The sequence below is a fragment of the Solanum stenotomum genome, chromosome 12 (genome assembly GCF_019186545.1).
Source record: "Solanum stenotomum isolate F172 chromosome 12, ASM1918654v1, whole genome shotgun sequence".
Lineage (NCBI taxonomy): Eukaryota > Viridiplantae > Streptophyta > Magnoliopsida > Solanales > Solanaceae > Solanum > Solanum stenotomum.
The window spans coordinates 47220546-47281150 of record NC_064293.1 but is presented as its reverse complement, the minus strand read 5'-3'; the positions used below and the strand labels follow the sequence as shown (position 1 = coordinate 47281150).

Here is a 60605-nt window from a genome sequence, read left to right as displayed (position 1 = left end):
ACCAGCCCCCAGCCCCCAGCCCCCAACCCAAAAAAAAAATTAAGTTTGTTTTTAAAAAATATTTTCAATTTCAACAATTATTTTCTACTCTAGTAAAAATAAAAAAAAGTTTTCAAAAACATTTTTCATTCATAAATCAAACAGTAAAAATCTTTTTCGGAAAATATTTTCTACTCACCAACCAAACATGAGAAAATAAGTCAAAAATCAACTTGTTTTCCAAAAAAACTTTTTCCTTCATACCAAACACACCCATAAAGGATCTTTCTCATGCGCACAACAAATGAAGCAAACATAGAAGAAAGGTTTGTTTCTGTACAGGCCGGGACGTGATTGAGAGCAATTCCAGTATTAGAGAGGGCTCGTTGTATGAAGGAGGGAATGCCATTGTTGTCTCCATAGGCGGAAATGGTGACTGGTCCATGATAGTTCATATTCATTAATGCCGTGTTTATATTCTGAGCGATTCCATGGGCGTCTCATCACCTGGGTACCTGACAATTTTCTATATCCCACCACACCGACGTTTTTGTTGCCGTGTATTGAGGTCCCGCCACTGCTCCACCGGGAAAACCCGGCTTCAATCCGTCTCCGGCCATCGCACTTGGCACTTGCACAGCCTGATTTGAACTGCTCCCACTTTCACTTTTTGTTACTGCGCGTTTTCCATCTTTTTTTAATAAAAAAACAAGACGAATAAAGGACTACAGAGCAAGGTTATAGATTAAAACGATAATATTAGTAGCTCCAATGGATTATCTCAACTTTTATATTATTGGTGAACCCTTAAATCTTTTCTCCATTTTTTCTTTGAGAAATCTATTAAATCAATTTCCATTTTTTTCCATTTCTCTTTTGGAAATATATTAAATCAATTTTCTTCCCATTTCTCTCGTGGAAATCTCTTAACTCGATTTCCTTTTTTTCCCATTTCTGATTGAGAAATTTATTTTCATTTTGGGGATTAGTTTGAATTGACTTGCAATTAGATATGTTTCCACAAATAACTTTTGAAAGTTTAGCTTAAAATTTATTTATTTTGTCAAACAATTAAATCATTTACTCTCCGTTCATTTTTACTTGTCACTTATTCCTAAAATATAAATTTTTCATTTTTATTTAGCATTTTTGACATATTAAAAAAAGACAACAATTTTTTTATGCATGCCTCATGTCCGGTCAAATAGTTTTCATTTGCGTTATATTTTTGTCAATACATTGGATACGCATATGAATCATCACTTTGATTTTATTGTGTCAATCTTTTACTTAGAAATGATTTTTGTTTATTAACTTTCTTGTGCTATATTTGTCCATGTCACTTGGTCTATGCAACTGAAGTTAATACATTCAACATATATACCTTAATAGTCAGCCTTCTTAGAAAATAATGGAAACGGGGATTTTTAGGAGAACTGAAAAATTCTTTTCAAATTACTTAAGTAAAGAAATTTTAATGCTTAATATAAAATAAAAACATACATTCCTTCCTTACTATATTTAGAACAGTAGCGGAGCATTTGGAAGAAAGAGATATCTTCTATGTCCACTTATAAAATGCTAGTCGAAATCAGATTGAGTTTAAATCCAACACTTCAGAGTAAAATACTGAAAGAGATCTCTCAACTAGGTACTTATTCTGGTATCCTTATTATTATTAGTTTCTGGAAGAGTGACAATAATTGGTTGTCAGTCGGAATGAGTTTTAATCCAACACTTCCAGAGTGAAAATCATATTCAGGATTTGAATTACTACACCAAATGTAAGGTCTTTAAGGCATGCGTTTCTAAGAATCAAAGCGACTTCATACCTGGAAGGTAGACAGAACATGAGAAAAAACTCTTGAGAATCATTAAAAATCATGCAACATAAATTGTTTACCTGCATTCAGATGCTGCTATTGCTGAACTTCCAACAGTTGAACAAAGGAATTTCTCAATAACATTCCAAGTTGCATCCTGATACTTGTTAGGCTTGCCATCAATTGGATTCTCACAATTCAAAATCCTCTCAGTTCTACCAACATATAGCTCAAAATCAACTTGTTTTCACTTAACTAGTATCAAATAGCATCCAGGATTAGATAAGCTTAGAGCCTGGAAGCATTAACATTGGTATTGGTACATGGCATGGGCATTGGAATAAACAGGTTGGTTCGCTATAAAGGTTCAGAAACTGGAGTTGGTATAGATTCTTGACATAATGTGTTAGAACCAAAAGCAAGTTCTCATGGAGATCCTCCAGCAGCAAGGATTGTCCACTGCCACACATTCGTGGCACCAGCAGCAAGAGCAGGAGAAACTTTAAAAGGTTGTGCTAGAATAATATTGTATCTACTAATCCGTAACTGATCAATGGCATTGGAGAAATCCGTCTCCTGAAATGAGCAAATAATTGGCAGGTGCAGGATTGTCTGTTGCCCAAAATAGCATATCCACCAAAACTGTCTTATCCCAAGCATCATTAAACCCTGTTAATCAAACAGATCGGATGACTTCTTCTCCATCTTAAGCTCCTGTCAGAGGCAAAGTGCAGAACTGCTTGCAATAAAAACCCATTTGTACTAGAAGTTTTATATTCTTTTTGCATGCAAGATAAGATTCCATGATCAACAGAGATATGCATAATTAAGCAACCATAAAAGCTCAAATTATGTTGAAACGAATAACTACTGATTAGCTGTTTAGCTTGTTCTCGAGCTCCTGTCTTATCCCGTGTTCCCTTTATTAGGTAACTCTTTTCTAGTCACGCTAGAAAGCTTGTCATATTTGGACACTGGGGATTCCAACGGAATAAAACAAACATGGATCATCATAAGCAGATGTTCCTTTTGGGGAAAATTGAAAAAAAGAAAAAAGAAGGAAGTGATGAATAAAGAATTAAAAACACAAACTCAAAAATAAAAATGCAAATTCTGAAATCGAAACTTGAAAGTCATTAGATCAGACCTTAGCTATTCCTATCTATAGGAAGTTGAACAGCTCGAACATCCTTAATCTTCAAGTAGTAATACATCACAACACCACATAATGCTACACAAAAACAGAAATATTTTAGTAAGATGTTTGATGGCCTAAAGCTCTCATAGGACATAAATAGGAGGAAATATTAAGATTACCAACGGCATAACCTACAATATCGACTCTGTGACAATAAGAGTTGAAAGGGCAATAAGTATCCAATTTTTCAATACACCGGCAACTTAAATGGTTACAGCACCGGTTCTACCACTCACTAAGAAAATTGAATATTCGGAGCAAAAGCACAAGCATTTTAAAAGAAATTCCAGAAGTTGAATTGAATTTGTGAGACTTCGATCTCAGGCTTCTCCAGAAGACACGGGACAAAGAGAAAGATAAAGTTGCACGTTGAAACATGTGATCATAAGTAACCCCAAGAAACAGTACGAAGGCACTTGCAAGAAACAGTATGGAGGCACTTGCATGAGACTCCAATAACTATGTGGGATTGTAATTGGTAATTATAACCAAACACTGTACTTCGTGTGATGAATTTTATACATAGTAATTAAAAAATTACCTAACATGGTACTAGTTATGTTGATTTTAATACATGAATAATTCACTTCTTACCCAACTATCAAACACCCCTCAGTGTTCATGTATTAACATTCTAATCCGTTATGAAACAATTTGTTTCTTTTTAAATTTTTTATCTCGGACTGAAGATCTGACTTTAAAAAACACAAAAGCAAATTGAACTCAATATTTTTACGTCTAAATCAATAGTTTTCACCTTTCAGCTATTTTTTCCTGGTATGACACATTTCAGGTTGGGAAAATTCACATAGATATTTATCTGGAAGCTACTTTAACAATCATAGTTGGTACACCTACTAACAATAATGTGAGCAAATTAAAAGAGAAGTCCACGGAGAGTTGATTGTGTTTCTGGCCAAAAGACAAATTTATATATTACTTTTTTGACGTAGCAGGGATGGATACAATTTTCCTCTATACATTCTTGAAGATTGTGAATCAAATATATACAAAACATACATAAGAAGTCCACAAAAGTAAAAGAGATCTCGCTCCTATATGTCCTCGTAAAGTTGGCACTGAGCATACAGTCTTATATGAAAATGAGCTTATTTTAAAATCCGTAACTCCAAGATATCTGATCCATTTCTGAAAACATATGTCATGAATATGACATGGTAAACTACTGAAAGAGATCTCTCAACTAGGTACCTGTTCTGGTATCCTTATCATGATTATTAGTTGTTGGAAGAGTGATAGTAATTGGTTGCCACTCAGAGTGAGTTTTGATCCAACCCTTCAGAGTGATAATCATATTCAGGATTTGAAGTACTTCAGCCAATGTGAGGCTTTTGAGGCATGCATTTCTAAGAATCAAAGCGGCTTCATACCTGCAAGGCAGACAGAAGATGAGAAAAAACTCTGAGAATCATTAAAAACCATGCAACATAAATTGTTTACCTGCATTCAGATGCTGCTATCGCTGAATGTCCAACAGTTGAACAAAGAAATTCCTCAATCGCATTCCAAGTTGCATCCTTATAATGGTTAGGATTGCCACCACGTGGATTCACACATTTCCAAATCCTTGCAGTCCTACCAACATATAGCTCAAAATTAACTAGTCCTAACTTTAATATCATCTGTTGCTCTAGTGCAGTATTTAAGGCTACTGTAACATCAGTATGACGATATTCAGGGTTACTATAACGTATACAATAACCAAGGTTTTCTTTGGTAGGCAAAATCTTCTCGAACCTCAAAGTGTTCAACGAATTAAATATGACCCTTATAAAACTTTGAATGTGTTCAGGCAGCTGGAGATCCAAATCTAAATTACCACAGACAGATTTAGAAACACCCGATGAGGGTGGAAGGAAGGAAAACTCAGGACGTATATCACCCTTGTTCATAGAACCACATAAATCACCCCTACCTGCAAGAAAATTACCACCATTAGTTGCCTCAAGAAACTAACTGGCATAGTAAACTTCTGTTTCGGTCACAATACTTCCCTATTTTGTCAATAAAACATTAGGAGTGTAATATAAGTTTATGGGGCTTAAATTACCCATGCCAGCGTTAGGATTATGTACAAATGGTGTAGAGAAATCAGCAGAACCTTCAGGTCGTTGAAGAGGAGGTCGCAAATTGTCCTGGCAAGAGTTCAATTTCACAAAGTTGTCTGGAATGAGAAAAGGTTGGAGTTGAGTACGCTGAGCAGGCTTATTTTCTATGAATTTACTGTTGTGGTTCTCTGAACTATCACACTTTGTGAAAAAGAGATGTGGTACAAACTGCACTGGTGCGCGTGGGCAATAGCTGCTACTAGTTTCTTCAACTATAGCTGGTCTACTTGACATGCCGGTCATAGTCAGTTGATTGGAGTTCTTAGGTACATAAATAGCTTTAGTTTTTGTATCAAAATAGCATCCAGGATTAGATAAACTTTGGGCCCTGGAAGCATTAGCATTGGTATTGGTATTGGAATAATCAGGTTGGTTCGCTGATATAGGTTTAGAAATTGGAGTTGGTATATAATTTTGAGGTAATGTATTGGTACGAAAAGGAAGTCCTCGTGGAGATCCTCCAGCAGCAAGGCTTGTCCATTGCCACACATTTGTGGCAGCCACAGCAAGAGCAGGAGAAGCATAAACAGGTTGTGCTAGAAGAATATTATATTTCCTCATCCGCAACTGATGAATGGCATTGGAGAAATCCCCATCTCCTGAAATGAGCAAATAATTGGCAGGTGCAGGATTGTCCACTGCCCAAAATATCATATCCACCAAAATTTTCTTATCACTAGCATCCTTAGTCACTGTAATTTATCAAACAAAATTAATGAATGAATTTGCACTAAAGAATGAGGTAACTAACAACTACCAATTTAAACTAATCTCAATTTAAAAGACTGATTGTTACTATACCGGCTGGGACGTGATTGAGGCTGATTCCAGTAGTAGAGAGGGCTCCTTGAATGGACGAGGGAATGATATTGGTGTCACCATAGGCGGAAATGGTGACTGGTCCATGATAGTTCATCTTCATCAATGCCGCGTTTATATTCTGAGCGATTCCATGGGCGTCACATCCCCTGGGCACCTGACAATTTTCTATATCCCACCACACCGACGTTTTTGCTGCCGCATACGGCGATTCTGCCGCTGTTTCGCGGGAAAAACCCGGCATCAATCCGTCTCCGGCTATCGCTCTTGACACTTGCAGAGGCTGAATTTGAACTGCTCCCGCTATCACTTTTTTGAGCTGCGCGCTTTCCATGTTTTTGAAGAAACGAGAGTAGGTTATCAATCAAACGATAATCTTAATCTTAATTAGTAGCTAAAGTTGATGGTAATCTCATGTTATTGGTGAACATTTAAATATACTTTCACCATTTCTCTTTTGGGAAATCTATTGAATAATTTCAATCAATTTCCTTTTTTTCCCATTTCTCTTTCGGAAATATAATAAATCAAATTTCCTTGTTTTTCCCATTTCTGTTTAAGAAATCTGGTAAATCTATTTCCTTTTGGGATTAGTTTGAATTGACTTGCAATTAGATATGGTTCCACAAATAACTATTGAATGTTTAGCTTAAAATTCATTTATATTGTCAAAACAGTCGCATGCAACTTAACTAATTCAAACATTGTTAATCTCTGAATCTGATAAGGCAAATATAGAAATAATGGTATAATAATACCTCACTAAATTAATGATTTCTCTAACTTAATATTTTCCTCCCGTTCCAACTTAGATAAGATAATATATTTTTAGAAAACTTTTGTATAAATATATGGTTCCATTAATATTATAAATTAATAATTCTATAAAAGTACAAATATATCTAAGACAACTTATTGAAATGTAATTTTATTGCTTATATAGTTTATTCTCTCACCATCATTCATTGAATGTCTTTAGTAAATATACTATGAATAATATTTTACTATTAAGAAACAATGAACATTATACATGATGAATTTATTTTACAATGAATCATTGAATTTATTTTACAATGAATCATTTAACAAAAAAATATATTACAATGAACATACACATATATCATACTTTATGTATAATGAATTTATTTTTATATGAATTCAATAAATCACAATTTAGGAAGATACAATGATTTTGATATATTCATTGTACTTTGCGTATAATTAATTTATTTTTATGTGAATTCAATAAATATGATACATAAATTAGTAAGATACAATAATTCTAATATAATCAAAATTAACCTTCATTGAATCTCAAAGTACTCTTTAAATTAATAATATTAATTTATTAATTAAATAATATTTCTACAGAATAATAATATTTCATGGTCTCACTTATATCAATTTCGTGAGGTTTTACCGTATTATGTAAACAATTGAACGGATGATCAAATTGAGAATAGAAATCTTTTTATCAAGTTGCTCAAAACATTTGATGAATAGTGAAAACTAACCAAAAAATGTGTAGAATAGAATCATATGTAATCGGGAAAAAAAATGTTGATAACTGTCTTCGTAATCCTCGTCTGTTTCGTAATAATATAATCTTTTACTTAGAAATGAATTTTTTAGTAGCTTTAGTGCTGTGATATTGGTCCATGTCATTTGGTCTATACAATTTAAATTTAATTTTATACATTTAATATACCTTACTCAAATACATCCTAAAAAATGATCGAAACGTAGATTTTTATAACAGTGTAAGTATATTCATATAAATTAATTTGAAGCTATACTCATCGCAGAGCATTTGCATTTGGAATGATCATATAAGGAAGAAGGATATACTAAAAGGTGAAGGAAATGATTTTCGATTCACACATATAATTTGAATAGAAAAAAATGACTTTATATACGGTTATCTCATGTGTTTTATTCATAGATCTTCAATAATGTTTTTCGCAAATTTCAGTAAAAATTGTGAGGTAATTAAATAACATTTGTAATTAGCAACAAAACTATTTTAAAAGTAGATTTGACCAACTTTTAAGCCAATCCAAACACCTTCTAAATCTCTAAGCGGAATGAATCACTTTTGAAACTGCATATCTTTTAGCTCCTTTTTTTTTTTTTTTTGGTATTTTGTTAATATTAGTGATCTCAAAACGAGCAAATGACATAAATGGTCCCTAAACTATTCTAGTAGGTCTAAAATGGTCCTTTAACTATACAGTTAACGGATATGGTCCTTTAACAATCCACCATTTTGTCAAGTTTGGTTTCCATCCACTTTTTAAAAAAACTGTTAGTTAACACCGTTAATCTGTTAAGTCAATCTGTATTGACTTTCTTTTTCGTCATTTCTTTTGTCCATTATCTCACTATTTCCTCACTTTTTTTCTCAATTATTTTCTTTATTGTCTTATTGCAATTAAGTCGTTGGTCGTTATTTCATGAGAGTAGCAAAATGCAAAGTAGCGACACAATTGAGAAAATATTGTGAGCAAAAATACGATTCTATTTTCATGTTAATAATTGGTCATTACATCAATGAAACTGCATAAAATTGCAGAAAAAATCAAAAATTAGCAACTAAATTGAACTATAGTGCTCTGTTTTCAACAATTGTTGTGCAGAAAATAACTTAAACTACAACAAAAAATAGCAGCTATCAAACTTTGATCGAATTGCAGCACCAGAACACCCAAAAAAAAAACAGCTCCCAAAACGTCACCAAACTGCTGCACATACAGCTCCAAAAACGTCACCAAACTGCTGCACAAACAGCAGCACCAACCACCAAAAATCAGCACCAAACTGCACAAAACACAGCTCCAAAAACGTCACCAAACTGCACAAAAACAGCTCCAAATTGAGAGAGAGTGTGTACTGAATGACGTTTGTTGACGGTATTCATAAAAAGTGGATGGAAACCAAATTTGACAAAAAGGTGAATAGTTAAAGGACCATATCCGTCAACTGTATAGTTAAGGGACTATTTTAAACCTACTAGGATAGTTTAGGGACCATTTATGTCATTTGCTCATCTCAAAACTAGCTAAAAGCTATGTCTTAGAGGATAACTGTGTAATTGATGATATGAGTCATTAGCTAAAATTAGTAAGTTAAGTAGTTAGTGAAGAATTATTCCAAAAGTAAGTTAAAGAGTCCGTTAACTAACTGTGTGTACACATATTCAACACATCATTCAATACACGAAATATAGAAATGAGATATTCTCTCTTACACTTCTAATCCTCTCTCTGTATTACTATGAGTGTCTCACTTTGGTGATTAATGAGATGGGAGGCTTGCGTAATTCTCCTCCCTTTGACCTAGCTTTTGGAGTCTGAGTTAAGCCCAAGATCTAATTTCACATTTGAACTATCAGACTTCGCAAACAAAAGATGTGGTTCAACCGTTGGTGAGTGTGGGCAACAGCTGCTACTTATTTCTTCAATTTTACTGTTGTGCTTCTCTGATCTATCAGACTTCGTGAAAAAAAGATGTGGTGCAAACAGCACTGGTGCAACATCTGGTGCGCGTGGGTAATTGCTGCTACTAGCTTCTTCAACTATAGCTGGCGTACCTGACATGCTGGTCGTAGTCAGTTGATTCGAGTTCTTAGGTACGTAAATAGTTTTAGGAGTATCAAAATAACGTCCAGGATTATATAAACTTTGGGCTTTGGAAGTATTAGCATTGGCATTGGAATAAGCAGGTTGGTTTGCTGATGTAGGTTTAGAAATTGGAATCGGTATATAATATTGACGTAATGTGTTGGTATTACGAAAAGCAAGTTCTCGTTGAGATTTTCCAGCAGCAAGGGTTGTCCATTGCCACACATTCGTTGCAGCAGCAGCAAGAGCGGGAGAAGCATTATTAAAAGGTTGTGCTAGAAGAATGTTATATCTCCTCATCCGTAACTGATGAATGGCATAAGAGAAATCCGCGCTTCCTGAAATGAGCATATAATTGGCAGGTGCAGGATTGTCCACTGCCCAAAATAGCATATCCACTAAAATCTTCTTATCACTAGCATCCTTAACCCCTGTATTAATTCATCAAACAAAATTAAATGAGTTAATTTGCACTTGACTTGCAAACACTAAAAAATGATGTAACCAACAACTACAAATCCCAAACAAGATTAAGCTAGCTGTTAAATTTCTTAGAAGAGAGTAGGTGTACACAGATCTTATCAATGTAAAACCTTTGAAGGGTAAAGAAACTATTTTCGATAGACCTCTGGTCAAGAAAATCGTTTTCAACAAAAGTTTTAAAAGAAAAGTAAGATTAACACGAGCCTTATTAAACTTGATTCCACTAATTCGTAGCAAAAATAGAAGAAGATTTGTTACTATACCGGCGGGGACGTGATTGAGAGCGATTCCAGTATTAGAGAGGGCACGTTGAATGAAGGAGGGAATGCCATTGCTGTCTCCATAGGCGGAAATGGTGACTGGTCCATGATAGTTCATATTCATTAATGCCTTGTTTATATTCTGAGCGATTCCATGGGCATCACATCCCCTGGGCACCTGACAATTTTCTATATCCCACCACACAGACGTTTTTGCTGCCGCGTACGGCGTTTCCGCCACTGCTCCACCGGGAAAACCAGGCTTCAATCCGTCTCCTGCCATCGCATTTGGTACTTGCACAGCCTGATTTTGAACTGCTCCCACTATCACTTTTTTGTTCTGCGCGTTTTCCATCTTTCTGAAATAACGAGACGAAAAAAAAAGGATTACAGAGCAAGGTTATGAGTCAAAAAGATGATCTTACTAGCTCAATTGATTTGATTATATCTACTTTTATATTGTTTGCAAACGTTTAAATCTTCCTCCCTATTTTTTCTTTGAGAAATCTATTAAATTAATTTCCTTTTTTTCCTATTTCTCTTTGGGAAATATATTAAATCGATTTTCTTTTTTCCCCATTTCTCTTCTGGAAATCTCTTAAATCGATTTCCTTTTATATCCATTTCTGTTTGAGAAATCTATTAAATTAATTTCCTTTTGGGGATTAATTTGAATTGACTTGCAATTAGATTCAATTTCCTTTTGGAGTTAGTTTGAATTGACTTGCAATTAGATATGTTACCATAAATAACTGTTGAATGTTTAGCTTAAAATTCATTTATTTTGTTAACAAGATAAATTATTTAATAATCAAGTCACATGCAACGAAACTAATTCAAATATTATTAACCCTTGATAAGGCAAATATAGAAATAATGATGTTATGAAAACAATTGAACAGATAATCAATTTGACCTAAGTGAAAATAGAAAATCTTGTTGAGTTCTCAAAACACTTGATAAACAGTGAAAACTAACAAAAAATTATGTGTAGAGTCGTATGTAATCAGGTGAATTTAGAAATAAAAAAGAGTTATTCAGATGGTAAGCATTCTCCACCTCCAAACATGAAGTTATGGATTTGAGTAACCACGAGGTACAAAAATTATGGAAGCTCTTAGAAAAAAATTTATATAAAAGAAAATCAACTGAACTTTGATATTTACGATAGTGTGCAAGAGAAGAAATTTATATGTTTAGATGTTGATAATTATTTTCATAATTCTCACCCATTTCAATTGTTACATGGGTAAGATTGTGCACATCTAATGGGATTCAATGAAACTCTGAATATCTCCAAAATCTAGTCGTTGTTTGAGTTTCATCTTTTACCTAAGCGGATGGATCATTTCGGAACCCTACTATCCGCCATCCGATGCAAATAAGATAGATTCAAAATTAAACTAATTCTCTGATGGTCGAACAAGTCTTTGGATAGAATGTCCTTGACTAACTCCATCCGGTGCAAATAAGATAGAATCGAAATTAAGCTAATTCTCTGATGGTCAAACAAGTCTTTGGATAGAATGTCCTTGACTAACTCCATCCGATGCAAATAAGATAGATTCAGAATTAAGTTATTCTCTTATGGTCAAACAAGTCTTTGGATAGAATGTCCTTAACTAACTCCGTAGATTGTAATTTTTTCTATGCTTGCCACGTGTTGATTATATAGTTCTCATTTTCGTCATATTTTTGTCAATAGATTGGATATATATATATGAATCATCTATTTGACTTTAGTATGTGGCGTTTTGGATCATCAAATGTATGAAATAAAAATAATAGTCCGACAATATGAATCTTTTACTTAAAAACGGATTTCTTTTTTTTTTGGTAGTTTTCTTGTTGCTATATTTGTTGGTCAAGTTAAAAATCACGTTAGAGCTATGTAATATTAACGGTCGTAGCCACTAAAAAAATTTTAAAAAATGATACGCTAGCTGATTGTTGCTTTTCATTTCAATATCTACCATCGACTTTCTTCGTGGTATCCAACAGAGGATAACTGGTACAACAATAAATAGAATAGATGAATGGCAAAGGTAAAATTACACCTTATATGTTAACCCAGATTAGCAATTACTTAAAGTCTCTCAGCAAACAAAGAAAAGAATTGGATCCATGAATCAGTTTAGATATCAGAAAACCGTAAAAGAAAAAAACTGAAGTTACTGTCAATTTCTACACCAGTCCCAGAAAGTTGCCTCAGCTAAAAATCTATGATCAAGATTTTCTTTGCCAAGGCATAATAAAAGTTAACTCTACTATGGATGCCGTGCATAAGCATGCAAACTACCTTAGTGGGGTTGAGAGTATCATGTGATGTTAAAAAAATCAATATTTCATTGAATATGACGAGCCTAAAACAATATTACAATAAATAACTAGTAGCAATGTTAATGGCGGTAGTACTCTGCAAAGAAATGCAATTCTTACCAAAATGGTGGAGGGTGTATGAACAAGACCCCGCTCTCATCAATCTGCTTGATACTGTGATTCTAACAAATGAACCCAAAATGACATTTATAGAATTGACGGTTCTCATGGTGAATAGCTGCTAAGTGGGCTTCGCCCAAGATGAGAGACCCTACTTGAAGGAATAAAGGGTGCTTCCTCATCCACAATTGAATCCGGAGACCCATTCCTTGAACCTTTTCCTCCACTGTTCTTAACAATATCGTCTGGTACATACAGATCGGATGACTTCTTCTCCATTTTAAGTTCCTGTCAGAGGCAAATTGCATCAAGGAAATTTTTTTGCCACTGCTTGCTATAAAATCCATCTTTACTAGAAATTTTGTTTGCATGCAAGCTAAAGATTCCATGATGAACATAGACATATATAATTAAGCAACCATGTAAGCTCAAATTATGTTAAAAATAACAACTGTAGATTATATGTTTAGCTTATTCTCTAGCTCCTGTCTTATTTCTTCTCTTTATTAGGTAGCTCTTTTCTAGACACGCTAGAAATTAGAATGATTTTCAAACTGGAAACTGGGAATTCCGAAGAACAAAAGAAGTATGGATCAGCATATGCTGATGTTCCTTTTGGGGAAAATTGATAACAAGAAGGAAGTGATGAATAAAGAATAAGAACACCAAACTCGAAAAAAATAATGCAAATTCAGAAATCGAAACTTGAAAGTAATTAGATCAGACCTTAGCTATTCGATCAGAAACACCATCAACAGGAAGTTGAACAGCTCGAACATCCTTGATCTTCAAGTAGTTATACATCACAACACCACATAATGCTATACAAAAACAGAAATATTTTAGTAAGATGTTTGATGGCACAAAGCTCCCATAACAAGAAGAAACATAGAGCTTACCAATGGCATAGCCTGTAATATTAAGTGTGGTTATTGTCGACTCTGGAAAAATTAGTGTTGAAAGGGCAATAAGTATCCAATCTTTCAAGACACCGGCAACTCGGATGGTTACAGCACCGGTTCTACCAATCACTAAGAAAATTGAGAAATTCAGAGCAAGAGCACAAAGTGCATTTGAAAAGAAAATCCAGAAGTTGAATTGAATTTGTGAGACTTCCATCTCAGGCTTCTCCAGAAGATACCATGGGACAAAGAGAAAGACAAAGCTGCACGTTGAAACATGTGATCATAAGCAACCCCAAGAAATAGCACGGAGGCACTTGCATGAGACTCTAAACCAAAGAAAAACAGACATTTATACAGAGATAACTCTAATACTTGCTTATTATCAGATTCAGGTGACATATAGCAGCAATTGCCTCTTTACAGAAAATCTCTCGCCAAGTGAGATAAACAAAACTAAAGAGAGGAGCACATACATAGCAGAGTATGTGTCTATCTATGTGTGCAGAGAACAAATTTTCCATAAATGAACTAGCAATCAAATACTAATCCCCCTAGCATCATTTGTACCTATTTTGACTTCATCAGACCAGCCAGGACACAGTAATAACTAATAAGTCATGCCGGATGCAGGACACAGCTAAACACATGACTACATGCTAACGGAAATATAAGTATGGCCACTTGTTCCCAAAAAAGTATAATTATATATAAGTCAGAATTCCACAAGAAAGAAATGTGTAGTTACACTCTTCCAGCTTGAGCTATAACATTTAGAAGGACATACTCTCAAGCAATTTGAAACTAACGATATATTTAATAAAAATGAGATACAGAAATGCCTCTTTCAACTTTTAATATCAGCAGTAAGCTGATCTGAGGTACATTGCAGTCATAATGTCATGAAATGATGAGCACTCTAAAGAACAAAAAGATGAAAAAGTAGCTCAAGCCCATCCCGAAAGGTACCTTTATGGCAGGAATCAAATGTATGGAAAAGGTTTCCAATTGTATGTGTTCTCGATTTACTTTTTTCGCTTTCTCCCAAGTGAGAATGAGCAAGGTGGGAAGTTTGGAATCATTAAAAACCGAGATCTAACTGGAATCTCTTTTTTTTCTTTTTTAAAGAAGTAAGATCTAACTGGAATCATATAGAGCTCAACATAGGACAATCTATTCAACTGCACCACATGAGAGGAAATAACTCAACTCAATGAGATAGGATCATCTATTACATACCTGCATGGAGCTATGTAATATAGGCTGGTGATAGGATTGAGAGTTAGTCCCTTCTTCTGAAGCAGAACTTGAGTTAAGACCAGCCTAAGCGCCTCAGCAAATATTCCAGTGACCTGATAAACTGTACCAACTATGTTGAAGTGAATTTCTCCATAAGATGAAACTACAACACCGACGCTGACCAACAGCATGTTCAGGAATAAATCGCATCTTAACTTGTCAGTTCCACAAATAACAGCCATGACAAAGGTGGCAACTGGCACTGTATTTTCAACACAAAGCTCCAATCAGTACATTTGCAAACAAAGGATACAGACATAGACAAGTGTTACCCAGGCATACTTAGAGCTTTAAGCATCTGGATAAAAGCCACAGAAATGAACAGATAAGCTGTGTTTCCAAACCTGCAATAAAACAAACATAAGCTAACTTTACCAATGTTCAAAAAAAAAAACATAAGCTTTTTTAAGAAACATAATTATGAGAACCTCATATTCATGTGAGTAATGAAACATATAGAACCTGAAGCAAATGGGAAAACACTCCCCAAAGAAAATATTTTTTTGACAAACAAGGAGACCAAGTACGTGGAAAACATCAATTGCCAAGCCAAACCAACAATATACCCTACCAAACCAAAGAATGTTAATTATGCACGAAAGTGTCCCACGTTTTCTTATCACCCCAATTCTCATAGTTTAACTACTACAATTCCTCCTCTACTTTCCCAGAGAAGCGGAAAGTGTCAAGGAGGAGAAAGGAAATTTAACCAGCCAAATTCTTCCTCAGTCATAGCAAAACAACTACTTCTACGAGACAATTAGTCAACAGAGGAAAAGCATTTGGCAATATTCTTGAAACCAAACAATAAAACCACTGTAACAGATGACATACAAGGTTATATAGATGCTTAATTTGGCTCAAGACTAGTTCAAATGCAATTGAACATTCTAACCAAAGGTAAGCAAGCTTGGAAATTTTAAACACAAATCATCAGATCACCAAAAAAGGTCAAGTGTCCTGCATCATTAGAAACAGGAACAGTAGAATACATTCTTTTCTTCTTCTTTTTCCACTTTCTATTAGTGAGTTCCAAGACAGATGTATGATGAAAAAAAATTTATGCCAATCTAACAGATCTTTCTTTTAACATAAGAGCAGATAACAATAATATCACATAAAAATACTTGTTTAGGTTAGATTTAGATTCAACGGTATAAATGGTTTCGTTGTTAGTGCATGATCAGTAGGCATTAGATCTTCATAATCGGTTAAAGGTCAATTCTCAATGATTACAAACATGCATTCATAACTAATTCATTTTTATCACAAGTTTCATGCCAACCCATCATTGAACAATTTACTAATTATGAGGTCACATAATACCTTAGAAAATGCAATTGAACATTCTAACCAAAGGCAAGCAAGCCTTTCAGTTCCTCAAAGTAGAATCTTACCAAAGACTGGATGCAAAGAAAGCACTAATGGGAATCACACACGTCGCATATCTGCAGATTCAGCAATAAATAGTAAAATAAGATAACATACATCATTACATCTGAAGGCAATGTGGATGCAAAGGACCATATGCTTACATTTCAAACGTCATTTTGACAGGAGATACAACCTGCAGAAAATTAACATGGATGGAAGAAAATCAGTTGATCCCTAGTCTTATAAATCAAATGGAATGAAAAATTGTGCACTATATAAATTAGTTTCCCCTCCAGTAGATGAAAAGTGAGCCGTGATCAAAATTCAGAAGCTAAAGACAGCCAAATGCCAAATTAGATATCTAAACATGAACAAATATACGAATCAATTTATCTGCTGAGAACTCTCCACAGGGCCCAACTGGGCGTCTAAAATGAGGAATTCTACAAGTGGTTCTTCAGAATAACCGCAGATATTTTAGAGTTACCCGGTAACTCTACTGGTGGGAGATAGCAGGTACCTCATGGAATTAGTCGAGGAGCGCATAAGCTGGCCCAGACGCCACAATTATCAAAAAAAAAGAAGGAACCACTGCAGAAACCTCTCCTCAGGCCTCAAAAGGTTAAAGAACACGATCAATCATTAAATAGAAACTGCTCCACTCAGAAGCAAGCCCAGAGACAAAGATCGCATCAAAAGCACAAAAGTAACAAAGGTTGAAAATTAACATGCGATGTGATGAGTCGCTTCAAAATCCGCAACACACTGGTAAAATTAAAATGATGCATAAAGATCCAAATAAGAGAACACTTCTACAACAAGGTCAACAACAATTAATAGATAAGCAAGAAGTTGTCATCGAGAAGCAGAAAGTGAAGTGCTGCAAGAAAAATAGCACTGTAATTACCAATAACAATACAATACCTTGAAGACACGGATAAGAAGGAAAGCAACTAAGCCTGAGAAGCCCATATGAATCATGGTAAGTGTTATTGGTAATGGGAAATTGAAATATTTTGGTGAGAGTACCCACTGCCAAAAAAAAACCAGAACAAGAATCATTAGCTCTCATAAATGGCACTGACAAGATTAAGAATATAACTGGAATGATACAGAAAATAAATTGAGCAGCAGTATTGTCTTTTTTCCTAAAACAACAATGCATAAAGTGCAGAAAGAAAGAAAAACACCATACAACAAAAGAACAATGAGAGTGAGAAAGTGGAAGTTAGTAACACATTGCTTATCCTGGAGCATGGTTTCCCTATACCATCTATCATTTCTCTTTTACATCTCCCTTTCCACGCCCTCCTAAACCAGTTACCAAAAAACTGAAGCTCTAAAATGTTAGTCAGTCCTTTTTCCCTGCAACTTACCCGGCGAAAGCAGAAACATAATTGGACCCAAAACCTAACAAACTTCAAAAGGGTAAGTCGAGGGGGGAAGAAAAAAGAGGAGAAAAAGAGGAAAAAGGGAGAAAAAAGAAAACAAAGAAAGGAGTAAATAAACAAGTGCTTTCAATCTTAACATTGATGTTAATGGATGAGGTTTCTACAGTTCTGAAAATTTGAGAAGCAACAAGTATCTTTAACAGAAGATAAAGGGTACTATCTTTGAATTTGGGGAAAATGCTATAATACTAAAGGTTAGAGGGAAACAACAACAACAAACCCTGTGAAATCCCACAAGTGGAAAGGTTAGAGGGAAACCTGTCCTCCATATCTTTTAAGTGAACAACAACTACTGCTTTAGTATTATATTATTTAAGTTAAAACCTCTATTCTAATATGCCGAGAATGACTCCCCATTTAGTATCTTCAATAACCATGATTTTAGAACAATGTCTATTTTTCAATGATCCATAGACCAAACAGTGTGGTCGGTTCCCCACCAAGATGTTTCTCTTCCATTCATGTTGTTTGGTGTGATTGGATGGAATATAAGAAACTATTTTCTAATTTTTATTCAATCTAGACTGATTGAACAAGCTGATTATGGATAGAAAATGGCTTGATAAAAAATTCCCGTACTCTTCTTCCTGACTTCCTCAACCAAGAAGCTAACAACATGCGGACTTAAATTAATTGCTCCTTCGGAGCCAGAGGAAGTAAATCAGAACAGCTTGTCATTTTTTTTAATAGATGTGATAACAGCTCATCACTTTTGGTTGTCCACCACATACGTTGCCTGAACCACAATGTTAATCATATTTGTCCCTTTTAAGTTCTAAACATGTTCTATTGAGTTGAAAATGTAGAATATAAGAATAACCTAACCAACAAACAGTGATCATACCAAAAAAAATTTGAAGCCAAAGAATCTCACAGAACATTATAGAAAAAAATATACCTTGTTGTACAAAATAACTCCCGAGGATAGCACTATATAGACAAGGAGATATATATACGTCAACACAAGTTGTTTGCTGACCATCATCTTTTCTTCTCTCCACTTTGTGCTTTGCTAGCCGGTTCCCAACCTAGCTAAAAATCTAATAGATGCCCACCAATCCAAAAATTGAGTAACAAAAATCCGCAATATGTTTGCTGATAAGAGGTACACCTTCAATTCAACTGCTGTTTATTCATTAAAAGATGATGTATGATGAGCCAAGTCTGTTTCTGAATACGCTGTTGTCATAACAGGGATTGGTAGAATCTGGAAATATATAAAAGTGAGGAACATTTTCAATAAAAACATTATAATAAGAACTATTCATTATTGACCAAACAATTAGAATAATCTCATCAGATAAAGCAGGACTAACACTTCAACCAGAAGCGAAGAAACTCATTTCATGATGAAGATCAAACATGTATGACATGGGAAAAACACAATTACTGCAAAAGCAACCATTATATACGGTTTTTTGTGTGTGTACATATTCAGTCAATGGTTAGAAATGAACAAATAGAAGATCAGATGCATAAGCGTAATGCATAATATCGTCTGGTCAGTTCATGAAATGCAAAATAACAAAATTATCCAGCAAAGTCTGGTTACCTCATGAAGATGCAGAGACAAGGTAATGGAGTAGAAGCTAGCCAGGGTTAAGAAGCGTCGAGTCTGTTAGTAGGTAGAAAGTAATTAGCAGCTTGAGTAATATAATTACACATAATACTGTTTTTTATAGCTTCAATGAAGATCATTGCAGCAACTCTTGAGCATGGCACACATTGAGCATGAAATGTAGAAATTTACAGAAAAAAAATGATAGCAACCTCAACTTCAACTTGAAACTATTTTCCCACTCTCTGTAAGTGAAACTTAAAAGCTAGTAATTTATTTCAAACAACTAATGATAGTCAACAGCACAGCGAGCCGAAAACAGCAGTCTCAAATTATCAACCATCAGCATTTTCCCGATGCTGAATAGTGATTACAATCTAAGGTAAACATATAAGTAAATTCTCAAAAAAAAAAAAAACTATAAAGTACTGTACGGAACTAAAACAGAGCATACGAACAAATGAAGGAAACAAGTACAAATACAAAAAAACAATAATGCAGGCATCTGAAGCACGTAAAGTTTAAACTAAAAGAAAAAGAGAAATCATAAATTAAGTGAGAGGTAAAAGTGAATCAGGTTGAATGCGAGGGAGTCAAGTGAACGAAAATGAAGAAATAGAAGTGAAACTCCTTACGATTAGAAGAAGCTCCGAGAGGCGAATGAGAAGAGAGACAGATCTGAGGCAAGCGAGTTTGAGAGACGGCGAGATGCGATCAATGCTCGCCCGCTCGATCTGGAATGGTTGATTGAATCCTTTGCCCTAATAATGCAATTGAAATGGAGTAAATTTTTTTAGCGGCCCTAAAAGTAGTTGTTGAAGAAGATCAAGCAAAGGTTTAGCAAGTAGCATAAGAAGAAGGTGAAGATGGAGAGTCTGTACCAAATGTAGAGGTGTGGCGTGGTCAAAGACAATGCGTTTTCTTTTCCCACTCACTTGCCTATCAAAAAAAAAATTGCTACTTCTTTCCTTTTAATTTGTTCGTTAAACTTTCTTTCTATAGTTCGTTTTTGTTTTTTGTTTTCTTAAAAAAAATAGATATTCTCTTCGTCCAACAATAATTGTATACTACTATTATTTTGAGATGTTCAATAATACATGTTTACTTTATGAAATTAATAAATAATTTTATATTTAGTTTCTAATTTACACTTGTTATTAATTATAGTCATTTAATATTGTATTTATTATATTCAAAGGGTTGATATAGTAAAATTACCCTTCTATTTATAGTTTCTTAAGAAGTAAGCAGGTATTGTTGGACAGAGAGGGAGTAGTACTTGATTTATTACTCATACTCTACACCATCGATAATATTTTTAGGGTCGTTCGCTAGTCGGTGAAAAAACAATTTTTTTTATATTAATTTTTATATAAGTTATAAATATTTTAGCAACTAGTTAGGAATTAAGTTATTTATGAATAAAATTACTTTTAATTTGTAATTTTGAAATCATGTAACTAATACATGTTTAATTTATGTATTACGTGATCAACTAGGATGCCTTATAAATATTTAATTTTACTAGCTAAGAATATTCAATTTCTATATTATTTGGTTCTAATCTGTTCCATTTCAACGTTAGATAAAAGAAACACAAAATTAGCATGGCAATATCTCTAGTAGTTACTAGTGCTCCATTATTCCAGTAATTACATCTCCATTTATTGTGTTATGTTCTTCTGCCACACTAAAGTCTAGATATTTGAATTTGTCTACATTTAGACGTCATATGTTGTCAACTTTATTAGGTAAAATTGTCAGAAATTAGTAAATTACCACTATTTATCAAAAATTACCAATATTAGCTAACATTTATTTGTTACAAAACTTTTGTCCCTGTCGGAAAGTAAAAGGTAGCTCTAATGTCAATTCAATTAATAGTTTCCAAGATTTGCAGATCACAAACACAAATTTTCTGCCATTAGATTTAGGTATAAAGACACATATTGTTGTAAACATAAAGCCCACAAGTCAAATCCTATAAAAAGTAAAATTATCACGTGCAAACGGTTAAGCATATATTTCTACTTTTGTTAATTTTATTAAATTATTCACGCTACTTGAATCTTTTCTACAAATAGATTAAGATTTACATGACTTATTTCTTTTGTTTAACTTTAATCTAATGTTATTTGTTTCCTTCCGACTAAATACGAGTCTTAACATCAAAGTATCAGACAATTTTTGAACTATTTCCGGAATGTTCGGATTTTTTTTTGTTTGTTTAATCTAACTCTTATCGTGACAATTAGCTAAACTTAGGCTAAGGATACGCTACAAAATTAATTATTTTGAGATAAATTATTTTATTGTGTATATGAGATAACGCATATCATTAAGGTATAAATGATGAGATAAATAATACAAAAAATATCTAATACGTTCAACAAATCATGTATTTTATCTTGAAATTATGCCTTATACCAAAATCCAAAACGACTCCTAAGAGTAAGACAATAAAGGGACCTTTGATTGCTCGATAGAGTTATACATATATTAGTAATATACATGAACTAATTATGCAGGGTATAGTTATTTCATATTTCACTAGCTCAATGAACTCCATATATCAATTACGTGGGATTGTAATTGGTAATTATAATCTAACATTGTAATGTGTGACAAAATAGCAACTACAATACTACCAAATATGGTAATCAATTTTAGTACATGAATAATTCACTTCTTAAAACATGAATACACATACGTTTCAATCCGTTATGAAATGATCAGTTTTCTTTTTAATTTTCTCATCTCATATTACACCCTAAAATGATCATTTCGTGACTATTAACAACGAATCGAATCATGGTCAATTTTTCCGACTTTCTCCTATGAAGTCAAAAAGATTGACGATCCAACTTTAAAAATTAGAGAAGCAAATTGAACTCAATATTTTTGCTTCTAATTCTATTGTTTTCAGTTTTCAGTTTTCAGTAACTTCATTAATATTTGTTTTGTTGGTGGTACGACACATTTCAGGTTGGGACAATTCACATAGATATTTGTCTGACAGCAACTTTAACACTCTAGTTGGTACACCTACCACAATAATGTGAGCAAATTAAAAGACAAGTCAACAGAGAGTAGATGCATTTTCTACTTTTACCTCGTGTTTCTGCCCAAATTGTAGTGTAATATTATTATTTCTTTGACGTAGGAGGGACGGATACCATTCTCCAAGATTTCATATAATATATATACGTACAAATCACAGTAGGCATATTTTAACACAATCACCTAAAGGATATAAACCCAAATTGTTCCCCGAAAATCTAGCTAAACAATTTTTGACTGAAAACTAGAATTACCAATTCCTCATTTTTAGACGTAAATGTGAAACCTCTGATTAAGATAAAAAAAATATCATGCATCCACTACCTTACTTACCGCACCACATTCTCTCTTTTTTTTTTGAGTGCATAGTTCCTGAAATGTCTGCCCTGTACTATTTATTTATAAACACAGGAAGAACAATCAAAAAGGTAGTGCACTTAAACCCTTTCTGCTTAGTAAGTCCACCACTTCATTCTGCTCCCGGAACATCGCTGCTCCCTTAGCAACAGAACAAAGTCTACTTGATCAATTTGTATGCTTTCTGGGAACAATCCCCCATCTTTTGTTCCATTTTAAAGATCCATAGGCATAAAGATTAAAAAAATATGTTCATTTAAATTCAAAAAGAATACATCCGACTTCCATTGAAAAATAAAAAGAACAGCTGGAAATGTGAACTAAAATCATTGTTGACTAATATATTTTACATGGAATTACTAATGTTATCGTTAGAAACAAAGGCCGCATAGACCATGAAACTGCATCAGTTAAGAGCAGAAGCTGGGCAAGCTTGTTAGACTTTGCTGATATTACCCCCTTCAAAAGCCACATTTTGTGTTGAAATTGATCGAATGAGAACAGAACCAACTGCACTGTACAGTCCTTCATGTACAGGAAATTAATGTGGACTTCCAAAATAACGAATAACTGAAAGATAAATGCCAATGGGAATTCTTAAACTTTTTTTCCCCACTGAAAGGGGATAAACTTGCCCATTGATTATGCAATATTCCGCAGAAAACTACTATCTAGTGAAAAATAAAAAAGAACCTTGGTCCATGTTACAAAAGAAGATGAACGATGATAGCAAAGCTGAATTCTTGAAGCTTTGCCCCTTTTCTGTGTCAAGCGCCATTATAGAATTCCGCTGGCATCATCTCAATAGAGGTGAAGGATTGACGACAATTTGCTTCAACGGATTTGCAACGTCACCGCCACCAGCATGCTTCACAAACTCAGCTGGCGACAGAAAGTTGCCATGACAAACGCACATTATTTTCACTTCCTCTCCCTTCTGATATCTATACAGAAATCCTTCGATCTTCTTACCATTTGGCCCAATGCCCATTGTGGAAACACAAGGCATGTTGAGCATGTAGTTTTTCAACATTTCTTTTGCTTCCTTGCTAGCATTTCCATTACATGTGCTAGGTGGTTTTTCGCTTGTGATTTTAGGTGGTTTAGCTACCTGTTTCCGTTCATGCTCTGAAGGCTTCATGCTAGCCGGAGTATTAGCCCCAGTACTGTTGTCACCTGGCCCTGCAATAGTTAAGATTTGAAAATAGGTCAGTTCCTTCCAGAGAGAGACAGTGAAGACAATCTATCTATCAACCACCTGCAAGGACAGATGACTCGATACAGAAATCAAAGCTTACTTCAAATCTTAACAGCGCTAAAAACATTGTGTTAGAGAGATCCCGCGGAGGACATCACGCTAGAGCATCAAGAGAAAGCACATACATTCACCACTAAAATTAGTTGCTACTTTGAGTTGGAAACGCGGTGACAAAGGAGGGATAAAATTCTACTAGAACTCCTCTCAAAGGACTTATGACTCCTCTGCAAGCAGTAGCTATTTTGAATTGGAACATACAGTGTTGCAGGAGGAGTCAAATTCTCTACGACATAGGCAATAAAACTCCACCCAAAGACACACAGGACCAGGCAAAGCTAATCAAAGGCAATAAGACTCCTCTGCAGGCAACTGCTGTTTTGCATTGGAACGTATAGTGTCGAAAAGAGATAAGATTCTGCTTAAACATAGGAAATACGACTCCACTAGAAAGACATTTTGTCATCCCAACAAAGGACACTCAAATTCTACTACTGTAACATGCAATGGCAATGGCGGATCCAGGATTTTAAGATTGTGTATTCGTTTAGTTAATATAAAGTTGCTACACTTGGTGCAAGTGCTATAAGTGCACAATTATTTAACCGAGGAGGTTAAAAAAATGAACAAAATACCATTAATAGTATCATTAGATTAAAAAAAACTCCTACTTTTCTGGAAAAAAGGAAAGAACTAGCCTCAAGGATTTCTTAACCAAATTGCTAAATTTTCATTAGGAAAAAACGAGAGAAATGTTTGTTAGCTGATTCTTTTTCTCTTTCTGTCCAAAAAATTTACAAACATAAAAGCAAATTTAAAACTCAACGTAAAAGTAACCAAAGCAACAAAAAAAGAGAGGAGGAATTGTAATTGCAAACTAGAATAAGCAAAGACAAATAAGAATCACTAAAATTTAGGCAAGAAGAATGTGTATCAGGGGAAAAGATTGAAAACAATTGACTTGAAGCAGAAAAGATAATGACTAATAAGAGAGCATTTGCATCACCTGAGTATCAAATAAATGACTTTACTAAAAGAGCATTTGTGTCACCTAATTATCAAACTCAGGACACCAAAGACGCACTTACAATTTAGCCACACCTAACCAAAGCACCCGGCGAACTATTTGTTCAGTTGGTGGTGCTATAACCATAATTTTAGAAGTTCCTATATAAATGTACAAAATTATGTCGGGATTAATGGGTGCTTGAGCACTATGTTGCTTGGACTCTTCAAAAATGTCGAGGGGTGCATGTCGGATTTGCCAAAAGTAGTGTATTTTTGGAGAATCCAACACGGGTGCAACATCAAAAGTGAAGAGTCCGCACAACTTAGCTTGAGCACCCGGTAAGCTGCAGGTGGGTCTGCCCCCCGGAAACAAGTGATATAGCCCAGTATCAACAGTAAGGCCACATGTAAAATACTGTTGGCCAAATCGGCATGTCCGATCAGTTCAAGGAATATCAGATATTAGGAGGTGAATGAGGGAAAAGTTGCAGTGAATTTCACAACACCAACAACATTAATGATGGACAGTGAATTCAAGTAAACAACAGAAAAGGTCCTAATGGATTCCAGGGACAGGTAGCTGTCTTAGTTTTTATTCCTTTGGCAACTAACCATCTGTCCATCTCACTACTTCTAAAAAATAGAAACCCAAATTATGGAAATTCTGTTTCTCCCCTCACAAAATGGTTGTGGAATAATCATTTTTAGCACGCCTTGCCCATAACCGAGACTAGATATTGAAGAACAAGATTCTTCTTGAAAATCTATATTTACAAGATCCCTAACGGAAAGTAGTAAAAGAATTATCTTTATCCTAACGAGGAGCATCCACTCTTACCGATGAACTCCCCGATAGGAAGATCAGGTAACAACCCATGCTGTAATTACGCTTTTTACTTCATAATTCAACAGAAATGTTAAACATAAGGTCTAGCACGTCACATCAATTCATGAAAAGCTGCATTAGAATGCCTAATTCCTTCACAGGATCTATTAATCGTTTAACTCAAAAGAATTCGTCCTTTCAGTCCTTAAATAGCTTCAAGTAGCCACGTGCTATGGTCCAAGACACGGTGATGAAAAAGCATCTTCTCAAACAATATCAAATAAGCAAATTCAGGCAAAACACACAGTAATAGTATAGGCAAATAAATACTATAAATTCGAGAATTCTAAGGCCAAACATCTAAACATACATGCCCCAAAAAAGGTACAGAATTTAATTAAGGAGAATAAATTGGTGATACCTTGAATGGGTTGACTCCCAAAATCAGAAATTCCTGAAGAACCACTTCCCTGAGAAGCCATAGACCCTTGTGACACAGGCAATGAATTCCCAACTGGACCACCATTTTCTTCAGGACGTTCGTCTAAATCAACCTTATCCTTCACCACTCTAACATTCTGTAATTTCTCCATTCTCTTCCTTTTAGCCTCCAAACGCCTCAGAGATTGCAACTCCTTCCTTTTTCTGCACTCCTCCTCACCCTCAACAGGCAACGAACACGTCCTCGTAATCGAACCAACAGAGAATGAACAACGCCCATTACTCTCATCCCCGCCGGAAAACATAAAGTTAGAAATTGAAGAAGACCGTTTTAGTCTCTTAGCCCTTTCTGGGTCTACCCCAAATCTTCCATTCAATGAAAGCCCCAAACTCAACTCCAAATCATCTTCCTCATTAGGAATTTCATGAATTTTTTTGTTGTTTCCATTCATAATTTTATGCAACAGATCTCTCGAAAAAACATCCATCTGCATACTAGAAAAACACCTCTTCTCTCTATTTTCTTCAGCTTCAGCCATTTAAAAAAACAAAAAAAAACAAAACTTCAAACAACTTTTTAAATTATAAGAAACAGAAAATTCTGTGTACGTTAGAGAATGTAGTTGCCGGAGTTCCAAAATTCGCCGGCAAAAGAGTTAACTTGAGCCATATAAAGAAAAAAATTACTATATAAAACAGAGAAAAGAAGAACAACTTGATGATTCCACGACTACTTTAATATTCCTATTTGCCATTGAAAATGACGAAAAACCCCTCAACGATGAAACGTAAAACGCAGCAAAAACCGACACGTGGTAGGCATGAAGAGTCCTCTTTACCCACGTGGTTTAGACAACCTGGTTTAAAGGGACGTTTGCCACAATGTCTCTTCATTTAACTGCAAACAAGAATAAAGGTATTACCGGAACAAAAGGCCACGTGTCGGTTAATTAGTGCCACGTGTTACAGAAATCTCGGAGTCATAAATGGCGTGACGGTCTACATCTAAAGCTTTTTTTCTTTTTTTTGTGTGGTCACTTAAAAGTGTCGTAGTGAATAACGCAAAATACTTAGGCCGTTGATGACACGTGGCGGTAGGATTGACCTATGGGCTACCTTTTTGTGACTGGCTGGATTTCTATTATAACTATTTATCGGGAACAGGTACTGACGTGTATCATTATCATACATGGCTGAATTTGTCGACACGTATCAATTTTGGCAATCTCGTATTTTAAGCCCCTACCATGCCTTTGTTAATAACGGCAACTTTTTTCCTCTCTTACGTGTGTCCTACCTCGCATTTTAGGGGTTTTATGTCTGCGTTTATTTGTTTAATTTTATATAATTTAAGTATTTTGTTATGCATGAATTTCAAGTTTAATTATGGTATTTTGACACATCAAAATTAGTACTATTGGTTTTGACACATTATAAATTATGGCATGTTGACACATTAAAGGTTTTATTTAAAATTAATTGCTCTTTAACCTAACATGATTTTATTATATAGGAAAATAAATTTGAAGATTTGCAAATTATTAATCTAAGTTGATGCTAAAAACTAGTTCATAAATGAGAATTGTCCATTACTCTTTTAATAATAGATGTAGAACTAATACTCACTCATAAGAGCAACATATTTTAAACGTATACAATATAATTGGGCAACTAATTATAGAGGCGAATCTAAAAAAACTATTAATATGTGTAATTGTGTATGAATGCACCAATAAGAAAAGGATACAAAAGGAAGTATTTGTTTGTTTGTGAACAAGTTATTCTGAAATTAATTATTTCATATAAGCTATTCTATCATATATATAAGATGACCTATTACATCACTATGAAATAAATTATGGGATAAATAATATAATAACTATTTAATACCTCTAATCAAATGCACGACAAAATAATCATTTTCCTCCTCTACTCCAATTACTTTAGTTTGTCAAAACCGCATCTTTTGCTAATTTGTTTCCACATTGGAATATCACAATTGTTGAAAGTGAAAAAATACTGTCGAAAGTTACGTGAAAAATGTTGATTCGCAAAAACAACTAGCGTTTGTGAATTGACAATAAAGTAGCGTCAATGATGTTTTTTTTTTCCTTTTTTAACATAACATATTGTATAGTACAAGAAAAGAAATGATAAGGGACAAAGAATTTTGATTCAATGAATAGAAACCACAGAAAAAAGATTAAAAAAAAAGTGAGTTTAAGTTAGTGACTCTGTCACATGAACAAAGCCAAGTGGGTATATTAGACAAATAGTATAATTTTCACTAGCAGTAGTCACTCAGATCCATCAACAACACAACTTGACAGACAACGTTGTTTTCTTTCAAAGTTAGATAAAAATTTAATTATTTCATATGCAACTTGCTCTTGGTCGGTATTACTTTAAAGCAACTTGGCAACTAATTATGTTAATTCCAAAAGACAGGTGAAAAATATTGTATTTATTTCTTAAGCATGTTGATAAATTATATACATGAATGTACCTATCTTGTTTTGTTAATTAATTCTTAAATAATGCTTGACCTTTGGTGTGAACTTTATAGTCTAGTTTATAGATATAGAAAAAAAATATACATAAGCCTTGTCCTAAACTCATAATAGTATAATTAGCTAGAACTATTTACCACAATTATTTTTATTCTATGAAAAAAGTAGTCCAACACACCTTAATTTTATTTTTTTTTAAAAAAACAAACAATGAGGTTGATAGAACAAAATTTTATTTTCGCAAAAAATATACTCCCTCCGTTTAAAAAAGAATGATCTCATTTTCTTTTTAGTCTGTTTAAAAAAGAATGACTTATTTCTTTTTTTGGTAACATTTTAATTTCAACTTTTCACGTGACATGTTTAAGACCACAAGACTAAAGGGCAATTTTGTTCATTTGACATAACTTTAATTTATCACTACAAAATTTAAAAATCTTCTTTATTTTTTTAAACTCTGTATCAAGTCAAACTAGGTCATTCTTTGTAAAACGGAGGGAGTAACCTTTTGTAGAGCTAACCAAGTGTTAAAGCTATTAAAATCAAAATGAAGCGAATTCTAGTTATTGATTTCTCATTACAAAAATTTAATTATCATAAAGAAAAATGTAGAGGACATCACTCTCAAATGATCGAGTTAAACAGTATACTACTTGAATTTAGTTGGAATCATATATAAATATATAAAGATGAACACATTATGATTTCACTTATGAAAGCAATACTAGTTAAGTATGTAATTTTTTAGAATCCAAGAATGTTAGTTAGATGTTGGTGTATTTCTTTAGAGAGAAGAAAAAGGAAAAGGGAGAAGATAAATTGAAAAGAAAGGCACACGATCGAGTAAAACGAATTACAATATTAATATGAATTGTGATACATTAACGAAAATATTTTATATTTAATTAGAAATCTCAAATTTAAATTATGAATATAAAAGAATTTTTTATTTTTTTATTAAAAACATAATCTTCAAATAAACTCTTATAATATACCATTCAAATTTAATTGAAGCTCGAATATAAACCAGAGAAAAAGGAATTATGATGAAGGAAGAGCAAGTGGTCCAAAAAGAATCTCCCAAAAAAACGCGAAGGATAAAAATCAAGAAACAGATCTAAGTGGACCCCGTATTATACAACTTGCTCTTTTACGAATTCATTAATATATTAACACGTGGAGGTTGGAGTATACGTGTCGTTAAATGATTAGATGGTAACAGCTAGATCAATTTGCAAGTTGCGGAATAGGGAGGTGGATAGTGGAAAAAGTGCAGCAGTCTTCGTCAGATAAAGATAATAACTACACCAACTTGCTCGGGTCCATTCAACACACGTATCCAATTTTTATCGAATACATCACTCTCTCCGTTCCAATTTATGCGACATTTTTAAAAATTTGAAATTCAAACAAATTTATTTTTTATTATAAATATTTTATATATCTTTAATTATTTAAAATTTTCAATTATCATGAATTATAGACGTAGTTTACAAATATATTAATTTTATTTTTTAAAAAATGAAAATTATAAGTGAAAATTTTCGATCAACTTAAAATGTTTGACCCTCAAAAAATAAAAAGTGTTATATAAATTGAGCCAGAACGAACATCACTTTCTCTGTTATATTTCATGGGACAACGTTTGATTAATTGACTTGATACAGTATTTAAAAAATAAAAAAATTTAAAAATTTATATCTTAGAACCAGTCCACTATATATTTGTGAGGTAGTAATTATTTTATTAGGAATAAAATAAATATTATAAAATTGAATTATTCCTAATTATAGTAAAATGATATTTTTTAATAAACTAAAATAAGACAATTGAGTAAAGAAATACTCCATAAAAAAACTATGATGAAAACATTTGAGGAAAAAGATCATTAACCGTAAAAATAAAAGAAATAATAGTAGTAATGAATTTTTTTTGAAAAATAATAATTATGAAACATGTAAAATCTCTAGACTAAAACTCTACGTCTCTACTGCTGAAAAAACGTGAAATGCTCGATATCTATAAATTCTTTATTCTAATACTCGGATTCTATAATCTCTTATTTAGAATCACGTTCTCATGAATAAGTTGAAGATGTATTATGTACAAACTAGAATAAGTTGATATATATAAATATGCTATGCACATTAATTGGAAAATAATGAAGCATTAATTATTATTTTTACATTAAGCCTCGGATATTTATGTAGATCTAGACGTGAACTACTACAATTCACACTCAAATTTACTACATACTACTACAATTAGCGAAATAAAATTTGTCCGGTAATTGTCACATCAAGCTATAAATCGAGGTATGTTTTTTCTTCTTTCCCTTTATATTTTTGTGGTATTAGTCAAATATAATTTATATTTTCGTCCAAATCTTTTAGTTATGCTACACATTATGTTTTTTTTTTCTATTATTAGGAATCAGTAATCGTTTTAAGATGAGAAAATATTTGATTTTGGTTCGAAAGTAGAACATTAGTTTGTGAACATTGCATATATTAAAACTTCTTATTATTATAAGCAAAGTCAGAATCTATTATTTAGGGATTTTGACTCATAATTTTTATTCATTAGATTTTGAATATATGATTTATCATATTAGACAATTTTAATACAATATAGTATGACTTAGCCTCTAATTATTATCTTATGTCCTAATTAACAAATGAAACATCCTAATAAAATATAGTGCGACTATTTTGTGACATTTTTTTTAAGAAAGGGTAATCAAAACTATTGGGATGATTTCAAAAATAGTATAATTTTATATATAATAAGCAATCAAAAAAATAATATGATATAAATTTCTTAAAATAACATCAAATCGAAAGCAATCCTACGGTCCTACGTATCCATTACTACAATATTCTCGTGCTACCTTATCCAAGTCGACACGTGGCAAGTTTTTTCCAATTTCCAATTATAAGTTCTCTTTATGATTTCTTATCTTCTACTAGCTTATACGTACGAACTATCAAGATTCTTTTTTAAAAATTTGTTTTTTGGTTAGTAATACATCTCATTCTTTTTTTCTGTCAAATCCAATATGAAGAGTCTTATTGATAGTTCATTTTTTATTCAAAATTATTATAAAATTTCACACAAATACTAGTGATATTCAAATAATAAAACTATCACTAAAGGCCAAAGCAAAATTGAACTCTATAATTTCGAAAAAAAATAAATAAACCAATTAATAAAAATAAAAATAAAAACAAACAATTTTTTAGTTTTTTTTTAAATGTTCAAGCAGTAGCAGCTCCTAACTCTCTCTGTCCCTAATTACTTGTCCAATTTTCTTCTTTTAGTTGTTCCTAGTTAGTTTTCCATTTTGACAAATCAAGAAAGGACAATTTTTTTAACATATTATACTCTCAATTAATTACTTTGAAAAAAATGTAGAACTTCTTGAAAATCGTAAGTTTTTAATGCATTTACTTCATAATTAGCAGAGGTAAAATAGTAAACTCACTATATCAATAATTATTTTATAATATTTAGGGATAGATGGAGTACATAATAAGAGACAATTCATTTTCTGTATGTATTAGATAGTAATAAATCATCCCATTAGCTTGAGTGTGAAGTTGATTTTTTTGAAATAATTTCAAAATGTATTTAATATCTTTTCCGTATTCAACCAGACATTTTTTATTCGACTCGATAGTACTGTTTGATGTGTGCTATCACAAATCGAACGTACACAATTTTGCCATCCCCACCTCCCAAAAACTGTTGACAACTAATTTTTTAAATTATAGTTTTGTATTTAATTATTATTATTTCACCTTTGTGGATGTATATGATTAAACAACAAGTTTGGAAAAAAAAGAAGAAGAAAAGACGTGGCTAGTGGAGAGAGTGATGCATCACATTGCTTTGTCGCACGCAAGATATAAATAGAGCAACTTGTTCAGATTACACAAATATTCTACTCGTACAATTGCTTCTTTTTTACAACATCTTAGCTCGACACGTTTTCAATTTTCATTTGGTTCTGTTTGACAATAAGCAAAAATAATTATTCCAATATTTGGATACAGTTGTATATAGACTTCTAGTTCTTAATACATCAATAAAGGAAAAATTATGCAAAAATAGCGAACATTAGCCTATATCATATCATATCATATATTTATATAAAGGAGAAGCTAGGCTCGCCTATGTGGCACTATCACAAGCTAGAATTTCTTTTTAAATTTATTTATTTTTAAAAATAGTCTTCCTCTATCATAAAAATTTGTGACTTTTATGAAATGTTGCAAGTTTTATGAAAAGTTGCGACTTTTATGAAAAGTTGTGACTTTTATGAAATGTTGCGACTTTTATGAAAAGTTGTGACTTTTATGAAAGGTTGTGACCTTTCTGAAGTATTGTAACTTTTCCAAAGAGTCGTGACCTTTCCGGTAAGGCACAATAAATATTTGTTCACACTACCCTCTATAAATAGAGGGATTTTCTCTCATTTTAAAACAACGAAAAATCTCAGCTTCTTCTTTGTTTGTACAATGAAATATTCATGTACTTTTCTCATGTTAAGTGAGCACCATTGTTTTTGTATCAATACACTGGTGAATATATAGAGTCGTTTCATCCTTAGATGATTTATTCCTTTAAACTTCGGGTACTAGAGGAGAATAATTTCCTTAAAGGGACATTGTGCATTCAGTTGTTTTTTTTTTTTTTTTTGATTCAAGTCGAATTTTCAACTAGGAAAACATCTATCTACGAGTTTATCCGCACAGATTTACTGCCCATTTTGGCTCATTTGTCTACAACGACAGCCATTCAAGACTATTACAAGCAAAGCAAAGCAAAGCTTGCTCATTATATAACGTTTAAACGTTTACGTCAAACAAAACATAAAATACAGTTTCTTTCTATTGTTGTAGATCCTGATATTTTTTTTATAGTCATTAATTTATGCATATGATATTAATTGTTGTTTTTGAGTATATATTTTAAACCTTGATGTTTATGTTTCTCCAAAGTTATTGTTATAAGTATTTGTTAGTACAGATTAAATAGCACACGTTTATTGAGTATTCACGCAAGTTTTCTCTACTTAAATTGTTGAAGCTACAATAAAAATATTCTTTAAAGATTTATACTATCATCTCTTGAAGACAAAATTCAAATTTGGTATGCCATTGTAAGGACACTTAAAAAATTTATCGCACCTTGATGTGCGAAGTGAACCAGGAAAAGAAGACAATAATTAATAAACTTTTAACATGGATTGAAGAATGTGCCGGATGACCTATAGAGGAATATGACTAAACTGAGCTTCTTTTATTTCCAAAGACATAGATAACTACACAATAAATTAATCGCTCAGATTCAATATGAAATATGGATATATTCTCAAGTTTACTCTAGGTTTTTAAATACTTTTCTTGAAGTAATAGATGTGTTTCTCGACACTGCGATTGAAATAGAAGTGTAGTTTCAAATTTAACTTTGTCACTCTGGTATGTTTATTTTGAAAAAAACAATCAAATAAACTGAATAGTTTTGTGTATATTTTTTCATTTCAAGTATATATAATAAGTTGAATTTTTGTCCAATATGATACATTATCCCTCTAATTTTCTATTTTAATAATTACTTATGATACATTTAAGGGACCCTACATTTAAATGGAGAACTTTAAAATGATATATGTAAAACAAAAGGTAGGGTTGAACTTTCTACATGTTAGAATTATAATATTTGTTCACTTTTTTCAGCCTTTTAAAATTTATTTATCTTTTCACCAAAGATTATTTATTTATTAGAAAATTTAAAATATCAAATAGTAACACTTCCTGAAAGCAAACAGATAAATTATAAAATCAAATTAAAGATGATTGATTGGAGGGTAAATGATAAGATATTATAATTATCATTTTCCTTTACGTTATTAATGTTCGTTACTACGTAATCTTGTATGTAAGATAATATAATAAATAATAAGATATTATAATTATTATTTTCCTTTACGTTATTAATGTTCGTTACTACGTAATCTTCTATGTAGGATAATATAATATTTTACTTGTAATGACGGATAGGTTTTAACTATTATTTTATAAATTTGGTGATATTAAATTCTCGCATGAGGCGCAGATAATTTTAGTAGTTAGTATTATAACTATAATTTAAGAAAATTGTAAATAACCCCTACAGTCTCTTCAATTCTTGCTATTCACTTTATTTGTATAAATGCAGAATTTATTTAATTCAATTTGTGATTGTATCTATTTGTATACGATTTATGAAAAATTCATAATAACATTGTTCTATCCTGTGAAACGTGAAACATAACATTACCTCCATAAAAAATAAGTTAGAAAAAAATGATGCTCAATAGTAGAAGGTTTGAAAGAAAACAAGGCCGATAATTGAAAACGAAAAAAGTATAAAGATATCAAACTAAACTGCACAACTAAACTGTTCTGCTGCTGCTGCACAATGGCAACACAAAACTCGGTCAAAATTTGCCACAACTTCTCCAGCCAAACTATGCTGAAGAAGGAATCTGGCTTAGGCCACCTCTCCGTCCGCCTCTCCCTCTTCCTTGTTGGTAACCTTCACCACCTCGTCCTCCTTGATCCCTGCCACGTCCTCCAACAAAGTCATTTCTACCATAGTCTCGACCTCCACTAAAGTTTCCACGGCCCCTGAAATTGTCATTTCGGTACCCTGCTCCTCTTCCGGGAGGGAAACGACCTCTCCCGCTACCAACTGCAATAGGAAATTGAAAATATGTGAAGAAGTTGTGGTCCAAACAACATACAGTATGACAGTACGAATAAAAGACCATGAGAAGAAATTGATGACTAATTTATTGGTTGTAGTCTGTAACTGACCTCTACTTGTAGTTCTCTTTATCTCAACATCAGCTTGAAGACCTCCAATTGTAACAGGTGACGCCTGAATAAAGAAATCCGTACATTAAACCATGGAACCGAAGGATGTAACAATAGTCATAATAACGCATGTTTTAACGTAAAAGAAATAAATAAAATGGGGAAAGTCTACAACCTAGTTTTAGATTCATGTAATGAACATCAAATTTGGGCCAACTTTATATGAATCAAATTAAGTACGACAACTTATGGTTTCCTAAAAAACTAGAGTTTCTTCAATTTAACACTTCATGGCATACTTTCATACACACAACTAATCATAGCACATAATCTAGATGTTGGACAGATTTTAACTTCACGTGAAGATGGCCCATCTAAAAAATGATTTGAGGGGGACAAACCTGTATCGCACTGTTCATGGAGTTCAAATCTTCAAATTCAACAAACCCAAAGCAGAATCCTTGTTGCTGCAGAAACAGGAAATCAATAGATAGTGTTAAAGATCTACAAAATTAAGTAGATGAGAGGTGGACAAATGAGTAAAATATGCTTTCTGGACTAACCCTATTACTTCTAACTTGTATGCCTCCTTGCTTAATGGGTCCAAATCTCTTAAATTCAACCTCAAGTTGAGCAACAGTAACATTTAAAGGCAAATTGCGGATATAAATGGAGTGTCCCTCAGCTGGAACAATCAAACGTACATAAAAATTAGATGGTACAATAAATAATAAGATTGTAAGCAATAAGAAAAAAAGAGCCAATGGAAAAACCGTTAAGTTTGATCATGCAAGTAGTAGCAATGGCTCATAATATGAAGAAAAACTCTAACACTTGTCTATGTACTTCAGCATTCCTTTACGTCCTAAAATTAAATGTGAAAGTTCTATCCTAATTTAGCAGCCCGGTTGGATGCTTCACAAATGAAAGTAAGGAATGATATATTTCATGCAAGTGCAAGATTTTTTTGATATTATACCTCTGTACCGAGCATCTTTAGATTCAGATGCATTACCCCCAGAGGAAGTATGAATTGATGATTCAGGACCAGGAGCTTGTGCTACTGACTTAACTGGCTGCTTTTCAGTCTTTGCGGGAGCCATTCTTGAATTAGAGGGTACATAGATTTTGGTGGGCCCTTTCTTTGTTTGAGAACTTACAATTGATGCATAAGATTTCTTAGGAGCATCTTCTCGGGAAACTGAAGTAGCTGGTTCTGCATTAATATGGGATTCAGCACCCACCATAATCTCTCTTTCATCACCGACTAGCTTCTCATTTTCCAAAGAACCATGAACTACTTCCTCAACAATTTGAATATCTTCTGCATGAGAGCTAGGCTGTCTGTGATTCAGAGGCTCAAGCACATGAACTGGTTCTAGAATCAAAACAAAAAAGGTAAGTAAGCAATTTGAAAAGTAAAAAGAAGAAAAGTTAAGGAGTTAGACAAAATATCCAACCTGGATCAGGCGTCAAAGGCACGGTTGCTACATCCTTGACCCCATTAACCATTTCTGAACTGTTATCAGTCTCATTTTGTTCTGCATACCTAAGAACATCATTCAAAACAAAGTACCCTTTGTCCTGTGGAGCAAGGAAAAACGTCTGGGTGAATTGCTTTCTCGTGTTATCCTTTCCAGTTAAGCATCCAGTTACCAATACAATGACCCCATCCTTGTAGGACTGTTGTGCATCTGCAGTCTTTATCTCTGCCTTATAGTTCTTGTAGCCTAATGAGCATATCATGTCATTGATATTCTGCTCCAACATAAAGATAAGTGAAAAATTAGTAAGAATTGTGGAATAAATTATCATTTTATATTGCAAACTTGCCAAGATAAATATGTGAACAAGGTGCAAGGTAAGAAATAGACAAAGCACTTCACCATTTTGCACGACTACTTCTAATGGTAAAACTTAAGAGAAACGATAACACAACTCTCCCAGAGAATACAAGTTTCTGAATGTTACATCAGAATCCCAAGATCATTCTGAATTGCATTAGAATATAAGATGGAGTTCCAATTTTCTTGAAAAGAAATTTCTTGCAAATCATTTAAATACCAGTTTTGGAGCTACAAACCTAGAACCTTGATATTTCAAGATATTGTAGAGTTGACAGGTTTAGCGATATGTTCATACATCTTAATAATTTCTCAAAGTGACTTGCAACTGCACAAGCCCAGCAGTTTAATTGCTCTATTTATGTGGTTCATTTCATTCTTATTGTCAGTCATGAACCAACATCAAAGTAAGAATTAGAGTCTAAAGTCCTCTACGTAGTTTATCATTTCTCCAATTCCCTGTGCTTCCACATCCAGATGCAACTAAGTTCTTCACTAATAGCAGGTCATATTAGATTCAGCATTATACAATCTGTTTCTTCTATGGAAGAAGTCCTCAAATGTGCCCCTCAATTATAGACTTTCACCAAACTTACCCCCTATCAGAAGTTGCCAGGAGCATATGACTTAGAAGGGGTGAAACTCTCTTTGTGAACTAACACCTACTATGTTATTATACTGACAGCAGATAAAAGTTTGTATTAGCCTAGACCATGGTTATTTTGTTTTCTTTTTCATAAAAGTTCTCTGGTATAGTAGAAGGAACAACAATTGCATTTATACTCACTTTCATTGTTGTCACGGATGTCATCACGCCATTAGAATTTGGGCGGCTTAAGACACTTGAATCCAGATAAAATCTGTATACTAACTCTGGGGAGTGGTGTTGAATTTGGTAATACTGCTCAACAAAAGCATTTCCAATCACTTGTGCAGCAGGGGCAGAAGGTATAGCTGTAGTTTCCATAGCCATTCTGTACAAAATTTTGGCAAGACAATAGTCAGTAAAAGACCACCCCTGATGTGTAATGTGTATTAAGTAAAAAGTATCAGTTTGACAAAAATATGTACTGATAAGATGGAAAATATCACAATGCATGTTAGTCTCAAAGGAAAAAGGAAGCACAACATAGTAGTTCCTAGTCTGAAGTAATAGAGCAACATTACTACGAAGAAACTAATCAAGGGTTAAGGTTAAGAAATCATCCATGCTAACATACCCATATTAAATCCCAAATCAGATAACCTAAAAGTCAATAAACGACTTGGTTACAAAAAAAGAAAAGTTAATCCTAATGCGGACTCATTGAGCCCTAAAAGCAACAACATAAAAGGGGAGAAGAATGCATCTTCAGAAACAAATTCTTTTCCGGTCAATAAATATTCTGACGACAACACATCAATCCCAAAAAAGTTGGGGTCAGTGCTATAAACATGGTTCTAACCATGCTTCTCCATTTGAATTCATCTTAGACCAGCAATTATATAACAACAATAAACTCAGTGTACATGTGCTGTCTAGAGAAGGTGGTGTGTACGTAGCCTCACCCCTACTTTGTGAAGGTAGAGAGATTGTTTCTGATAGAAACTCGGCTCAAGTATGGGGAGACAATGCAATAATAAAGAAAGATTAAAAAAATATAAAAAAATACTATAGCTCTCTATATTTTCTACTGGCATAAAAATCTTGGACAGGGCTAAAAAAGTTGTAGAAATCACAGGACGTAAAAGCAAGTACTAACATAACAAAAATATATTCCAAACTAATTGGTATTTCCTACATAGATGAAAACTTCTGTAAAAATTAAAAACAAAAAAAGCTTCTCTTAAAGCTATAGCAATAAGAGACTACATTAGATGGGCGATGGCGACCACATTCCAAATAAAGAACAAAAATGTCAGGTTAAATCATGAGTGGTTTACAAATCAACAAAAACAAAAGAACTAGCAGTAGCATTGAGGATGAATGGCACTACAGAACCAGGGGGAACCTACCTAGAAGAGATAAGGGTCCACGTGAACCCAATAGCTTATGTTCCACCAAGTATTTAATTTGTATTAAGAAATTCACAAAATATATAGTAAATTATCTGACTATATGAATCAAACTAATATTAAATATTAAATTAAAAGGTTATTGTATGAACCCATAAACTTCACATCCCAAATCTGCCGCACACAACATTAACAGTTCTGAGAAATCCGACCAGGTAAAGTTACATTTTTTCTTCATGTATTAATGTTAATCTTGACGGTTGGAAGAACTCAAAATTGTACAATTAACAGATCTGCCTTCAGTTTTCCATTCTCTCACAAATAAAAAACCAAACAGTCCCCAACAACAATAAATCAATCGATTAATTCACCACATTCCAATCGAACAGGATTAATTAAAATAAGTAAAATAAATAAATTGGATATTGATCGTGATTAAGAATTGAGCGCTGATCAAGATGAAACAGAACGAATTTTGAACTAAAGAAAGAAGAAAATTTGTGATATGTGATGGGATAACTGTCAATTGTAGATTAGATAGCATTAATATTAAATCAAATAGAAACTCAAACAGTTAAAGTGTGATTAAACAAATCATTAACAGATTAATGAAGAAAATTACCTGATATAGAAGAAAGCGAAAGGAGGACAGATTTTGTAGATTTGATGAGTTTTACGGAAGCAAATATTATTATTATTATGTAGTTAAGCCGATGAAAGGGACTGACAATTAAGCCAAAAGACGGAACGCTTCGTAAACTTAAATAGTGAACGATATGAGTAGGAGTCGGCAAGCCTTGTTACGGTAAACTACTGAAAATTTCTTTTACCTATTTCAAGTCTATTAAAGATTTGTTTGTCATAGTTTATATTGGAATATGTTTTCTTCTTTTAGTTTAATTTAGTTTCTTCTTATTATAAGTAGATCCTAGTTATTATCGAATGTCTATTTATCCTACTCCTAATTTATATTGAAATATGTTTTTTATTCTAATTTAATTTGTTTTTTTATTTTAATATAAATAAATAAGAATGTTGTTGTTTATTTCCGGATGTTGCTTGTTATTTTCAAGGAAAATGGCTAAAAAAAATCTTGAAATGTCCGAAAAGGTTCAAATATACACTCATTCATTTATAAGGCTAAAAATATCATTCAATCCACTTTTTAGCTCATTTTTACCATAAAAACTAACATTTTTTTTAATTATTATAATATTTATTATTTATTATATAGCGTCTTTCAATTAGATAAAAATTAAATTCCGAACCCATCAAGTTTTTCTGAACCGCCCCAACCTAATTTTGTAGCCCAATATACGAACTAGAAGTATATTAGAACTTTTTCAGATAATCATGATATAGTTTTGGCCCTTTTTTGTATTTTCAATAAAAAGAACTAGAAAGTATTAGAAAGAACTAGAGAGAAATAGAAATAACTTATAGTAAGATTCAAAAGCTTTTGAGTTTATGAGTAAAATAGTTTTCCTCATAAAATATTAAAAATAAAGTAAAAACAATTCTCTTCGTTAATCATACACACAAATAATTTCAATCTGCTTTTCATTTGTGCATTTTCTTTTCCCATGTCTAGAGCATCTTATCTCGCTTATCTCGTGTTGTCTACAATTAATGCTACTCGTATTTTATTTCGGAGAACCTCATTTCTAATAGAGAAACTTTTAGTAATAGCAAACATAAAATCATATTTACGCTCTATAGCTATAATTTTGCTATGTTGCTATGGAGCATCTGAGTTGTATAAATCGCGGTGATTTATATAAATCGGGTGTTTGTGTCTATAAATTTTGTATTTGTATATGTATATGTTCTTTGTGTTAGGCTAGAGCAGCGAGCGAGATTAAGAGAGAGAGAGAGAAAGAGAGGAGAGAGGCGATCAAGAGAGGCAGAGAGTAGAAAGAGGTGAATTGTATATGTATATTGGTTAGATAATTGTATATATGTAACTTCTATGTATATGTATCAATGATTGTGTTTGTGAATATCTACATAAAATTTGAATCGTGTTAATATACAATTGAATATTTGTATATTAAATGTCTCCCTCGTTTTATACAAATACAAATTATACGAATACTTTGTATAATTTGTGTTTGTATAAAGCAAGCGAGAGAGATTGACAAAATAGAATTGGGCAGGGGAAGATTTGTATTAGTATAATCATAAGTGTATAGGACGGAGAGATATGTATTTGTATTTGTATATACTCTCTCGCTTTATACAAACACAAACACAAAAACAATTTATACATTTGTGTTTGTATAAAGTGAGAGAGAGAACTGAGAGTGGTGAGCGAGATTTAGGGGGGAGAGACGAATGACAATGTGTTTGTTGCGAATCGAAATTAAATGAAACTATAGCCATAACATTTATTTTGAATTAATGATTTGCTATAATACACAATTTTTCCTTTCTAATATTATCGCTTTTAAATTATGAAGTTTCACTTATAATTTTTCACTTACTCTTTTTTTAAAAACTTAAAACCATTTTTAAATTTATTTAAAATACTACAAAAATGCTTAAACTTTATTTTCAATTAAACAAACTTAAATAAGTCAATTTAAGTAGACATACAATCCAATGCTACATGAATATTTAGAGGGTGTTTGAATTTGCTTAAAAATTAGTCAAACCTACTTTTAAATCAATTTTTGATTTTTGGAAATGTTTGACAAATATAAAAATAACTTAAAATAACTCAAAAAATAACTTAAAATAAGTTAGAAAGTGTTTGACAATGTTAAAAATAACTTTAAAAATAAGTTAAAAATCAAAAGTAGGTATCCCCTACTTTTTCTTTTTTAACTTAAAAATTATTTCAATTTAATTTTTTATTTTTGACTTAAAAAGTTATTTTTAAGCCAATTCAAACAGACTCTTATTCCTGCAGGTTAAATTGTTCGAACATCCGAACTTTTTCTTTTAGAAATTTGCTATTCCTTCTGTTTCTCTTTAGTTTTCATACATTTTTAAAATACTTGTTCTAAAATAACTGCCAATTTATATAATTAAGAGAAAAATAATTATCTTTTTTCAACTTTTTCCTAATATAAATTATTCTAGAGTTAAGAGGCACTAATGTAAATAACGACAAGAATTAATAAGGAATTTATTGGTCAAATAATATTTTTTATTAAAATTGCAAACCTTATCATGAAAACTAAAAATGAATCGAGGGAGTAGTTGATAAATTTTCAAATTAGAATTTTCTAGCACCTTTTTTTTTTCTTTTTCAATTTATGTGTATTGAAAACTAAAAATGAACTGAGGAAGTAGTTGATAAATTTTCAAATTAGAATTTTCTAGCACCTTTTTTTTTTCTTTTTCAATTTATGTGTATTACTCATAAGAAAAAGGTTTAAAATTTAAATAAAACATTTGAGAGACAACAATAAGCAAGGCGATTTAGGTCCAATTTCCAACAATTATCCCTACCCAATTTCAAGACATAACATTAAACCGCAAAATCAAAGAGATCTCATTGAGCAGATTTCTTCAATGGCTTCGTCAGGGAAATCGATGATCCAAACCCTAAAACGGTTCATGAAGAAGCCATGGGAGTTCACCGGACCTCAAACAAGCCCCGAGTATTTAGACTCTGTACCCAAGGCAACAGAGTACAGAATCTTCTGTCCCGCCACTACCCAATCTCAGGCCATCATCCCCACATCCGATCCTGAAACCGTCTTTGATATCAAGTATTATTCTCGTGACCAGAGGCGTAACCGTCCTCCAATCAAGCGCACCTTCCTCACCAAAGCTGATGTTGAGAAGATGAGGATGGAGTACAAGTTTGATGTCAACGATTTTCCTAAGCCTTATTTGACTGCTAAGGTTGAAGAGGATGAGAATGCTATTGGTGGTGGCTACCAGAAATGAAGGTAATTTTTTTTATAATAATAATTGGCACGAACTGAGCTACTAATATTCCCCCAAATGAAGGTATTGGGATTCAATTTTAGGGGTTTTATCATAACAGTTTATTTATCATTCAACCGTGTATGCCTTCGTTATCATTGCTTTTGTACTATGTTTTATGTGGACCTATTTCCTCCGATACTGATAAGTAATTTGCTTTCAAGGCACATTCGGAGTTCTCTAAGTCCTCATTGTTTCCTATAGATAGTAATTTGAGCTGGATAGCTGGTGTTCCGATTTAGGAGGAATTTAAAACTTCTATTCAATCACAATTGTTGGGGAGTTATCACATTTGTCTGGAATTGGTGGTTCTTTGGTTCCTTTTCAGTAAAGACTTGTAGACATGTAATCTGAAGATGTAGTGTCCCCACTTGATTTAAAGTGCAGTGCGTTTGGAGGAAAATGTTTTTTTTTGCGGTGTTTGGTTGATTATGCAAGAAGGTGACGTATGGAAGTCGTACAAGGTGTAGGATGGTATGTAGGTTGTGTTTGTGTGATATCTTCGAGTACTAAATGTTGAAGACGATGCTTAAGGGTTAATTGAAACAAGTGATATCAGGTAAGAGTTGAGTTAACTTTGGGAAGGAAAATGAATGCCATTTGATGTTTTAAGCACTTGACGAGATTTTATCCATTCCCTCCCTCTCCTAGTGGGAAAATAAAACGGGATGTAGTGGAAACTTTGGTAGCAGTCTATAATGAGAACGTCAAGTAGGTTTTAGAAATATGCTTTTTGGGGTTTATTTGAAATTAGATTTAAAAGGAAGAACTGTTTAGCTAGGTTTGTGCAATTTGAGCATTTTCTTTTTAGGAATATCTGTTGGGAGTCTATCAGATGAAACACAAGAGGGGTATATCAACACATAAGAAACCTAAAATTTGAGAGAGACATGCAATTATATTATTAAACTTTAAAATCATGAGGGTTTAAGTCCCTCTTATCCTCAAAAAGCTATTTCACTCCCAACTATTTATCCACCCCCCTTCCCTTAGCAGTTCCTAATTCCCTATTTTTCTCGTTCACTTTATCTTTTTTAGAAATAGATTTTTCCATTTCAAAGTAGAAAAGAAAGTTGTCAGAGTTTGTATAATGTTCAAGTAAAAGGAGCTTTTTCCTTTCTTTACCTGAGGCCTTGTTGTCTATTTATCCAACCCCCTTTCCTTAGCGGTTCCTAATTCCCTATTTTCCTCATTCACTCTATCTTTTTTAGAAATGGATTTTGACATTTCAAAAGTAGAAAAGAAAGTTGTCAGAGTTTGTATAATGTTTAAGTAAAAGGAGCTTCTTCCTTTCTTTACCTGAGACCTTGTAGTTGCTGCTTCTATCCTTCTCTGCATTTCCTTTCCGTAGTTGGTGGCACCCTAACCGCCGTTCTCTCCAACCGAATGGTTGCTCCTTTCTGATAACCTTTCCATTGCCTCCCATTTGTTCTGCCCTCCACATTGAGCTACTGTTACCTCCTTTTTGGCTCTTCCAAATGAAGGTTGCTTCCTTCCTTGCTACCCTTCCCAAAACTTAGCTTTTGACGGATGCGCCCTTCCTTCTTTCCCTACTGTCATGAGCACCTTTGACCCCTGTTCTAGTTTTTCTTCTTTTTCCTTTTCTAATGTCCTCCCCTCTGCGATTGTCTCTGTTTCTTATTGTTGGCAAACCCCTAGTTTCAACCGATTTAGAAGTTTCAAGTCTTCTCCTTTTCCCTTTTTTACATGAGAAAACACCATATTACAGCTGATAGTAATGGTGTTAATATCACCCAATTAAACATTCTGTTCAAAATTTGACTACAACTGATGCTTTTAACACAAATAATGTGCTATTACATAACCACATGTGCCAGAAAGACTTAAAATTGCAAGATTGGCTTCATCTTTGGTATCACTTAATATCTACCCCAAATAGCACTAGTCGATAAGGTTTTGAAATGGGATTAGCTTAATTTCATTCTTTTTTCCATAACCTGTTTGGGTATTGACTAGTTTGATGTTATTTTTTTTTTGAGATAAGGGTAACTTTGTATTCACAAAAAATTCATTAGCCAAGGGGTGATGAATTGGAAACTTACATCCCACAGGGTGGTGGGCACACCCTCAAAAAGTCATACAAAATTACAAGTTTCCTTTAAAATCGACCATCTCTATGCTTTCCCCTACCAACTCTTGCTTACACCAAAAAAATAAAAGACTTAAGCATTTCATTTTTATCTTCTGAAAACTATCATTTTATCCTTCAAAACGCCTAGCATTCCTTTCTTTCCATAGAGTCCACCATATACAGGCTGGAATAGTCTTCCACCAATCTTCACTTTTCCCTCTGTTGCCAATTCTTGTCCAGCTATTAAGGAGCTCCATGGTTGTCTTTGGCATCACCCAGCTAACCCCTAGTATACACAAAAACATATTCCATAATTTTGAAGCTGCTTTACAGTGAATGAACAATTTTGATGTTATATTATGCAAATTCTTCTTCTTTTGTCTTAAAGCACCAGATCATCTCTGAGCACGAATTAGAAATCATGTAGTGTCTGTTTATTTGTTTGCTGGGTTGAACCATTGAAGAGGATGATTCAGGTGGGTCAATAGGTAATAGTGAATGAGATTTGTCAAAATGAGGTTATTATTCTAGTCAGCTTTCCTAATTTATTAAGAACTGTATAGTGTATAGAAAGTAAAGTTTGTGTTGCTTTCTTTTGATCACACCAAACAACATACAAGGGCAGATAAGTGCTTTACCAGAGGGAAGTACACTAATCTGTCCCCTTACCTTCCTAGTCAGTTCAGTGTTATCACAAGCGGAAAACGCAAAAAGGCTCCAAGCTCTGTTGGGGCTGTAAGCGCAACTAAAGCGTGAGCTTTAATGGAAAAAAGCGCAAGCTTTAAAAAGCACAAATGGAGAAGAAGTACAAATATAAATGTTTACTGTTTAGTCCAAGACTTATTATAATAAGCATGAATAACAAATATATGGACAAAGAAGTGGAAAAAATTATGGTAAAGTGAAATATCAATTGTTTAGTGTGGCTTCTCCTGGAGACGCTTATTGGTAAGGAAAGTATGTCTTAGTGCCTTGATGACGCTGAAGTGCACATTAAGCAATGCGAAACGCTCAGGATGTTTTGCGTCTCGCTTCAGGGCTTATGGAAAAAAGTAGCATTTTTTTTAATCTTTCCAAAACTACTATTTCTTATATAGTTTTGGATAATTCAATTTTGTTAACTGTGTGCTGATATTATCATATACAAATTGTAACTACTTGAACTCCCTCTCTATCAGGCTTTGTTCTTGTGGCGAAGACTCCACTTGCTGTCAATAATGGTAGCTGATGATGTTTTGCAGTGTCAGCCAAGTGTATTGCAAATGTACTCCCTTTTTTTAAAATGTTGAGATATATATTCTTGGAGTAATTTCCTTTGGTTTTAGAGTGAAAAGTTTCACCAGTTGAATAATTTTTTTGATTTAGCTTATGCGGATTGTTCCATGTCTTGTGCTTGAAAGAGTGAAGTTAGTCGAACGTCGCATCTGATTAGCTATAGTCTGATTTTGATTTCCCAAAGGTAATGGTGTTGCAGCGTCGTCTGATATCATGCCATGGAGTTCAATAAATAATGAAATTTCAATTTTAGGTTTGGCTACTGAAATTGGTCATATTCTACTGGATTTTTGACCACTGGAATCGACTGAATACTTCCTCCTGCCAGGAACATTCAATCCTAACTTCTTGAGTTGTGTTTGTGCCAATCGCTTTCTGATCTTTTATCTCATCACTGTCATCATTAGTTTCCAACTCCAAAATAGAGTTTTGGGTTAAAATGAAACAAGATTAAGTTAGAGTCTGTTTTTATTATCAATAAATTGAACAAATTGATGGTGTAAAGTAATCTTTCGTAGTAATTTTTTTCACACACTAAAATTTGCACTAGAAAATAATTCAGCCAATTACAATAACAACGTATCTATTCAAATCAATTAAGTGGGGGGTTTGAAGGTAGAATGCTCATTATTTTTATCATTATCTATTCGAGATAGAAAATCTGTTTCGAAAAGATTTTCGATTTAAACAAATCAGAAGTACTAATAAAACAAAAAGCGCACACGAAAAAAAACAGTTGAGTCAAAAAGTGAAAATGAGAATAAACTCTTCTCGTTAAATAAATAAGTACTAGAATAAAAATTTACAAAAAATAAATTTTATGTATCAAGACATTTCTTTTCGACACTAATGTCCGATAACATATTCTACAATTGTTTGATCGGTAGTATCTACTTTGTGGTGTATTTGAGATGATTAAAAAAATATATTCACATTTAAAATGGTGTTAATACTCAAGTATATGAAAAATATCTAATTTGTTATTGTGTGAAGTGCAAGTCATTTTACTAGTTTAATTTAAATAAAATAATATTAAAATTTTGAAATTTTAAAATGTATAAAGTATTAATTAAGAATTTTATAACTAAGGATTCAAATTTTGAACCATAAATTTTATATTCTGAATGAACCTATAAAAAATGGAGAAGTTAAAATTTAAATTATATATGGGATAATATCAAATTTCCCATTGTGTTTGGATTTGTAAATAGACTTTGGTTATTAAAAAATTAAAGACATATTAGAATTATAAATTTGCAAAAAATTACTATATTTGAATTATTAACTAGTAAATACGTGTTGTATTAATTTTACTTTCGCGTGTTCAGAAAGGAGTTAACTATTATAGTACAAGGATGTAACCTAAGCTTTAGTCATAGTTAAGGGATGAATTTAGCCCAAAACTCGAAAGAAAGCTATGACCAGCTGCTCAAGTGAAAACTTCTTACGCTACTATCGGAGTGATCTCCGATCAAAACCCTAAACCCCATATCAATTGTGCCGCCGATCTAGCTGCTTCTTCTATCCATTAAAAAGAGAAACTCAGAGAACTTGATGTTGTCAGGTTGTCTTGAATTTCTCGCATGCCTTCTTTTCAAGAAAAAATGAAGAACTTGTTGTTTTTTTGAAGTTACATTTGTATTCTTAGAAAAAATAAAGAAATTATAGTTTTCAAGAATATATTGGCATTGCAAATATCAAGGAATTTCAAGAAATTAGGTTGTTATTCTCGCAGTGTCTGTTAAGGATGTTCGAGAATTTGTTTTTACCTTTTTAGGGAGAATGCCTGAGGCTATTTGGAGTTTAATTCTGTCATTATCTTGTATGATTTCCACAAAGATTGTTGAGGGGTTGATTTTCAACACCTCGATTCAGGTACCACGTAGAAATTGAACGGAATGTTGTGGAGTTGTTCTTGAAGTCTCCACTCTTACAACTTAAAACAAAAATTAAGTAGTTTAATTATACGAGTTTGTGATTTGTAGTAATTTGAATGAAGACACTCGATCATAAAGGTTTGTGTCATGTAAGAGAATAGAGAATTATATGGTTCATCTTTTCTGATTTTGTTAATGTTTTGTGGGCTGCTGAGGACATCATAATTAAGTGAGTATGGCAAGGCTTTCATGCAGTTTTAATTGTTAAGACCAATTGCACCTGCAAATTTGTGTGTTGCTTGCTCAAAAGGCAGTGACCGGTGAGCTCTTTAATGAATTCTATAGGTTCCTTTGTTCACTTCTTTTGATGACGAGGGCACAGAGGCGTATCCAGGAATTCATCGAGATGGGTGCACGAATACGAAAAAATGCATCTTAAATATAAATTTGATATGTTTGACTTTTAGGTTCTTAATATGAACCATTAAATTTTAAAAATTATATGTCCAAAATATATAAATACCATTAGTTTTAAATTTTAATATACACATTTAATTTAATTATATAAAAATTTTACCGTGCAAAGTTTTTTAGGAACTTCCAATGTAAGGCACTTGAAATTTTGAAAGATTAAAGGAAAAAAAAATAAAAGAAAAATTAGTTGAAACGTCAAAAGTATAATCGATACCACTTGGGGAGGTGTTACTCAAAAGGATAAGATAGATATAAGACTTAAATTTTTATTCTTACTTAGAGAGGTGCACTCAATCATTATTGTATTATTATATGATACTTTAAACGTGGATTCATACATTTATATTTAAATATTTTTTAAAAATATAACACGATTATATATGATCTAGAGAGGGGAGCCTGAGTTCACGTGAACCCACGGCACCCCCTCTAAATACGCCCCTGCGAGGGCATATGCTTTATATGAAAATTGATGCTACTGTTTCTCTTCTTTAGTATGATGCTCCATTCGAGTATCATAATTGTTTTTCCAAAGGAATATTCTTATATCACAACTCTTATTTTTTTTTTCCATGAGATTTACTTCCTTATAGGACTCTTCTTCTTATGTTTGTTATTCTATAAGTTGTGTACTCTTATTTTGAACTTAATCTAAATTTCCACTAGATATATGTTACAATTGGCATTGGGACCAGCTATGTGCCTGTTTCTTTCATCTCCTGTTTATGCTTCCTTTTTGTCTGGCCATTTTAACTATGGTTTCGTATGCTTGCTTTACACCGGATACATCAAATACAGACATTAAGATGAATTGCATACTTTCCCAGCAAGTTTTGTCTTTAAAGGAGAGGCTCTCTGAGCTCTATTTCTAACGTGTCTTTGTTGGAAATTGTTACCAAAACTCACGGGAAGCAAAATGGATATCCTAAGTTTTTTAGGTACAGTTCTTTTGAGTTTTAGTTTGTAGCATCCATTAGGATAAGTGTAAAACTGCTAACTTGGTCTTTGTTCTTGCCATTGTTTACCAGACGGCAAGTGTTTGTACCTTGGAATTGATGATTGTAGACAAAATGTTGGTACAACAGGTAATAAAGAGTTGACTACTGTTTGCTAATAAGGTAATTTCTTGGGATTTTTCTCTTTGCAATCATTGTTCGTGATGTATTTTTACAACCAACCAGTTTGAAGGAAGCAAATGCTCTCCAAGTACTTCTAGTTTTCTCACAATTCGGACAAATAAAAAATATTGATTTATATACTTTATACTTCTAAAGCTGTACTCTGTCATGATTGATCTTTTGGTTTGCATATATAATTTTGGAAGCCCAAAGAGGGTCTTGAATTCTCCGTAAGAGTCTCGCCAAAGAACCACCCTTGTGCATCCGAGTGTCTCCTTGTTTGAACTATCATGCATAATTCCTACAATCGTGCAGAAACTAGAGACTGTAAGCATCATTCTGCAGAAGCTATCTGGTCTGAGCTTCCATGGCAGTCATCCCATCAATATGATTAATCTTCCACCCCAAGTTGTGGTGACGGTGGATTCTCTGACGTAAGGTAATGTTATCAAATTTCTTGGGAGGGTTAGGTCTCTTTCAAATTTTATCTCAATCAAATATGTTAGTTACTCACACGACTTGATGTTTCTCCCTTCAGGCCAAATGTGAAAATGAAACTTGTTAATTTGCAGGTCCTTCAATATTTCTGTATCCACTTATTTCAGTATATTTTTCTGGCCAAAGAAAAAGGAAAACTAAACTTTGGTTAACATTTACTGTATTGGGTACTTGTTTTTTTTTGGTGTTTTTGTTTTCCTTGACCTTCGTAATGCAGATATCAATTCAAGTTTTGTTTCCAAAGGACCAATACATAAATTACTTAATAACATAGTGATGAGTTTTGACAGTGCTTCTGACATTGAGCAGCAAAGTAGATCTCAGATATATCCACTGTTTTTGTTTAACCTAAACTGCCCAAGATCTGTACATGATTTGACTTCTGGAGCCTTCAAAGACCTCTGTGGAATATAAGGTGAGATTTTGTGTTGGCGTTTATAATTTAGTTGTTTGGGGTTTGGGAAATGAGTCGGAGTCTTTGGATTTATTTTTGTAGAATTGAGTTTGTTCTCTCATTGCACAAAAACTTCATGCTAGCGCAAACCTAACTTTTACATCTAGTACTTTTTCAACCACCATCAAGAATACTCTTAGTTATAAGCCTCAGATAACCAATCCAGATATTATTCAATTCCAAAGCAGAGTTAATATTCCCTTCTCATGTAGCTGTGTTGATGGGAAATTCATGGGCCATCAGTTTGGTGTGCAGGTCAACTATTACTACTTATCCGAGAATCGCTCGTCTTTATTGTTTGAACCTTACAACAGTTGAAAAGTTGCAGGAGTCTAACAGTTAGGATCCTAAAACTGTTCCTGCAAATGCTATAGCAAATATTATTGTGAAGTGCTCTTGTGGGGATAGTCATTTTTCAAAAGATTATGGACTATTTATAACTTATCCTCTTTGCACTGACCAGAATTTGGTTACACTAGCCAATGAATTTAATGTACCACAGAAGTTGTTGGAAGACTATATCCTGAAGCAAATCTTGGCATTAGATAGGAGAAGTACCACTGCAGGATAAATTTCCAGATCTCATGTTACTATCTAGCAACCCTGAAATTGTTGTGTCTGATTGTTGGTCCCCCCAGGGTTGGAATCTAAACTTCAGCAGGCACTTAAATGATTGGGAGGTAGAAAGAGTAGTTGACCTGCTAAAAGAAGTGGATACTTTTGGTGGGACAATAATGGAGCCTGATAGACTTAGATGGAGACACAGTTCAGAAGGAAGTTTCACTGTAAATAAGTTATACAAGAGGGAGAATAGCATTATGCAGGAGGAAGAGCTAAAGATATGGAGAAATGTCTGGAAGAACATTGCCCCTACAAAAGTGAAATGTTTCACATGGCTAGTGGTAAGAAAGGCATGTCTTACTCATGAAGTGTTACAAAAGAAGGGGAGAGTTGTGGTGACTAGATGTTTTTTGTGCAATGAGACTAGGGAGACAAACAATCACTTGTTCCTACACTGTAAATTCACTACCCAATTGTGGAACATGTTTTTCAGTCTCACAAAGACAGTGTGGACAATGCCGGAACATACAGCCGATCTAATGAGTTGTTGGATGAAAAGAGGGGGAAGTAGAAGTCCGGAAAAATGGTGGAGGATAATACCCTCTTGCATATGGTGGTCAGTCTGGAGGGAGAGAAATGGAAGGTGTTTTGAAGACAAAATCAGATCAGTCCATGATGTGAAATGGAACTGCCTGGAGACTTTATTTTTTTGGTGTAAACAGAACTGCATAGAGGAAATAGAGGAGTTAGTAGAATTTCTAGGAGCTTTGTAAAGCTAGAGTCTACTTGCTTTGTAACTTGTTTCTGATGGTGGCCAGCATTCCCAATGCTGAAGAACACAACATTACTAATCCTCAAAAAAATCTTGGCAGGGGAAGTGGTCTGGTTTTCATTCCTGGAAAAGGTAATTGATCTCTTTATCAAGGCTTCTATACTCATATTCTTTGCATATTTTAAGTACAATTAGTCAAATTCGGATGAGGTTTTACAGAAAGGTATGCAGAATCATTAAAAGGGAACCTGCTCATTGTATATCATCGGGAAGGAATAATTTTGCATACTACAATCATAGTGAATTTTCGAATGATTTGACATGTATGAAATAAGTCAAAGCTTAGAATTGTCACTTGAATATCTGTTACTATATATGCCAAGTGTTGGCTGATGTTATAGTTTTCTTTTAAATCTCTATTTCTGAAATTTATTGCAGATCAAAATGGAACTTATCCACCATTAAGAACTTCTTAAAGGTATTCTCCAACCCCAATGAGCTCCTAATCATTTCATGAATGCTATATTGGTAGCTAATTGTTGTTTCTTGCTTTTCACAGCTCAAAAGGTTGGCCTTTACTGCTACAGTGGCATCGTTTTCAACTTATCAAGTCTGAGGTATCAAAATCGCTCTGAATGTGATTGTAATCTACTAAACATTGTGTTATTGATAGGAATCTCAGGTGGAGCAATAGCTGGCATACGGGTTGCAGTAGTTCTTGTGGTAGTCCTTTTAGTGTCTTGCCAGTATCTTACCTTTTATAGAGGCAGGAAAACGGAAGAAAATTGTTTCTTAACTTGGAATCTTACAAACACAGTAGTAATAAGCATGTTCCTGGTAATTTTATTGATTTCAATCTTACTGATGTATGTTTAATTACCCGCCAAACTCTATGGTGGAAATTCCTGTTTCTTGTTTCTCATTTCTCATTTCTATTGCCTTAGGAATGAGGAATCATCATCATCTTCATCATAATGACTTGTTAGAGATATTACTCTATTTTCCATTCATTACAAAAATATAAGCTTCCTGCAATCGATCCTGGTTGATGATAAAAGTATGTCAACTGTTCTGTGGAAGCAATGTTTTGGTTCATCCTTTGAATAAACCTTGTAATTTCTTTAAATGACTCGGGTCAAGCAAATTTTGAGAATTCTTCAGAAGGGGGACCTCTTAATAAAGGTGCTTCTCCAGAGGGTCCAGAGGATTGCTGTGGATAAATCTGTAGAATTTTCATATGATGAACTCGCTAATGCCAGTGACAACTTCAGCATAGCCTACAAGATTGGCCAAGGTGGTTTTGCTTCTGTTTACTATGGAGAGTTAAGAGGCGAGGTTCGTTATAATATTCTTGTTAGATTGAAATGATTAGCAATTATTTGGTTACTCAGATTGATGATTGATCATCGACCTAGTTCTAGCTGCTTTAATATGTCACTGTTGCACCATTCACATAGTTGCCTTGACTTGGCATGCATTTATTTTCCATAGTCAAAGTTACTCGTGCTTCTAATCTCCCTTGTCTCAATAAAATGCAGAAAGCTGCTATCAAGAAGATGGATATGCAATCAACAAAAGAATTCCTTGCTGAATTGAAGGTTTTGGCACATGTTCATCACTTGAACTTGGTAAATTCAGTACTCATACTGATATACTATCTTTTCTTACCTAATTATAACCTCTTTGGCACCTGCTCTCAGTCTATGGGGAAAAAAATCAACATGATGGATTCATGGTTGGTTAAACTTGCATACTTCAGCTATCTTTGAACTTAGTGGTAATTGTAATGCAATTTTCAAAAGTGGTCTGAGCCACTTAGCTTGATAATGTGATACTTTTCATAGTGAAAGTCAGGATTGGTGATTTAACTCTGCCATACTTGAGATTTAGCAGATCTGCTGATGATGAATTCATTCACTCCATATGTCATAAAGAATATGAGGTAATATTTCATGTGCTGAAACAATTGCAGGTACGTTTGATAGGATATTGCATTGAAGGATCCTTGTTCTTACTTCTTAGTATACGAATACGTTGAAAATGGAAACCTAAGCCACCATTTGCGCTATTTTAACTATGGTTTCGTATGCTTGCTTTTACACCAGTGACATCAAAGTGCAGCCATTATATCATGCTTTCCCAGCAAGCTTTGGCTTTACTAAAAGGAGAGGCACTGAGCTCTATTTCTGACATTTCTTTGTTGGAAATTGTTACTAAAACTCACAGGAGCCCTAATGAATATCATAAGGTTTTTAGTATCCGTTAGGATAGGTATGAAACTACTAACTTGGTCTTTGTCTTTGTCATTGTTTACAGGACAGCAAAGTGTTCGTACCTTGGAATTGATGATTGTAGACGAGATGTTGGTACAACAAGTAATTCTGTATAAGCCTACCTGATACATGAGTTGACTGTTGTTTACAAATAAGGAAATTTCTTGGGATTTTTCTCTTTGCAGTCATTGTTCATGATGTATTTTACAACCAACCAGTTTGAAGGAAGCAAATGCACAATAAGTACTTCTAGTTTTCTCACAATTCAAACAAACAAAAAATATTGGCTTACATACTTCATTTCTAAATTTGTACTCTGTTCTGATTGATCATTTGGTTTGCAAATATAATCTGGAAGGTCAAAGAGGGTCTTGCATTAAGCAGCTCTACGAAGAATCCCCCTTGTGCATCCCAGTGGGTTTGGGATTCATCTGAGTTCCCTTAACAAATTGAATGCAAGCGATGGTTCATTCAAGTTCTCAAGATACATTTCAGGTCCTGATGTTTACACAGTGAGGGTATACAGGACCCAAATTGATGTGATAAGTAACTTTTCTACACTGTCTCCCTAACAACCACTGTTTGATTTGCAGGTCATTCAATATTTGTGTATCCACTTAGTTTAGTATAATTTTCTGAATAAGGAAAACTTTTCTTCGGTTAGCATTTACCATATTGGATGCTTTTTTCTTTACAGTGTTCTTGCTTTCCCTAACCTTCGTAATGCAGTTATCAATTCAAGATTTGCTTCCGAAGGACCAATACATAAATTACTTAATAATTTACTAATCGAGAAGGCCCTTGCATCAGTTCTGGCCCATTTATTCTGGGAGAACAATGCGAAACTTTGTTTCTAGTTTCTTTTGGTTGCAAAACCAAACAGGTCAATGTTACAAGGACATATAGTGCATATTTTATTTTACTGATTGGAGTGTTGTATTTTATTTTCCAGTTTGAACTTTATCTCCTGGTTTTTGCTTTACCCAATAATTTCTGCTTTTCTTTAAATAGATTTTGCAGTTTTTTTTTCTTCAAAATTAACATTAATTTTTCATAGATCTAGATATTTGCTACATCAAATCTTCTTGGAACCTTGCTATTGTGACATCCTGCTCTATATTGATTTTGATTTCTGACCAAGTACTTTTGAAATGATATTGTTGTTTGTTGTTTCTCTCTGATTTCTTGAAATTCCTAATAGATATTTATTGTGTACATCGCTATTGCTTGTTAATAAGTTTGTGATATTTTTGTCAATGCACCACGAGAAGAATATTTGCCATGGGATGTATATTTGTCCCCATGACTTTGGTCAGTGATGAGGACTCAAAACAGGATTGTGATAGGGAACACGGATAAGGGGTGTTTGTACCCATACAAGCAAAACACATTGTTGCTTGAATAATGTTTGCGTCCTGGTTGTTGAGAGCTGCTCTACGAGATGTCTTAAGAGTTGGTTTTAAATGGAATACTTGATTGGAGACAAAGTTTACAAGTGTTCCTCGCTCGAATTATAGGAAAAGACGAGACAAACAAGAAAGAAGAGATAAAAGTGATGTACAAAATCACAAAGTTGGGGGTAAAGCTATAGTATTGTGGCAATAAACAGGAACAAAATAAGAAAAGACGAGTGTTTTTTTTGTTAAAAGGAATAATAGTACGGCAGTCACGCATGCCCGAAAAATCCAACAAAACATTGTTTTATGGCTCACATGTTAACCCAATTTGGAAATGACAGCACTTTTCTTTACCCTCAAGTAAACTGAAGACTCTTTTCGTACAAATCCAACTATCAAATGTTTCAATTATTTCTAGGTCTATATCATATGTCTTTCCATAAAGTAGCAAGTAGTGTGCTTTATTGCATCTTTGAAAAACTATAGGAAAAAAGAGAGCCCCCTTTCAGTTCTTCATGATTGACTTGTAGATCCACGAAGTAACGGAGCTAGAAATTTTAATATTTAGAAAAGTGAGAAAATTAATGTCAGCTTAAAGTTATTTCTACGAGTGTTCCAACCTCTCTTTCTTTTGGGCCATAGCCACTAGTTTGCTTTGCTTTCCAAAGAGCAATTGAGAGAAGAGCAGTACTTATTGAACGTTGTGTCTTAAAATTTGTCTCATCTTGGTTATGAGTTGTGTATGATAGAGAGTAATTTAATTTTGTCCGTTTTAAGTCAGTGAAAAGAAATCCTAAAATCGAAGAGGGTGATGTATCAAAGTGAGATTGCATGAGTAGGTGTCAGTGGCAGTGAATAATGCAAAATATAACAGAGAAACTGAACTACTGCTACTTATGTCGTAATAATCCCAAGACATAACTATTTAAGACCTTTTGTCTTTCCTTCTGTATTTTCCCCTATTTCTGCACAGATTTAGTTATGCTACTACTCTTTATTTCTATCCTGTAGTATGATTTTTCATCATTTGAGAATCAGCTCATATAGTTAAAATTTGAACTTATTTGAAATTGAGGTCTTTTATGTGATATAATTTGACTCGCATATTAAAGTATAAGAGAGAGGAAAAGATTTTGGGAAACTTGCAAACATTTTTTGGACAATAGAAAGTAGAAACCCTTGAACATGACTAAGCTTAAGATAAAATTGGTTCTTGAGTCGATCTTTTCTGTCGTTATAAGAAATTTTGGTTGGTGTGATAATTTTTTATATAATTATGTTACGGAGTTCTTGTTTGATTATTTATACATAATATGTATACAAATACAAAGTTTAGACCTAAATTATCAAGTTCTATCAAATTTGTAGGTGAATTTATAGCTCTGCCACTGGCCTCGTAACATATGTCAAACAATAAGATATCCATTACAAGTGCATATATCTTTTCTTTCTATTTTTGTTATCACTAAACTGAGTGTCTAACATTTTTTTTTATTAATACCAATAAAATAAAAGGCCTAACATGAATAATTACAAGTAAGGCCGGGAAGCTAGACCTTAATTTATCAACTATGCAAATCAGATTAAATGAAAATTCATATAGCGGATCGACTATGCTATTAAGATTCCTTTTCCAAATCAGATTATTTTGTTTTGAGGCATTTCATTTAACCGACAGATTGAAAGAGGAGCTTGGGAAATATCTCAAGGGCAGTAAATTGTTTTATGAGAAAGCTATAGTTTATAAATAACTGGGAATAAATTATACTCCCTCCGTCTTATTTTATATGTCATTCGTTTTTATAAATATCTGATTCATAATACTTGTCATTTCATAAAATCAATGCATTTGCATATTGTTCTTTTTTTCCCTTTGTGAGTTATTAGCATTGAAAATATACATTTGACCAACTTAGAAAAGTTAAGTAATGATTCATGTTCATTGGTTAAATTAATTAATCAAAATGAATTAATTTATATTCATTGATTGAAAACTTGAGTTCCAAAAAAGTTAAATAAGGGTAAAAGGGTAAAGTTACATCATTTCTTCATGCAAGTGCAAAGTAAGAAGGTGATATATAAAATGGGACCGAGGGAGTACTCACTAGCAATTTCTTCTTCATATGGGTTGTGTAACTAATTACATTAATTATCGAAAAGGAAATATGCCTGACCATAATGTTTTCTGATTGCAGTCAGAGTTGGTAAATTTTTCCTTTTTTTCTGAACATATTTAATCATTAAAGCAATTTTACTGGATGCTTCCAATGAGGTGAGTTTTTTTAACCTACCGACATTCAGGGTCATGACATGAGAATGCAATATATTTTTCTATGTAGAAACATACATACAATTAAATATTTCTTTCCCTAATTATAGCAATTGTATATTGCTATCGTAGTTTAGACAATGATGACATATTAAATAATTTGTCTTAATTTAGGTGGCACAATATTATTTAAAGTGATTAGAAAAAAATTGATCATAATTTAAAAATTGTAGGATTTATAATACTTTTTATATAATATCTAAATATGTTAAATTTATATTGATAATTTGATCATCTTGTCACATAAAATGGGATGGGCAAAGTAGAATTTTATCGAGAATTGCTTGATTTGGAGTAAACACCATACGAGGATAACTAAATATTTTCTTGTTAGAACTAATCGTATTTCATAACCCTTTTAAAAAGAGTTCTTATTGAATTATTTGAAATTCATGTCTTTTTTTTTTTGAATTAAAAGCCAAATAAAATCAACTGGTGTGTAAAAGTTTAATAATTAAGACTTATAGTATTACCAGATATCATATAGTATAATTTAATCAGTCAAGATTTGATCAAGAAATAAGCTGCTATATGTGGTTCCTTTCCCAGTTTTAATTAATTTCTAAACTCTGACCTTTTGTCCCTTACAACACCTTCAGCAGGAAAAGTCTTAATTGTTGATTTATTTTTTCCTTTTTGGCAACAAAAGTCAGTACTCCGTTGTACTACATATCTATAGATATGCTTAATACTAGGTTACTCAACCTGCAATCAAATATGATATGTAAGTATTCAATTTCTCATTAGATTGACGCAAGTTTATATTTTTCATAATAAGGGTCAACATCAATTTCTACTAAACAAAACATTACGAACTTTGTGTCATTTTCAATTCTCCCTCCCAACACCCTCTCAGTCAAGCTCGTTACACCGAGTTTATCTAATGTTGTTTACATCTTCTATGTAATTTGTAAGGTATTGTATAGAAGCGAATTTACTCCTTCAAGTTTCCCAATTATCCAATGTAAGTCTTAAATGATCAATTGATCATATCATTGGGGCTAGGGTAGGGCTAGCTGGCGTATATAGTACAATTTTAAGTAGCATGGCTGTAATACTACGTATATACTTTTTAATTTGGCATTGACAAATTGGCCGATTTAGTCGTTATAGTTTGGCCAATGTCACTTTTAAATCTGATTTTGGACTGCAGCCCTATATATTTTTCATCATTTATAATAATAATAATGCTCTAGTATAAAATAAAAACAAGGTACTGAAAACTACAAATAACTAAACGTAAAGAGGAAAAGAAAAGTTGAATACGGAATCCAATTCATTAGCTTTTTATCGATGCATATGATAAAGGTGCCAAAAAAAAGTTTCAAACATTATTTTCAGTATAGGGCCGGGTCGGTGGAACTTGCGGCTAAGGATCGAACCAAAACTCAATTATTCCCTACGTCTATTCTATACGTCTTAGTTTAACTGAACATGATATTTAAGAAAATAAGAATATAATTTTAAATATGTATGTAAAATGTTACTGAAAAAAATGTAAATTGAAAAAGAGGAGTAATTGTATATTCAAATGAATGATGAGTAGCTGGGAATAACTGTCTAGTGGCCATCATTGATCTGGCAACTATAAATCACGTCTGCAACGTATAGCTTGACCTAAGAATAACCAAATGGCATATCATCGTCTCTCTTTTTATTTACTTACTCCTATTCCTAGTTTCTTATTGATTTTCCCCACCTTTTTTGAGTTTTATATACCCTATGTACATCAATGCATAAATACTCTTCGATATCGTTTGACTTAACAAAAAAAAATTTAAGAAAAAAAGAAAGATTTTTAATTTTGAAATTTGTGACCCAAAAAATCTTAGATATTTATGTGACTAATTATTTTAGTAAGGGTAAAATGATAATTTTAAAGTGAAATTATTTCTAATTATAGAAGACGATATTTTTTTTTAGACAAACTAAAAAAAAAGGTGTACTTTTCTTCAGTACTCTAACTTCTACCTAATTAGGTAGTTCTTGGAGTTGTAACAGAACCCTACTTCCCTTACTCTCTCGTGCTTTCCTTAGATCATAAAATATCCTC

General features: G+C 33.1%; 5 protein-coding genes and 1 long non-coding RNA gene across 17 annotated transcripts; 2 read left to right on the top strand and 4 right to left on the bottom strand.

Annotated features, from left to right (window-relative positions):
• Window positions 1-482: 482 nt before the first annotated feature.
• Window positions 483-10594, bottom strand: LOC125847476 (uncharacterized). The gene is made up of 12 exons (XM_049527088.1): window positions 10315-10594; window positions 9326-9999; window positions 8700-8765; window positions 5931-6267; window positions 5123-5821; window positions 4462-4936; window positions 4213-4391; window positions 2981-3033; window positions 2485-2516; window positions 1883-2017; window positions 1754-1811; window positions 483-704 (listed from the first exon to the last, which is right to left on the bottom strand). Exons 1-12 carry the CDS (start codon window positions 10592-10594, stop codon window positions 483-485), a joined length of 3210 nt encoding a protein of 1069 aa, XP_049383045.1.
• Window positions 10595-12642: 2048 nt separating this feature from the next.
• On the bottom strand, window positions 12643-20226 carry LOC125846494 (probable sugar phosphate/phosphate translocator At3g17430). 2 transcript variants are annotated; one of them, XM_049525928.1, is made up of 11 exons: window positions 19970-20226; window positions 19329-19391; window positions 18675-18983; window positions 17250-17357; window positions 16487-16518; window positions 16349-16399; window positions 15234-15295; window positions 14892-15153; window positions 13650-13915; window positions 13477-13571; window positions 12643-13038 (listed from the first exon to the last, which is right to left on the bottom strand). In XM_049525928.1, exons 3-11 carry the CDS (start codon window positions 18759-18761, stop codon window positions 12856-12858), a joined length of 1146 nt encoding a protein of 381 aa, XP_049381885.1. In that variant the 5' UTR covers window positions 18762-18983; window positions 19329-19391; window positions 19970-20226; the 3' UTR covers window positions 12643-12855. The 2 variants fall into 2 exon arrangements, with proteins under 2 accessions (XP_049381885.1, XP_049381886.1); XM_049525929.1 differs by lacking the exon at window positions 19329-19391.
• Window positions 20227-23345: 3119 nt separating this feature from the next.
• On the bottom strand, window positions 23346-26957 carry LOC125846496 (ninja-family protein AFP3). The gene is made up of 2 exons (XM_049525932.1): window positions 26262-26957; window positions 23346-23933 (listed from the first exon to the last, which is right to left on the bottom strand). Exons 1-2 carry the CDS (start codon window positions 26818-26820, stop codon window positions 23548-23550), a joined length of 945 nt encoding a protein of 314 aa, XP_049381889.1. The 5' UTR covers window positions 26821-26957; the 3' UTR covers window positions 23346-23547.
• Window positions 26958-35097: 8140 nt separating this feature from the next.
• Window positions 35098-40260, bottom strand: LOC125849180 (nuclear transport factor 2-like). Its single transcript, XM_049529208.1, has 8 exons — window positions 40116-40260; window positions 38286-38472; window positions 37115-37412; window positions 36634-37032; window positions 36218-36339; window positions 36056-36121; window positions 35655-35718; window positions 35098-35529 (listed from the first exon to the last, which is right to left on the bottom strand). The coding sequence occupies exons 2-8, from the start codon at window positions 38469-38471 to the stop codon at window positions 35306-35308; spliced, it is 1359 nt and encodes a 452-aa protein (XP_049385165.1). The 5' UTR covers window position 38472; window positions 40116-40260; the 3' UTR covers window positions 35098-35305.
• Window positions 40261-42921: 2661 nt separating this feature from the next.
• Window positions 42922-46930, top strand: LOC125848710 (uncharacterized). Its single transcript, XM_049528636.1, has 2 exons — window positions 42922-43395; window positions 46703-46930. The coding sequence occupies exon 1, from the start codon at window positions 43013-43015 to the stop codon at window positions 43391-43393; it is 381 nt and encodes a 126-aa protein (XP_049384593.1). The 5' UTR covers window positions 42922-43012; the 3' UTR covers window positions 43394-43395; window positions 46703-46930.
• A 3669-nt stretch (window positions 46931-50599) lies between these two features.
• On the top strand, window positions 50600-55668 carry LOC125849453 (uncharacterized). 11 transcript variants are annotated; one of them, XR_007444641.1, is made up of 9 exons: window positions 50600-50707; window positions 50807-50856; window positions 50984-51181; window positions 52654-52685; window positions 52992-53031; window positions 53113-53888; window positions 54092-54801; window positions 54870-55321; window positions 55420-55651. It is a non-coding gene; the product is annotated as an uncharacterized LOC125849453 (long non-coding RNA). The 11 variants fall into 11 exon arrangements; XR_007444636.1 differs by having other exon boundaries at window positions 50984-52685; window positions 52992-53888; window positions 54870-54928; window positions 55012-55069; window positions 55185-55321; XR_007444631.1 differs by having other exon boundaries at window positions 50984-52685; window positions 52992-53888; window positions 55420-55435; window positions 55556-55668.
• Window positions 55669-60605: the final 4937 nt, after the last annotated feature.

Bases quoted from the DNA above. Each gene is read 5' to 3' on its own strand.
- LOC125847476 (XM_049527088.1), bottom strand. From the start codon at position 10,594: ATGGCAGGAGACGGATTGAAGCCTGGTTTTCCCGGTGGAGCAGTGGCG. The intron at 2,517-2,980 runs GTTCAACTTCCT...TGCCTCTGACAG, and splicing joins AGATTAAGGATGTTCGAGCT to GAGCTTAAGATGGAGAAGAA. The intron at 1,812-1,882 runs GTAAACAATTTA...TCTACCTTCCAG, and splicing joins ATAGCAGCATCTGAATGCAG to GTATGAAGTCGCTTTGATTC.
- LOC125846494 (XM_049525928.1), bottom strand. From the start codon at position 18,761: ATGATGGTCAGCAAACAACTTGTGTTGACGTATATATATCTCCTTGTC. The intron at 16,400-16,486 runs GTAAGCATATGG...CTGAATCTGCAG, and splicing joins GTCAAAATGACGTTTGAAAT to ATATGCGACGTGTGTGATTC. The intron at 13,039-13,476 runs GTCTGATCTAAT...TGCCTCTGACAG, and splicing joins TTTCTGATCGAATAGCTAAG to GAACTTAAAATGGAGAAGAA.
- LOC125846496 (XM_049525932.1), bottom strand. From the start codon at position 26,820: ATGGCTGAAGCTGAAGAAAATAGAGAGAAGAGGTGTTTTTCTAGTATG. The intron at 23,934-26,261 runs GTATCACCAATT...TAACTATTGCAG, and splicing joins TGGGAGTCAACCCATTCAAG to GGCCAGGTGACAACAGTACT.
- LOC125848710 (XM_049528636.1), top strand. From the start codon at position 43,013: ATGGCTTCGTCAGGGAAATCGATGATCCAAACCCTAAAACGGTTCATG.
- LOC125849180 (XM_049529208.1), bottom strand. From the start codon at position 38,471: ATGGCTATGGAAACTACAGCTATACCTTCTGCCCCTGCTGCACAAGTG. The intron at 36,340-36,633 runs GTATAATATCAA...TGATTGTTCCAG, and splicing joins TAAAGATGCTCGGTACAGAG to CTGAGGGACACTCCATTTAT. The intron at 35,719-36,055 runs GTTTGTCCCCCT...TTCTTTATTCAG, and splicing joins CCATGAACAGTGCGATACAG to GCGTCACCTGTTACAATTGG.